This window comes from Homarus americanus, unplaced genomic scaffold, assembly GCF_018991925.1.
Source record: "Homarus americanus isolate GMGI-L3 unplaced genomic scaffold, GMGI_Hamer_2.0 scaffold18056, whole genome shotgun sequence".
In the NCBI taxonomy this organism is placed as follows: Eukaryota; Metazoa; Arthropoda; class Malacostraca; order Decapoda; family Nephropidae; genus Homarus; species Homarus americanus.
In genome coordinates, this window is record NW_024718351.1 from 116065 (window position 1) to 188153 (window position 72089).

Sequence of the window (72089 nt, forward strand, 5' to 3'; positions counted from 1 at the left end):
TGCATGCATACATACATACATACATACATACATACATACATACATACATACATACATACATACTTCTATGTGGATGTTGGCATGAAGGGAGGCGTACAGTTTAACCCCGGTCATGGACCTATCACCTCGTTGGATAATGAAACAGTGGCAGCTTCCAAGACTGTAAGGAACGGGGATGAGGGTGTACCAGCTTAGTAACACAGCTCCTCCGTCTTCTAAACGTAATCCTTCCTAGAAGTATTAGAATTAGCATTTTTGTTTAAATGTGAATATCCATAGAATGTTTCTGTATAGAACACTCACTCCTGTGAACGATTGATACCGATGCTCTCGTACCACTGTAAGTTTAGTGATGAGCCACTCACGCTGTTGGTAGATGGTATTATGTCACTGACACCACTGGAAGTGTTAAGACACTCACGGCGCTGGAAGATGGTATTTAGGTCACTCACATCACTGGTAGTAGTTGATGAGTGATTAACTGGTGAGTGATGAGTTTCCTTATGAGTTAGCTGGTATTGTTGCAGTTCTATTAATAATACTTGTAATGTTCAACGTCAAGGTAATGCTAATGAATCGTCTTTTACGCCGTGTATATATATGATACCAGAGTGAGTGGTACTGTATGTTGCCCTCATGACCGACCGTGAGAGAGAGTAAGGCAGATCAAAGATTACTTTACACACTTATTAAAGATTGGTGTAATATGTGAGTCTTGTTAATATTTATACGTAAAATTGAACAAAACAAAACTTGAACGGACATGAAAATAATACAATATTATTGAATAGTCCTCCGTGATTTACTGTATGAAATATGACAACCAAGCACAAAGGTAGATCTTATCAGCAACAAGTTTTAACCGGACAAGTTAATTAAATGAAGCGCCAAGAACGGTGTTAGAATTTGCATCAAGATTCTAACACAACCGGCCAGATAATGAAGGGTGGGACGCCGCCACTTGAGCCTCGGCTGGCTACTTGGCTCCTCTCCAGACACCGCCACTGACCCTAATAACCTATACAACCACAACACCTCCAGATGGTCTCTATAACCACAACACCACCAGATGGTCTCTATAACCACAACACCTCCAGATGGTCTCTATAATCACAACACCACCAGATGGTCTCTATAACCACAACACCACCAGATGGTCTCTATAACCACAACACCTCCAGATGGTCTCTATAACCACAACACCACCAGATGGTCTCTATAACCACAACACCTCCAGATGGTCTCTATAACCACAACACCACCAGATGGTCTCTATAACCACAACACCTCCAGATGGTCTCTATAATCACAACACCTCCAGATGGTCTCTATAACCACAACACCTCCAGATGGTCTCTATAACCAGAACACCTCCAGATGGTCTCTATAACCACAACACCACCAGATGGTCTCTATAATCACAACACCTCCAGATGGTCTCTATAACCACAACACCTCCAGATGGTCTCTATAACCACAACACTCCAGATGGTGTCTTTAACCACAACACCACCAGATGGTCTCTATAACCACAACACCACCAGATGCCCTATAATCACAACACCCCCAGATGGTCTCTGTAACCACAACACCCTCCAGATGGTCTCTATAACCACAACACTCCAGATGGTCTTATAATCACAACACTCCAGATGGTCTCTATAACCACAACACCTCCAGATGGTCTCTATAACCACAACACCTCCAGATGGTCTCTATAACCACAACACCACCAGATGGTCTCTATAACCACAACACCACCAGATGGTCTCTATAATCACAACACCTCCAGATGGTCTCTATAACCACAACACCACCAGATGGTCTCTATAATCACAACACCTCCAGATGGCCTCTAAAACCACAACACCTCCAGATGGTCTCTATAACCACAACACCTCCAGATGGTCTCTATAACCACAACACCACCAGATGGTCTCTATAACCACAACACCACCAGATGGTCTCTATACCACAACACCTCCAGATGGTCTTCAGCATAACTACAACACCCCCTGGGATAGTACCTACAACTACAACACCCCTTGTGATAGTAACAACACCTCAGATAGTACCTATAACTACAACACCTGAGATAGTACCTATAACTACAACACCTCAAATAGTACCTACAACCACAACACCTCAGATAGTACCTACAAGTACAACACCTCAGATAGTACCTACAACCACAACACCTCAGATAGTACCTATAACTACAACACCTGAGATAGTACCTACAACTACAACACCTCAAATAGTACCTACAACCACAACACCTCAGATAGTACCTATAACTACAACACCTGAGATAGTACCTACAACTACAACACCTCAAATAGTACCTACAACCACAACACCTCAGATAGTACCTACAACCACAACACCTGAGATAGTACCTACAACTACAACACCTCAAATAGTACCTACAACCACAACACCTCAGATAGTACCTACAAGTACAACACCTCAGATAAGTACTCCACAACCACAACACCTCAGATAGTACCTATAACTACAACACCTGAGATAGCACTCCACAACTACAACACCTCAAATAGTACCTACAACCACAACACCTCAGATAGTACCTATAACTACAACACCTGAGATAGTACCTACAACTACAACACCTCAAATAGTACCTACAACCACAACACCTCAGATAGTACCTACAACCACAACACCTGAGATAGTACCTACAACTACAACACCTCAAATAGTACCTACAACCACAACACCTCAGATAGTACCTATAACTACAACACCTGAGATAGTACCTATAACTACAACACCTCAAATAGTACCTACAACCACAACACCTCAGATAGTACCTACAAGTACAACACCTCAGATAGTACCTACAACCACAACACCTCAGATAGTACCTATAACTACAACACCTGAGATAGTACCTACAACTACAACACCTCAAATAGTACCTACAACCACAACACTCCCAGATAGTGTACCTATAACTAGCGAACAATCGAGAGATAGTACCATAAACCACAACACCTCAAATAGTACCTACAACCACAACACCTCAGATAGCACCTACAACCACAACACCTGAGATAGTACCACAACTACAACACCTCAAATAGCACCTACCTACAACCACAACACCTCAGATAGTACCTATAACTACAACACCTCAAATAGTACCTACAACCACAACACCTCAGGTAGTACCTACAACTGCAACACCTCAGATAGTACCTACAACCACTACACCCCAGATAGTACCTACAACTACAACACCTCAGATAGTACCTACAACTACAACACCTCAGATAGTACCTACAACCACAACACCTCAGATAGTACCTATTACTACAACACCTCAGATAGTACCTATAACTACAACACCTCAAATAGTACCTAAAACCACAACACCTCAGATAGTACCTATAACTACAACACCTCAGATAGTACCTACAACCACAACACTTTATTTACTCTGGATATCAGGAATGTCTCGTTTGTAACTGCTCGGTTCACTCAGGTGGTCAAGGGAGGTAATCTCAGTTAGTACTCACATGAATGAAACCTTTCAGAATGGGCGGGTTTATTCTGACACTGTTATAGACCAAAAAATTTCAGTTGTTTCTAGAAATTTATTTTACTCTGGTGTAATTTAGTTGTTGTACTTTACGTGAATTGTTCAGATAATTTCAGTAAATTTAACAAAGTAGCTATTAAGTTGATTCCTAGGGTTAAAACTGCTCTGATTAATTCAGTTAGTGAAAACAACTTTACTTTACCTGGTGAGTTAGATGACCTAGAATGGTTCGGGTGGTGTCGAGAAATAATATCGTGGTGTATACAACTAAACCGGTGAAGTTAGTTTCATCGTTGTTTTAGTGTTACGAAATATTTAAGACAACACAATTACATATAACAATTAGAAATAAGCAAATAATTTCAACAGTTCGATTTGTATTATTTTTTAGGTGTTTGATCTGTGCATGTTGTCTCGAGAACCGGATCCTTGATAACACAAGGAGAGAAGATCTGTACAAAGGGTTTGAAAACTTAAAGCTGAACTAATGGTTGTTGTTTTCAAGATAATCTCAACAAAGAAAACAATCTCAGACGGTTATGAGTACTAAAACTGTTTACGAACAGCAAATAGCCTGAGCAACTAGACTACCTCGGTGGTCTCTATATTTAGAACCACCTAGAGGGCCTCCACAGTAGGCTACATCTGGCCTAATGGTCGTGAAATTCACACCAGGTGGGAATACTCAGATGGTTGAATAATGTTCGGTACTTTATTGTATAAGTTAATATAACTTGTTTGTATATAATGGCCTTCGATCTCTGGGTGCAGTTGTGGTGCTTAAAAATATTATTGAGTGTAACGTTGACTCTATCCTTACAGATTTAATAATTAATATATTTTTGGTGTATATTGCGGAATCTACACACACACACACACACACACACACACACACACACACACACACATACACGCACACATACACGCACCACGCATATACTACTACTACTACTTTGCTGTCACTCGGAATCGAGTATAACGATCATCTAGCTATGATACAATAATATGAGTTATTAAGGATGTCAGCTTGGCTGGTGAGTTCTGAGGTTACTAAAGAGGCCGATACGGGACCGGTAGAGTCAATCACAGATGTTGCACATGTGGGGGTTTACATCTAGTGCGGGAGGGGCTCTGTGGTCTGAAACTGAGGGTTGTTCTGCAAGTCAGTGAAGGCAGCATGCTTACCATTGATGAGTACGTCGATTTCCTGGTGTTTTCTTTCAATCTGGTCGAGGGTTTCGTTGCAGGTTTTTCTGATGACAGCGTCGAGGATACGCCACTGTGCACTCCGATATTGGTTGTTTGTTGTTGGGTTGTTTATCAGCCCATCGTCAAGCTGCTCTCTAAAAGCCTGTGTTACTGCTTGATCCTCCAGTCGCTTGGTGTTAAAACTTTTCTGGAGGCTTGTTGCCTTCGCCGTTTTGAGACGACGTGAAGGGAAAGTTTGGCACTGACGAGCCGAGGATCTGTGTCACAGTGGTCTGAGCCATGGGTGGTGAGGATATCTCGGCGATCTCTTGCTTTGATAATAATGTAGCCAATGAGATGCCAGTGTTTGGATCGTGGGTTTTGCCAAGAACCCTTGCACTTGTCGGCCTGCCTAAACAAGGTGTTAGCGATAGTAAGGTAGTGTCCAGCATACTTGCTGAGGAGCAGTAAGTTATTAGGATTACACTTGCCAACTCTTTCTCTTCCTATGGTTCCCTGCCATATGTCAGCATCTCTACCAAATCTGTCATTGAAGTCACCTAGTAGCACAACCTTATCTTCTCTGACGATAGAGATTAGCACCCTGTCAAGGTAGGCATAAAAGGCCTCCTTGAGGTCATCATCTGCATTTGGTATTGGAGCGTATGTACTGATGACTTGAGTAAGTCAGTGGGACTCGGAGCATCATCAGGCTCTCGTTGACCCCAACAAGCTTTTCAGTTTGCCTATCTTGGAAGGACTGACGAATGGCAAAGCCAACTCCATAAATGCGGTTTCTCTCCGCAGCAGGCTTACCCTTCCAGAAGAAGGCGTAGCCGGACCCCCGTTCTGCGATTCGACCCTCGTCCGGGAGCGGGGACTCAATAATGGCTGCTGCGACGATGTTATACCTAGACAGCTCTTTTGCCACAAGGGTGGCTCTTCTTTCAGGATGTTCATTTGTGCCAGTATCCAGAAGGGTCCTGACATTCCATGCAGCGACCATAAAAGGTTGTACAGTTTGTTTTTGTCTTGATCTGTAATTATGCTTTCGACCGCATTAGGATAACCTTTCTGGGTGCGTTTGCCGATTCAGGTTGGTTTTATAAATCAGGCTATGTTTAGGGCACCTTTTCTAGCCCCCTCCCTTTGTGGGGTGAGTATAGTGGCTCCTGAAAAAGACTGCTCAGTCGCACAGACAGGACCGGATTGCACTGCTGCCAAGATACTATGCCGCCCATGTGCAGAGTTGTGACTAGAGGCTCCCGGCAATCATCTCTGCTTGTCCCCGTCGCCACTCGTATGCCACCATAGGATTTTTGGGGGTTTAGAAGTTCTGATGATGATGGAAGGTATGATGAGCTGTGTGTGAGTTGATTTATGTGGCAAGGCAGAAGCGTAGGCTGCAGCCACACATCTTGGCTCTCCCTTTTCCTGATCCAGTGGTGCAGGTATTTGCAGCGACTGAGAGGGAGTTGGGTTTCGCTTCAGTAGCCTGTCCATCTTGCATTGCCTTCATCCACTGGTATAGTCGTTGGGTTCCCGTGTTGGTTACCTCTTCCGCCTATTCTGCCGTTGGGATCTTACTGGAGCTCTGTAAGCATGTCTGCCTGATGCAGGGCTCCACTGCAGATTTACCGTTCAGATTTTACTCCCGTAACCTTATACCTATCAAGGTTAATCCACAAGGCAGTGATTTGGTGGGCGCCAGGGCGTGTCCACATGTCGGTGGACCTATGCGCAATCCTTCTGGGGCCCACTGCTACTCCGAGATCCCCTGCTGGTCTAGCCTGGGGCCGTGAGGCACCCAGTTACCATGTGTTGCCAGAAAGAGGCACAGCAGGGGTCTTGATAGTGAAGAGGCTGTGTACTGGCTGGGGAAGACTTATGCAAGGCTGCTTCCCTGTTCACCAAGAGGGTTAGCCAGCGGCGATAGCTGAAAGCGAGAAGAAACAAGCAGTGCCTGCACCTTAACACTAACATAATGCTGCCACACTATACGCATTCATTACACCACCCTGTGGAGAAAGGCACACACACACACACACACACACACACATCTTCCCTTGGAACCACTTTCCTTCTCCCCTTCTCTATATCCTCTCCTCTATTCCCACCCATCCCTCCTTCAATTGTCTACTCACGTGACAGAAGCACTGAATCATTTGTCTATGTTCCTTCATGTCCTGTGTCCCGACACTGTTGAATGATGACTAGAAAAAAGAATATTTACTTCGGAAGAAAACCGTTAAGCTCCGAGATTTATTGGGATCTTATAAATGTTTAATCTTTTGTCATCGAAAATGAAACACTGGAAACAGTATTTCTTGACGTACTTCAAGAGGTTTTTTTTTATTAGTTTCATTTAAGGATAAGATCTTGAGGATGATTGTTATTATTTTTTGGCGTATTTCATAACTACTGGTGTGTTATACTGCCCAATGAGTTTTCATTATTATGGTTTTTGCCATATATCAGCAGAGGGTTTAATCCACTACACCAAAGATGACAACATTAAACAGTCAAGGAGACACAACACACCACTATCAAAACTCAGATTCATTTTCGGTCCTTGACACTTGCACAGCCGTCTCGGGTAACTCACACTCCCCTTCCTCGCCCTACAGTGTATCCACGACCTCGTATTTAGCTTCTCATATTTCCAGAAACTACAAAAGTTAGTAAGACAGTTGTGTGTGTGTGTGTGTGTGTGTGCGTGTGCGTGTGCGTGTGCGTGTGTGTGTGTGTGTGGCGGTGAACGACTCAGAGCCAACCAGGAGAAGTTATATTATTGTAAGTCCTGGGTTTAGTATGTACAGTACCTGCATCACAGCCTGACTCAGCCAGATCACTCGACAACGTAACGTTATGGAGAGTCTCGGGAAATGTCGCACAGGATAACCGTATGTATCCTCGAGTTGCCACAGACTGTAGTTTGGAACTTTTATTACCGACTGCACTTACGTAATATGACCGCTACTGGACCACTGTGCTCTGATGGGTGGGTGATGTGCTGAACTACACTCCTCACTAGAAAGACGGATGGTATTGGTTCTTGGGAAAAATCAGAAAACATAAAATGGTTTCGTACAGAATATATTATGATGATTAGCTTATAGTTTATCGTCATTTCTACCCACATCCACCTCCTCCTCCTCTGCCCCTCTAGCCTCCCCTCAAGGCCTAACACGTTGGTTTACTAAACACATTTAACTAGCGAAAAAAAGAGGAATTTTATCTGACGTTAATAACTGCCCTGAGGATAGATTTATGGTGCGTTGTCAGTTTGCCAAGTAAAGGTGTGTGTTGACACTGGCCTTGCCTCGTGTTCCTTGGTGACTCTAGTCCTAAAGTAAAGAGCCCCCCCCCCCCACACCATCCCTCACACTGTCTAAATCACCCTGAGATAGCCACACCATCCCTCACACTACCTGAGATCCTGAGGTAGCCACGTCCTCCCTCACACTGACTGAGCCTTCCTGAGGTAACCATACCTTCCCTCACACTGATTAAATTACCCTGAGGTAGCCACATCTTCCCTCACACTGACTTAGTCTTCCTGGGGTAGCCACACCTTCCCCCATTGCCTGAATCACCCTGAGGTAGTCACACCCTTCCTCTCATTGCCTGAGACACCCTGAGGTAGCCACACTTTTCTCGACACTTCCTGAGTCACCCTGAGGTAGCCACACACTCCCTTGCACTGCCTGAGTCAACCTGTGATAGCCACACCCTCCCTCTCACTGCCTGAGTCACCATGAGGTAGCCACACCTTCCTTCACACTGTCTGAGTCATTCCTGTAAGAAATGTATTATTCTAGTAACTAATAAGAGTATTTACTTGTTTAATAAGGTTATACAATCATAATAATAATCTACACCTGAACGTATATCACATTATCTAAACAATCTGATCAGTGGCTATTAATAAATAATTAAATGTTCAATGTCACTGCGACATTGATCACGCTCTACTGACCAGTTTTCGTGGCGAGGTAAATTCAAAGAATGCCTTAGTCTAACCAAGGTATGCATACCAGGACTCCACATTAGCTGTGAAGATTCCGCTGGCAGAATCCTGAAGAGCGATGCCGGGAACAGGTGCCAATTATCTCCTCTGACCGCCGAGGCTCGTGCCCTAGGACCCAAGAACGGCTGCAGACACACTGTTCGTGGATTACAACCATTGCTTAGTTATAACAGCAACTTGCAAACTGCCATTTATAGATAGCTTTCAATGTTGATTAAAGGATACAGAACGTCTTTTGATGAGAAAATCTGCAGTCATACTTTAATTGAACAATAGCTCAGGCTTATTCCTGCGTCTAGTAATACTAGTTTTAGAGTTAATGAACTCTTGGTTTAACTCATAATAACTCTTCATTGTTCTGTTTTTGGTGCATTGACAATTCTGGATGTTTTATAATAATATACATTGTAAAATTCACATAGACGTAAAAGGATCTTAACTAAGCAATGAGTGTACAGAACAGGATGTATGAGTCTTCAACCCTCCTAAGGCAGGCAGGGGAGACTTAACACGCTTGTGGTACAACCCGGTGAGTGGCCAAGTTGAGCTGGCCTAGGTTACATTTTTATTCTTCACAGCATACTTACCGCTTACTTTTTATTTATTGTTATTCCAAAAGAACACACACTGGGCAACTATAAACCAGACACAATCTTGGAAAACATAAGTAAAATCTCGCTTAATTTCAATATGTAAATTTTTGTTTCGTAGAGTTGCGGGAAAACACTTCAAATCGTAGAGACATTTTTCTTGTGATTGGCATTATACAGTACTGTACGGACCCTAGTTTAGGCAAAAATTATTAAAAGTGACCAGATATTTCCTGCTACAGATTGAAAGTGTGAGAGAATTGAGTTAATATACACTGGATTACAATCACTATATGACCAAATAATGCATTCCATATTACAGTATTAACTGTGGCGATCATTCAAAGGGGGGGGGGAGGGAAATAAGAGTAACATTTCGTGTATAGTTGTGAGAAATACGAGTGTTTGTATTAATATAATGTTCTCCAGGGCTACAGTGTGTGTTATATTTTTTAACTGTTAACAAATTTATTGACAGATTGGGGTACAGTTTGCCTATTCTAAGTAATTCAGTGAGGTCCTTGACACGGAGGGTGTCACTTCTCACTGACACGCAGGACAGAGGTTCGTACACAAAGAAATAGATCATATTCATTAATAGTATAGGTCATATTCATATGTGGGTGATATCATTGTTCACTGCCACACAGGGCAGTGGTTCATATACAGCAAAAGTCATATTTTATTTGAGGACTAATCAGCGTGGACTCGCAAATTTTGGATAAACAGCAAAAATGTCCACAAGCTAACCTGATTCAATGTAGTAATTACATAGTTCATGAAACAATAAGCCAGGATGCCTGAAGTCTTTGACAGTGTCACTTTCAATAATATAATGTTCAAGTGTATGCTTTAAAGGATTATCACAAAGTTTACATGCTGAGTGTTCCGGTATGAGTACAGCGTCTTTAACTTGCCAGATGTACCTGTATCCTAGCCTAATTCTGGCCACGAGTTCATGACATTGTCTGGTTCTGCCCTTGTGTTGGCCATACCGGTACCTCTAGTAATAAAAAAAAATCATATATACTAATGCGACAGCTATCAGGTCTCTCTGCATTTCTCAGTTCTTCTAGATCAGAGTTCATGATTTTGACTTGGCTTTAAGTACAGCATTGGACAGGCCAAGGTCCCGGTCCGCATTTTCTTTCTGACATGCCCTTGGACCTATGTAGCTGTTGTAAATATCTTGGAATTAATATGAGTGATGCAAACTTCGTCGGTACCCTTCGTGCCAAACTATAGCAGCGCCTTAAACCTCTCAGAACCCTTGTTGGTAAGAGCTATGGAATTAACATCACCTATGCTTGTATTTTCTTTCTTCACTTCATTCGATCTGTAGTTGACTATCATGATCTCCACCTTTTAACTATTCCTTTTAAACAACTAAACAGCCTGGAGGTAGTACAAAATGAAGCCATTCGCATCATTCTAAGATGCCCAAAATCTACCAGAATTGTAAACAAGAGGAAAGAGCTCGGGCTGCCTTCCCTATCTGAGAGGGTAGCTCTACTTATACTGTACCAGGTTTGTCAGGTGTGTTGCCTAGCCTTCAACCTCACTTCCACCCTTCCTAACATCCTTCTCCTCAACTCTTCTCTCTCCCTCCTTTCTGTCGATCATCTTTCTTCTATCTTTTTACCATTCCTACATTGTATCCTTCCTCTCCTCTTCTCTCTTTCTTTCCTCCTAATCTTTCCTCTTTATCCCTTCCTCTCTTCTTCTCCCTCTTCATTCCCTTCCGTTCAATTTTCTTCTCACCCCTCCCCTTCCTGGCTCCTGTCCAATATTCGCATCCCTCTTTCTCCTCCTATTCATCACTTTCCTTCCATTCCCTCCCTCTTGTTTATTGTTATGGAAGTTTTACCATGTTTATATATACTAATACACACACACACACACACCCCTCATAACACCATCTGTGAGGGAATTACTACACTACGTGAGGCCCCTCATAACGCCATCTGTGAGGGAATTACTACACCACGTGAGGCCCCTCATAACGCCATCTGTGAGGGAATTACTACACCACGTGAGGCCCCTAACACCATCTGTGAGGGAATTACTACACCACGTGTGAGGCCACCACGTGAGGCCCCTCATAACACCATCTGTGAGGGAATTACTACACCACGTGAGGCCCTCATAACACCATCTGTGAGGGAAACTACACCACGTGAGGCCCCTCATAACACCATCTGTGAGGGAATTACTACACCACGTGAGGTCCCTCCTAACACCATCTGGGAGGGAGTTACTACACTACGTTTTTGCTGTTCAACACCTACAATAATCTATATGTTCACTGTATGTTCCTTTACCTTTCTCTAATGAAGGCTTTTGTTAAACCACCAATGTATGTAATAAGTCATTTATGTCCAATATATATTTTCAGCCTTCGGGCTGCAGAACTTTTTCAATAAACCGTCAATTATTGTTATTTTTTTATTATTTACACACTTATTTTCATTAATATTCAGAAAAAAAGTAAACTTATATTTACTGTTAAGAGCGATTATAACCTGGTAAAGGGCAACATATAATAATCTTGCAAGTCAATGTACGGCGGCTGATATAATACAGTACTTGCCTCCCGTCTTAAGGATTAGTAGTTTGCTCACGGGGCACCCCCATTCGACCCAATTGTGACTGGGTATTGTTACAACATGTCACCTCAACACCTCACTCTTTTGAACCCATTAATCAGGACATCCTCTGAAATAAAAGTCAAGGCTACTGCACACAGGAAAATGTAGACTACACCTCGCTACCGCTGCGACAAAGCGAGGGTGACCTTGCTCAACACTTCCACATTATCGTACACTGTGCCAACACTGCAGGCTTACTCCACAATACCCAAGACAAGAAATATAGGCAGATTAACAGTATACAAACTTCTGTTTGAGTAACATACAAATCACAAATGAAGACAAGCTCCTACAATCCTTACTTTTTAACTTTATCATTATCCTCTTCGCCACTGATCGGCAATACTGTTGGCAATACTGGGCATGCACTGCCTCCCGAATATATCTGTACCTGCTCCAGTGTTGGTCGAGTCTGGTCTTGAAAGAGCTCACACTCGGTGCCGGCACAACATACTCTGGTATATTGTTCCAAGAGTTCACAATTCTCACCCACTCCGGAAAAAAAATGCGCTCACAATTTTCTGGACTAGTGGCTTCATCAATCTTGAGCTGTGACCCCTTGTGGGGCGGGCGACCGCCAGCTCCGGGTAGGGACACTCGACGTATTGCCCTCTGAAGTGTTTATAGACGTCAATTAGGTCACCCCTTGCCCGTCTATAGTACACTCGTAAGCTAATCAGTTGTATGCGTTCTAATTTCTCTGGGTAACTGAGGTGCCGTAGTACAGGCACCAGTCTGGTGGTCCTCACCTTTGGACATACACAACCAGATCCTTTTCACATTCGGTCTTGGGATGACACAATCACTTCCAGGATATATCACATTTAACTGTCTTAATCCTAACAAATACCTGCTCTCCTTTACAAAGTAAAGGGCACGCCTTCACCTTCTTGTATATACATAAGATCTCCTAGGTTCAACTAAAAAAGTGCTGAATACACTACAGTACCGGCCCACCCGAGCACAATCCCCCAAATTATCTACACATCAGACATATTAATAATTCTGGTACATCAACTAGTTACACTTGGAAAACATGTATAAAAAATCATTTAATGTTCCTTTACATTCTCTTGGGCGCTATAAGTGTGGTAAATTATATAACATAATATTCAATTATTTTTCAAGGAGGGAAACAGCCCTTGAGGCTGTTACACTAACCAAAGAAAATGTAACTCTTGCAGCGGGTACTAAGTAAAATGAACGTGACTTCTGGAGGCTTAACGGTACTTAGCTTTATTGTTTGTTAAGTAAAGTGTATAGTCAGTCTCACGGGACCTACTTTCACTATTAGTATTGCAACTACATACTGGTGGTACATAAGATAGAATGAATAAACTAGAATTTATTAGCTAAAATTTTGTGATATCTAAAAGATGAATGTGGATATCTCAGAGGTAATAACATGGTTGTATGATCTCTTTCCAGGTATGTCGCGGCAGTAAATTCCCTACAGACGTCCGTGTGGTTTTTCACTACCTAAGGTAAATATTATTTTGTGTCCGCCAGAGGTAAACCTCGGTGTTCCTAGACTGGGTTGATGACCCACGTTATGATATGTTGTTTGGCGGAGTGTGTGACTTGTTGATGGTAATAGAACCATAACTATAAACTGTATGTAAGAGACGTCCGGCAGGAAGATGACATCCAAGAGTATTTGATCACTCCCCATTAAGGTCACGGAATAATTTCTCAACACACTTAACATATGTAATAATAATTCTTTGGCCGTCTTTCACTATCTCCACCAACTTCTCTCTCTGAAGTTTACAAATAAACCGAGTTGAGTGACATATGAGTGACGTCCCATGCATATGTGAAAGTCACGTTCGCTTCTGACTTCGTTAATGACGCGTCAACTGAGGTTTGTCTCGTCATTTGGTATGTGACGCTCCCATTGAAGCTCATGTATAACAACTGTTTGACGCGTCATTGGCATGCCAGTGACATGCTTTTGTCATTTTGTCACACTAGTGTTTAGTCGACCTAATATAGGTTCAAGGTTCGCCATGATAGATGTGTTTCATGGTATAGTAACTCTAAGTTGCCTGTGGCTCATGTCTCTCATGGCACAGTTGATAAAGGCTTTTATTTACATCTCCAAAACCGTATCAGGTTTCATCGTACTAAAAGACCTACAGACATCGTTAATACTGAAGGAGGTGAAATGGGCCATAAACAGTCGTCACGAATGCATTAAGCTTAAATAACACCTCTAGAAAAAACTGTCTCGGTGCTGGGTCGAGGAGCTGGTGTTTCCTACTGTATATATTAGACAAGTTTTATTTATGAGTCATTCACTGGCTCGATGGAGCGGTTGTTTTTATTTTCGTAACTACTATTCCACTTAATCTTTGTTGTTAACTTCCCTCTACATTTGTGTATTTAATTATTTCCGACTCAAATGCTACACATTAAAATATTTCAAAGCCAAAACGGGCATATAAAATATTCTTGAAATTATCGTCAATGATCTTTATTTTAGTATTGGTCTGAAGGTGTAGTAAGTTTACTCCATTGGCATCCTAAACTTTGACAAGCATTCCCGAGAAAAATAATTAGTGACGGCGATCATCGGTTTCTTAAATATGTGAAAGAGTACGAGCGGCAGTCCAGGCAACATAACTAACTCCTTCCCGGGATTGGTGGTAATATATAGAGGCTACCGAGGGAGTATTAGGCCAGTTGTCAACAGCTGATGATAGGTGGAGTACGTGTGTGAGTGGTGGTTATTTTAGTGACCAAGATAGTGAAGTGCGGTGCCTGGTGAGTGGTCCTAGAGTGATATTGTTAATACTGGTTCAGTTGGCTGTAGCAGTCGAAAATGTCCTTATTGAAATGTGTACTGTAAGAAAATAAGTTCAAATAGTTCATTAGCATTTCCTATCGTCTGTTACTGTCCCATAAGCAGGGCACATATTAGTATTCTTTAAGTGCGATCTTCTTATTTCGTCAGTCACATCCCGGTCTCAGTGCTGTACAGTAATTTAGGACCACTGGTAGTGTTCAGGTGTGTTCCCTCGTTGCCTGCCGCAGGGTCACTGATCAGTGCTGGTGGGCGTACGGAACACTTCAGCCAATCACAGCTCTCCCCAAAAGTGACGCCATTCATAATTTGATGTTACTTTTCCAAACAAGATAATGCATTAGTAATACTGTACATGATTAGGGTTTTAATGCCATTATTCTGACAGCGGTGGGTTAACTATACGGCTCCACAGCCACCGATAACATATTAGCCAACCTGTTAAGTTATTGCTTAGTCCCAGTTAATTAGCATCTATAATCAGTTAGGCCTAGGAAACCCCCTTTCACTCTTCAAAATTAATTCAGATTTAAATTAGTTTCTTTATAGAAATATCACATCAGTAATAATAATGAATGTGCATTAACCCTAACCCACGCCGCGCTAATGGTCGTTATATCATTATAAAAGTTAACAGCAGCTGAACATATGGTGGTGATCCTTCCCTCCCAGCACTACCCAAGGCAGAGGGAGAGGAGTGTGTTTGCCTGTAGATTTGATTGCTCTTAGATGTAGTTCGTGGTCGGAATTTACGATACTTGCTGATATTCATAAATTTCCTTAACTATTATTTGTAGCTGGTCGCTGTGTTTCCCCATACATATGATGTCCTTTGTCTTAAGAACTGCTGCACAGGGTGAATCATAAGTCCGGAAACATAGGATGAATACGGCACTGTACGTAACTGGGTGATCTGGATGTCTCATTGAATCGACGTGCTGCGACATCTTTCGCTCCCCAAACATTAATTTCACTTCAATCCGATCATCCACGGACAGATTCATGGTTCACTCACTCAATATCTGACAGAAAACAAAATCATTATTCTTGTTTCCGGGCTCATTAGTCATCCTGTATAATGTTTGAACACTGTAACAACACCACGTCACGTTTCATCCTCAAAATGTACGTGATAATAATCGTCAAAAACATATGATAAACTTATACAAGGTTTACTAGACGGTATTACGTGACGCTACATAGAATCACCAAGACTAACCAGGAACTTTAGTTATTGACGACTACCTTATCTACTAGTCTAGATTACGCTCTTCAAGACATAAGTTGTTACAGCACTGTAATACATAACACCAACATCTAATAACTGTTCTTTATAGCGTGTGTTAATGCACTGTTATTTGAGTCTTATATATGTATAGGAACATGTCTCTCAGACCTTCCACTACACAGAATAACCAAACACCACCGGTGAACGGAAATAAAGTCTCAGAAAAAGTAAACATTTTTATTTAAATATCATTAACAGTTAAAGCAATAGAGCAAAAATTATTTTAAGTCACTTATTAATTGACAATACATGACTTGTACACACTGATAATGCAATTTATGGTAGCTATCAAACAGGGAGGTACTACCGCCTGGGAAGATATTGGAAGCATAATGCTGTCATATGGCATCACGAAAATTGTGACCAAGTCCCAGGTTGCTGATCTGACTTTCTGCCTCATTTACACACAATTGCAGGGTCTCAATTGTTTCTCTTACTTTGACAACACAACATAGAGTACAGTACATATATCATTTCTCACTATTGATTTTATTTTTAAATTTTGTATTATTATTATTATTATTATTATTATTATTATTATTATTATTATTATTATTATTATTATTATTATTATTATTATTATTATTATTATTATTATTATTATTATTATTATTATTATATCGCCCCCAGGCCCTGATGTGGGTTATTGACCTGTTCCCTGGTGGGCTAATCCTGTTAAAAAAAAAGTATGTTAGGTTAGGTTTTTCTGACATTTTTCTTGTGACTATTTTTCCAGGATTCACCCCACCACCCTCACGCTGTACGTCACATATACAGACATCCCGCTCACCCGTAGCCCCAGGTTCTTCAACTCGACTTAAAGTTTTATCTATAAAAAGTACCACAATGGTATTTAGTTCTTAAACAAAAGCTACTATACTGTACAATGGGCTTTTTGTTTATCGATTTTTGTTAGGTGACATCTGGTATAAACTTTTTTATTACAAAAGCGATCAAATGTTCATGAGAAAATCGGCATCATGTATCCAGAAGGTACAAGTAAGAGAACACGACACATCCAACCAAGACAACAACAAAACCTAAGTGTTAACGGTGCGAATAACCTTAGCGGTTGACCCGCCTAAAATGGTGGATCAAGTCAATAAACAAGTGAGTGTGATCGTTAAATTAAAATTAATTCGAGTTGTATACAAAATGAAAATGTAATTTATAATTTTCGTATTGGAAGGAAAAAAAAAGTTGGGGTCTTGTGTTGGTAAAATAGTGCTTCTTTAACTCCAGTAAAACCTTTAATAAACTTAAACATGTACATTATACGAGGCTTTACTGATGACCAACACAACCCCCAGTAGCCCATGTTACCTTCTGGCTCTGATGAAAGTGGATGTTTATTATGTTTTGAATACCTTGTAAATTACTGTTCATCTTCACAGGGTTTTTTTTTTTTAGTCACCACACAAGACCAGAAACTAGTTTGGGGAGGAAAGTGCCAAGAAAATATTACTCTTAAGTCGAACACACTAAAAAAGGAAACCAGTCCATTATGTACAGTTGCGGAAATCTGCTCTTTCAGCCCTGTGGTAACCAGTGTCTCCAAACAGCCAATCTGAACCTCTCCACCAATCACGTCCATCGTTACACAAACAATACCCATTCATTGATGAATAGTTATAATCCCACTACAGTGTTGCCGTTTGGAGACACTGGTTACCACAGGGGGTGAAAGAACAGATTTCCTCAACTGTACCTGTAGATATTACCTCAATAAATTTCCCTTTGTGATTTTCGTCCAAATGCATTTTTATTTATTAATACAAAAAAGAGAATAGTGTTTTTTTTGTCCAATTTAAGACGCGTCATGTTGAGATGCAATAAACGTAATAGACAGACAGACAGACAGATTCAGCATATACATAGACAGGGCAGGTATACGAAATAAAGAGACGCCACAAGTATAATATTAATGATAAACAGAAAGACGAGTCGACGAAGGGTAGAACTCCATGTTTCACCTGTCTAATGTATGCATGAGTGTACGTGAAGCATTATGAAAGTATATCCGAACACTTTGGCATTTCTTAATAATATCTAAAAGCTTTCTATTCACACAAAACTACATGAGAGCGATTGAAAGACTTATTAGTTCATATCCGCGGTTATATGTAATCACACCACGAATAAACTCCTCTTTATGGCATTATAACAAGTAATTATATAATGTTTGGTGATTATAGTATTGGACAGAGCAATGAGTGTTAGGTCATCTACTGGTATGTACGGTACCTTGGCTTGTTTTCGTCCAACGCCGAGTTCTGTAATGCGAAAAGGCGTCGAGGAATAGAAACCAATCATAAGTGTGACGGTCAACAAAGGAGGTCCAGGCAGTAACACGGCCAACAAACGTCCAGGCAGTAACACGGCCAACAAAAGTCCAGGCAGTAACACGGCCAACAAAGGTCCGGGCAGTAACACGGCCAACAGAGGTCCAGGCAGTAACACGGCCAACAGAGGTCCAGGCAGTAACACGACCAACAAAGGTCCACCAACCAACAAAGGTCCAGGTAAGCCAACAAAGGTCAGGCAGTAACACGGCCAACAAAGGTCAGGAAGTAACACAACCAACAAGGTCAGGCAGGTCCAGGCAGGACCAACAAAGGTCAGGCAGTAACACGGCCAACAGAGGTCAGGCAGTAACACAGGCCACGGCCAACAGAGGTCCAGGCATTAACACGCCATCAGGCAGTAACACAGCCAACAGAGGTCAGGCAGTAACACAGCCAACAGAGGTCCAGGCAGTAACTCAGCCAACAGAGGTCCAGGCAGTACCAACAAGGTCCAGGCAGTAACACGGCCAACAGAGGTCAGGCAGTAACACGGTCAGCCACGGCCAACAGAGGTCCAGGCATTAACACGGCCAACAGAGGTCAGGCAACACAACAGAGGTCAGGCAGTAACAGGGTCAGGCAGTAACTCAGCCAACAGAGGTCCAAGCAGTAACACGGCCAACAGAGGTCCAGGCAGTAACGCGGCCAACAGAGGTCCAGGCAGTAACTCAGCCAACAAAGGTCCAGGCAGTAACACAGCCAACAGAAGTCCAGGCAGTAACACGCCAACAGAGGTCCAGGCAGTAACTCAGCCAACAGAGGTCCAAGCAGTAACACGGCCAACAGAGGTCCAGGCAGTAACGCGGCCAACAGAGGTCCAGGCAGTAACTCAGCCAACAAAGGTCCAGGCAGTAACATAGCCAACAGAAGTCCAGGCAGTAACACGACCAACAGAGGTCCAGGCAGTAACACGACCAACAGAAGTCCAGGCAGTACAGTAATGAGTTCCCCGTACCAGGATGGTCTTGAGCAGCAACAAGCTAAACGCCCCCTCACCACCGTTTTCTCACCCAACTTTTGATACAAGCTGCCGCCGGGGAGAAAAGAATCGACTTTGTTCCTAAAAGTTCCCTGCATGCCTGAGCGCTCATGTCTAACCCATTACATTTCCATCTCAAGGGCACTCAAAAACTACTCCGCTCCTTCCTTCAGATCCCCGTAAAAAGATGTAGCATAAAGGAGCCAGCAAGATATGTAAGATTTCATCCCTGGAATATATAGAGCTCTCTGGTTTTGACTATAGTAATGGGATATATTGTTGTTATTAACCCCTTCAGTACGATGACTTAACGCCTTTCGTACTTAGGGTTTAAATAATTTAAGTCATTAATTTTAAAGGATTAAGTCATCGTACTGAAGGAATGAGTCATCGTACTGAAGGAATAAGTCATGGTACTGAAGGAATGAGTCATGGCACTGAAGGAATGAGTCATGGCACTGAAGGAATGAGTCATCGTACTGATGGGGTTAAGTCTTAAAAAAAAATTGCGACTCCTCAAATATGTGATAATAGACTGGTTGGCCTCTAATTTTTTGCTGCCCTGATACCTAATTTCTTGGCACTATTCCTTAATCCAAGGGATTTTCTGAACAATAGACTTCGTGCAGTGAATTGCTCATTCCTTACCTCTATTGTCACCACTCCCGGAGCCGGTAATTCCTTCGGGCAGGTCGTTTTATTCTCAACGATTTCATCTATATTTGCTGTCTCTTTAAATTATATTCTAATATCTGAGGGATGCGTTCTCGTGAACATTTTGCCAAGTACTCATTTCGTGTGTCTGCGGTTTACTTTTCGTTCTCTAAATGTTTTCGACCTTTAGAGATCCTACGTCATCTTTCGTCTCCATTTTTATTTGTTTTATATATAATAGCTTTGGATTTGGTTTTAAAATTTTAGCCCAGTTTCGTCGCTAAGCGTCTTTTTTTCTGATCTAATTCCTTGAGTGGATGTCTGGTCCTTGACATAGTTCACATATTCGTTAGTGATTCAGTAAAATTTTTTCCAAAGATGGTGTTTTCTTTTGCCCTTAACTTCCAGGGTACAAATGCCTTTACCACTGCCTCAAGGATTCCTTTAAATTTCTGCCATGACTCTCTTCTTTGTTTGATTCTTCATTCATATCATCCTCCCAGCTTAATCTCTTCATTTATCCATCAGGCGCTGGCAGTTACCATGAATGAAGTCATAATATTCTTCCCCCGATACTTCACCCCTGCATCTACAAAACTATGTTACACTTCAGTACTGTATGTACAGTAGTGGTCACTGGCAAGAGTGAACTATCCCCAGCGTAGGTCTCGTCCACACACACACACACACATCACCAGAACACAGTACTATACAACACACATCTTTTGTCAGTGGGTTAATATATCTTTAAAACGAACAGTTATTTTCTGTTCCCTATTGAACTATTTACTTCTTTATCGTACCGCCTACCTCACCTGTGTACCTCTTGTGTCACCGGCAGAACCAACAGCATTCCCTATGTCACCTGCTGTTCTGCCTGCTGTACTGTACCACTTAAGCCATCTACTAATCCAGACACTGATGCTGTTACGGAGTCTGAAACAGAGACGTCTCACTCCTCCAGAACGGGTAGCCGGGTCAGCTGCTGGTGATAATGTGTTGTCCGCCCCCGCTGGGATAGCCAGTGTCCTGTGGCCAGGGTGAACAAGAGGTGACGTGGGTTACACCACGTTCGTCCATTATCCCATAACTGTGATGTGTTGCACGATGATGGACCCCGGTTGGGAGTGTAGTGGAGCTCACGGGTCCCCTCTCACTATCCTTCACTTTCCCTATTGCTGAAGCCATGCCATTAAACCCTCATAGTAGAGAGCTCGAAGCGGTGAGCAGTGAGTCGCAGGAATTCGGAAGTGATGCTTCAGGCTAAACGGTGGTAGGACGTGGAAACAGATGGGCGATGGTGTTTAATGAAGGTGACTCGGGCAGGTCACTACAACGGGGTTCGTACCCCACAAACTTTAGTAGTTTGTCAGATACACTAGGTTAGGTTAGGTTAGGTTAGGTATGCGATTTGTTATCTGGAGAGTCGCTTATTATACACACACACACGTGCGGGCGCGCATATACACACGCACACCAAAAACTACTCCGAGAAGCGCACCATCAGTTGGTAAACAGAACAACTTGTTTCAGATTCAAAAACTCAAGAGTCAATGTCCATATTACTCCAGATCTGAGTCTACGAACTTTCGTCCACATCTGTACATAGAGTGTGTATTGGGACCTGTGAAAGAGGTACAATATGCGGAGGTGTAGAAATAGCATGTGGAGAGAGATGAAAATAATGTATCAATGGAGGAAATGAAATGAAAGTGAAAAGAAAGTGTAAGACGGAAGACCCAAATGGACGAATATAAAGTGTCGAATAAGATTGTTAAAGAGATTGTAAGACTGAGCAAGAGAAAAGTGGGTGAGGATTTTGGCAAGAGAGTGAAAGATAACTTGGGGAAAAATGGTAAACTTTACTGGAAGGAGATCAAGATATGTAAGAGGAGGGAAGTGCAAGGAAGTGAGGTGATTTTGGTGGAGAAACGATAAAGTTACAGAAAATGGAGAGAATATTTTACAGATTTGATAAAGATAAGTAGAGGACTAAAGATCAGAAGAATATAGCCATGGTGTAATGGAGGAGAGGGTAGTGCAAAAGAGGGAATAAAGGAGAAAATATAACACACTGAAATTGATATCTAAGGGTGTATACTGATGACGTGGCAAATATAGAAAAATAATGCTCCTGGATATGGGAAGTGAGTGGATGAGTACTAGAGGCTTAAAGGAAGGTATAATGTTCTAGCAGAGACATAGGAGGTAAGGAGCTTGTCAGAGCTTCAGAGAAATTAGGATTTGAAGAAGGAGTATTACAAAGGCATTGGTGGGTGGAACAGCGATGGTATAAGGAAGGATGATGGTGTTACTGATCAACTATTTGTGGTAAGTTACATGGCAGGAGAGATAATTAGAAAATAATATCTTGTTAAATTCGTGGATTTAGAGAGGTCATATGCCAAAGTAAATAAGGGAACATCTGTGGCAAGTGCTGACCTTAACTTAATATTCAAGTATTGTAAGTCCTGATTGAGGCCAAATACTGTCATTATTCTGCTTTCCTCCATTTTCTCCCCATTTATCTTATCCTAAACCTATCCCCTATCCCCCAAGATGCCACCCCAAGTACTTCCAATCCTAATCCCTGCTCTCCCACCCATTAGTTATAGACGGCAAGTCAAGTCAAGAGTGTTTTTTAATAAATCCAAATATCTCGGTGATATATTCAATATATAAGAAAATTTATAAGATGAGATTAACAACAGTATTTTGTATGAATTCTTGGGACCTTAAGAACATTACTTACTGGGAAAAACTAAGCATTAACCGTCGATAGGTCATGGTATAAATGTGTCTACGCCTAAGGTAATGAGGGGTCCCACAGTCCCCAGTGGGAAAAAAATTTAGGAAGTTTCATTTAATTAAATTTAAAGAGCATATACAAACATTTAAAGGTCTTAGCTAGGCTTCTGAGTGAAAATGAAAACAAATACCAAATAGCTGAGTATATGAAACTACAGATTTTTTTTTTTTTTTTTTTTTTATATTACCATTTTACAGTTATGTTCATATAAGTAAGGCGTGGGGATTTTTGGACTCCACATTACCTTACTTCAGGATATAGAACGTAGGTGTGGTAGTGGGGTGACATAACAAACGGCAGTAGAGCTAGATAGTGTGAGAAATACAAAGAGAATATGGAGAAAGGCTAGAGTAAGATAAAAATATATAAGAAGAATTTATTAGGCCAAAAAGTCTGTGGAAACTCAAATGGATGAGAGCGCACTAAGCGAACAAGAGTGTAAAGAGATGGACCGAATATATAGGCGAATTAGTGAGGCCTAAAGGTGCGGAGTTATATAATGGTGGAAGACGAGTGTGCGTCACGTACATTGGAGTACCTTGGTAAGGGTCAACAAAGCATGCTAAGCGACTTTTATTAAGATATCGAGAATCGGTAGGAATATTAAAAGTTCATTTTGTATACAACATGTGCGAGTTGAGGGTAGTATGTACGTGAGATTATTTCAACCTGTTCTAACCCATTATTTCTGAAGCTTTCTATTTATAACTAACACGACTATACTCTCTTTTTCTCTCTCTCTTTCTTTGTAAATGTTTGCACCCAATTATCTACCGTATATATATATATATATATATACGGTACATTGATTATCTACGTGTTACAAAATACGTTGAATGCATAACACGTTTCAGAATGACTGGTTATGATAGCGTGGATACATAATGTTTCTTGGGTGTGATTAACCTTTACACAAACGATGGTTGGCCAGACACGCCTTGGTTGCTACACGCTCCTTTCTCTCTTCCACAAACTTCCACACGATACACCGAGTGAAAAATGTTGCAACTTTTGGAAACATTCTAAGTCTTTTATATATTTACCGCAGTGTTTATCATGCATACGTATGTTGCAGCTACCCCCGCCATGTTGCACACCTATCTGCCGAGTTCTCCCACAAGCTGTATTTACTTCGCACCATGCACCCCACGCTGCCTACCTGGCCTTTTCCTCCTTCACTCACTCCTTATTCTTCTTGTCTCTCCCTCTTCCTTCTCAACCCCTCCTCCATTCTTCCCCCAAAATAGGGGCGCACCCCCCCTTCCTCCCCCCTCCCCTCGCCCGTCGGTGTAAGGCAATTTCTTGCCTCATCCTTGACCATTGGTATAAAGATCCTTATGACTCTCTTCTGTAAGACTTAAATGTGGCCAGCCTCCCTTGTTGGTTGTGAGGGCGCCTTGCGTGTTAGGGTGGTGTAGGAGCCGGCACAATGGTAACCTCCTGGCTCAGCCGTGATCCTCCAGGACACACCGAAGGATCCCCCGGCCACAGATTCTTTCGCCCACGTTCGGGGGAGGAGTCTGTTATCCCTCATTGAGACAGAAGTACGTGAGTTCCTCAGATACTCAAGGTGAAGGTGGGCCGCAGTGACAGTGGGCGCCTGGTGGCTCACTCCTCGCCTGGTCCTGCTGCGTAGGGTTGTTGAGCTCTTCATTGTTGATGTGTAGTGTGTCGTGCGCGCTGACTCAAGTGTGAATGTTTGGGTGTCTTGTTTATATCCACATTATGGTGACATTCTTCTATGGTGTACGTCTCTTGTATGGCCGCCAGGGCTTGTTGTTTTATTGGCTGGAAAATCTTTATCTCTCTCTGTCCTTCACTTTTTGTCAGTTTGCTCTTCTTTATAAACTTGTCATAACATTGCTGTTGCATTTATATTTGACTATATCACATATTGTATTTTACAAGTACATGTAATCACTAAAAGAATTAAGGATACGGGCCAAAGCTCAGTAATAGTCTGTGTTTACATTTTTGCACATATCTTGTCTCCTCTTTGTGAGCGTCACGTCAGGCTGTCGCAAGAGTGAAGCCTTAGTGTCAGCTGGCAAATTTGTTCAAGCTTAAATTTAAAGGATTCCAACATATCTTTGTGTCTTCCATTAGAGCTGATGAATTACATAAGCATAATAGGATTTTAAAATGTAAATAAGATTAACAAAACACGAGAAGGATATTAATAGTTCTTACCCAATCATCAATAAAAAAAAGTTCCTCCGCCGCCACCTGAGGGTTGGGTTAGTTTTCATGGGGGAGTTCTGTAAGGCATCAGAGATCGCTGAGATGCTGGCCGAGCTGTCCCGTTTGTTCTCATCTTTATGCTGCCCAACTTTTCATGATCGCCAGACAATTCTTCTCCTCTCGCACTCTCGTTCTCTCTCACCCTTGCTATCTCTCATTTTACGTCCATCACTCTGGTTCTCTCATTCTACGTTCGTCACTTCAGTTATCTCATTCTACGTTCGTCACTTCAGTTATCTCTCTCTCTCTCTCTCTCTCTCTCTCTCTCTCTCTCTCTCTCTCTCTCTCTCTCTCTCTCTGCCCCCCTCCCCTCCTAAGGTATTTTTTACCACGTGTTATTACCATCGCTTTCGTCATGACCCAAGTGTTGGTGACTCACCGCGGGTAATACTCTGAGTCTTGGTGCCTCGACCCACCTGTTTTACACGCTCCATGTATAGGCTACAAACACGCTCCATGTATACGCTACAAACACACGCTCCATGTTTACGCTACAAACACACGCTCCATTTTTACGGTGTTTATATACACGCTCCATGAATATATTAAAGATGTATACATCTTCTATGTGCACAGTTTATGCACACACACACACACACACACACTCCGACTTTATGGTACGAGTACATGCTTCATGTATACAGTACATACTACATGTACGTACACACTCCTTGTATACGGTACATTCACATGTATAAAGTACATGTATACCCTCCATGCACAGAGGGGGTGGACCGTGACAGGTGATGCAGACTCACAGGTAGACATTATGTGCGTATGTTATATATGTTCTGTTTATACTGTACATGTCAGATGTTTACGTCTCATGTACACTTCATATATGTACGTCACACATACAAGTTTCCAGCACACATGACACACGAATGTCTTATGTGTGCTCTTCACTTGAGATTATCACATGTTTCCAGCACATGAATGTGACGTGTGTAGGTCAGCCACATGTAGTTTCATTGTGTGCATCACATGAAGCTTAATATGTGTACATCAGTTGAAGCCTTTTATATGCACGTTATAAGTCTTACATATGTACAACACTTAAAGCTTTACGTGTGCACGACACCTGTAGCGTCACATGTGTGCATCAGCTGAACACAATCAGCCCTCATATACAAACTCCAGGAAGCTGACTTGTGCTGCCGTGATAACCATATTTGAGTGTTCTTCACACCTGCTAGTGTTAGATTACTCAGGTCTAGCTGATGGAGGGGGAGAGAGAGAGAGAGAGAGAGAGAGAGAGAGAGAGAGAGCGAGCTCGCTCTATGACATCATCATCATCAACATCTACACAGCCGCACATAAGCTCACGTCTGGTGCTGAGTTTTGACGCCCTAAAAATTTTATGTGACAGTAAAGCAACGGTATAAAGTCTATTTTTGATGACAGGACGGTGAGGTGCTAGCTAGGGGTCAGGGTTCATGTGGGTGTGGTCAGCGGTGGTCATGAGGGCGTTACTAGTCCCTTCGGCAAATCTGAAGTCTGTGGGCGTGGGTAGGCAGAGGTCATGTGGGCGTAGCCAGATAGAGGTCATGTGGGCGTGGTCAACAGAGGTTATGTCGGAGGTGGCCGGAGAGAACATAATGAAATACACTTACATCAGGCCTCCACTCGTGTACAAAACACAAACACACACACACACACACACATACACACATACACTTTTACTAGAATATAGAGTTAATTGTATATATTATCAATTATCTGCCAAACATATGCTTTAATAATACCGCAGATGTATATTATATATTTATCGAGTTGCCGCGTCACTGAGAACCAACTTGTACACTTGCCTGTGGTAGAGAGTGTGAAATGCATCTGTGGTTGTTGACTGTTGATGGGTCAATGATAAGACCATGGCTAAGGTGTGTGGAGTTCATGTGTGGGATTGGTTGTCTATTTGGCGTTCATGATAACACACCTGAGTCATTGTCAACTTCTACGCTATCTACCATCTCGTAGTGATAGCTGACTTCTTTAACTACATCTCACTTTAATTATAGAATCCTACATTATGTAAATTAATAAAATCTTACTTCTGTATAAACGACTTAGGACTTATTTAATTAGTTCCATGTTTATTTCAAATCGGATTTTATTTACGGGTTGATTTGTGAGAAAGAAACCCCTTTTGAGCCATTTTTCGTATATAATATTGTATCATGATGACCGCTGCTTCGTCTGTTTCATTTATTATTTTCTTAATAGTCGATGAGTGAAACTAAAACTATTTCTCATTCTTTTAATTTACTCTTCTAAAGGATTCAGTTAAACTTGTGATCGTCAGCATTGACTTTGTTTTCGTGCTGTATTATGCATATCTCTCTGGTGTTCAGGACAGACGTTTGATTAACACTCGTGATGGTGACACTGAATCTCCCATCACAGACCGAGTAAGATGGAAGAGGTTACAATCTATCCCTTAATAACCTTATCTGTTGACGAATAAGTTAACATGTCAAGCCGGTAGGTGCTATTCAGACCAAACAGCCATGACGTTCTGAATCATCAACTCAGTCTGATAACTACTTACGCCACCCTGAGTGAAAATTGTGGTTATGGTCACGTTAAAACAGGATTTGGAGGTCTCTTGTAAGTTTATGGAGTCGCCATTAGTTTCCTCTTAAGAAAATTGGCCGTGATTTGTTTAACTGTCCGTCCCAGTTCAGGCGCTCTTTGTATGGCGGTTTACTCGTATACTCTATATTCTGGCGTTCTGTACTCTATACTCTGGCGCTCTATGCCCTATACTCTGGCGCTTTTTACTGTAATATGTTCACTAGAATCGTGTACCAAACTACCCCCTGCCTAAGCCACACACCCTTATGTATTGGCCAAAAGGATTTATGTGCCATATGAACATAGTGCAGTGGCTGGTGTTTCATCTACTTCAGAACGCCTTGAAAACAATGACATCTCCCTTGATGAAAAATATCATACTCCTTTAATCACTTGAGTACGATATCTTAAAATTATGAATGCAATGACCTTATACCGTTGAGTACGATGATATTGTACTCAGTGGTTAAGTCATTGTAGTGAAGGGGCTAACTGATAGGAAACTGGTAGGAAACTTGATTATTTCACCGCAACTCAAAGATGTTCGCTTTCAAAGTCCTGCTCAATGAGACGTAACGTAGCAAATGATGTGTATTCCTTCGAGGCTTACGAGAGTTGTTACTTCTTGGTACAGTGAGCAGAGGGGCTGCGTCGATCATGTGGTGGTGAAGGGGAGGAATGAGACAAATGTGGTGCAGAATGTGTAATAGTGTGAGTGAGCCTCTTACGGACACAACACAATACTAAATCCTCAACACTGCACTCGGCTGTCTTTACTTCCCCCCAACTTTAAAACAAGTTACCCCATTTACATCTCGATGGACTAAGGGACACCAATCATCCACCTTTACGACAGGAGGTGAACACCGCTGTACCCCAGGTAGTGGTGACGGGTAAGGTACAGTACGTGGTGGTGAAGGCCAACAACGGGATAAGAATGACGACAGTAAAATGCTTCTCATAAGGTGGTGGTGTGGAGCCATTACTTATTGGTACCCCTTACATCTCCCTCTACCTAATTACATATTTTATGCTAACAAATGTATTTTGACAGCATTAAGTTATATAAAAAATAGTTAATATAACGTAATTTTGTGTTCTTAGAGATAAATTAATTTAGACTTATTATTGACAAAGTTTATTCTCATTCTATCATAATGTGTCAGTTCTCAGGTGTCTGATTATCTGTATGTCAACATCAGCGACAAATAATGAATGACATAAGCAAGTGAGATTGATTCGCTACAAAGATTTCTCATATTACTCCCATGTTGTGAGATCATGGTTATAGTGGCGTCTTGTTCTTAGGTCAAGGTGATAGGGTTATTATATTACGATCAATGTCACAAAATCAAGGTCACTCACGTAAACACACCGAACCGTATACATACTGTATGTCCACAAAACGCACACAAACAAAAATATTTCAAACACACACACACACACACACACACACACACACACACACACACACACACACACACACACCAGAAAAGTGTGATTCCCTTGTAAGATTCCCCTCGTAAAACATTATTGCCACAATAAAACTCTCTGTCAACATAATTACAGAGATAAACCAGACATGTCGGGACTTACTTCGTCAGCATGTTATCTCTCGTGGGTAAGATCTAACGCTGTGATTGTTGGAAAAGATTGACGTGAAAGCTGTTTGACGGCTGACCAGAGGTTGACGGCTGGCCAGGGTTTGACGGCTGGCCAGAGGTTGACGGCTGGCCAGAGGTTGACGGCTATGGTGTGTGAGGTAATTGATGCTTCTTAGCGTAAAGACGTGCTTGACTATTGGTGGAATTTCATTTAAAATCTAACCGTCTGCCTTTTCCATCGTTGCATATTTTTTTCTACATGTTCCAGCTTTAACACTATAGTTTTTGTGATGTTTTTTGCATACAGGTAATTGTATTTTATATTTTATTTTACAGGGGTTAGCCCACCCGGGGCACAGGTCACTGACCCACATCGAGGCCTGGTGAGCGAAAATGTAATAATAATAACAATAATAATAATAACTAGTTCATAGTAAATAAAATTTATAATTAAAAGTTAAATATTAAAAATAAAGTAATAATAATAATAATAATAATAATAATAATAATAATAATAATAATAATAATAATAAAGAACCACAAAGAAATGTAAAAATTAAAAAAGACCAATAGTGAGAAACAATATATGTATGTTGTGTTGTCAGAGTAAGATAAACAATTGAGACCCTGCAATTGTGTGTAAATGAGGCAGAAAGTCAGATTAGCAACCTGGGATTTGGTCACAATTTTTGTGAAGCTATAAATGATTCGATACAAATGAATACAAGTACACGTATTGCTACAGGAGTATTTTATTGCAGAAAGCAGTGGAGTGGAATGTGTCTCTCCTACTTTATAATTACATGGGCGACAGTTAATGTGGAAATCACCCAATTATTTTGTATTTATTTGCTTCAACAACTAAGGTCTTTAAGCACGTAAACTAATTCAGTTCACACACTAGACAAAAACTATTGAAAATTAAGAAAGAAATATACTCCTCTTGACCATGATTTTTGGTTCAGTGAAACCTGTTCTATTTAAGGTGTCACGCGCCTTACAGTGGTTCTAAGTGGCCGAGAATGGTGGTTTTGCAAGACGATTATTCAGTCTTTACGCCTTCCCGACCTGACTCTGTCCTACCTAGATCATTACTTTAATATGTAGGACTCGTATATTTATTGGCTATACAGTATAGCACAAGACTAAAGACTGTCTACACCAGTACCGGGACCAACGCCTCGCTCCCAAGCCCCAGCGATTAAAACTACAGTCCGAGTATATGATGGAAAACTACTTTGTTCATCCTAGTGTTAGTTATGTGATCAAAAGCTGTACCATATAGTGCAGGGGAATTATATTAGGACTAATATAAACTACAAACTAAATCACTTAAATGCTTTCTAAATGTTACAGAGCCGTTTTACAACACATTAAAAATCTACCCATATCAATAATGCTGAAATTGGTGAAAATCGACTCATTGAGTACACCTACGGACCCAGGCACCGGGTATTAGCTATTAACATACCTTGCATTTGACAATATATGTTTCATTAACATAAAAATCCAACATTGGTGTATTGATACATATTAACTACACGACATATTAAACTGCTTAAAAAGTGGAGTGTATTGACCAAACCTTTTATTCTTGACCTATTACATAACACCGTCCATTAAGGTAGTTAAGAATAATATGATTATCACACACAACTTAGATCAGGTCATTCTTATGCTGAAAATTAAGTATTTTTTTTTATAATTGATGTTCTAAGCAAGTCCCAGGTCTCGAAAAGGCTGTTTCCTCTGAAGGTCTGAATTTTGTTTCTTCTTGTGATAAACATTTTTGGGTAGACTCTAGTGTGGTGTGTATCGTTTGGAAAATCTTAACTGTTAACATTGTGATTCTTTCTTAAGACTGTCAGACTCTACAACCACGTAAACTTTCTTATCCTCTCAACCAATATAAAATCGGTGCACCTAAAGAGCTAGATCGCGATAAAAGTATTTGTATAATTTAAGTTTACTGCCAGTTATTCTCGTGTACTTTAAAAATAATATTTTTACTTCTTTAGAAACGTGAGGATATAAAGTTTGTTTTCCAAATGATATAAACTTCAATAATTACCAAATAATTCAAATAATTCCTAAGTACATTTTTAATTGGTACATTAGAAAACGATTACCTAAATAGAGACAAAGTATACATACCTATCAGCTTTATAACTATACATAATATATTACACTATACCAATATACGTGTCAGTATTTAACTATACATAATATATTACACTATACCAATATACGTGTCAGTATTTAACTATACATAATATATTACACTATACCAATATACGTGCCTCATATACCAGTGCGAGGTTCGTCTTAATGAACATCTAAGTGGGTCGTCTGAAGAAAAATCGTCGCATAAAAAGGTCATTAGACAAGGCTGTAAGGCGCGTGACCCTCCTATAAATATAACCGGTTTGGGTCTCCAGGCCAGACCTCGGTTGAGAAGCAGAAGAAACCCAGTCAACTTTTCTTTACTTTTTAGCAGGTAATTGTGAATTGTCCGCTATTTGCTTACAGTTTTATAGTGTTATAACATTATGGTGTGTCATTTATATACCGGTAATACTGTACTGTGTTCTATGCCTACAGCACATCAATGATAAGATGTGAAGCGGAGATGTTATGTTAAATTAACTTGTAGGTACTGAATATATGTCGTATTGTGATAAAGATATTTTTCTATATAAAAAAAAGTGCTTAGGAACTTGCTGCGTATACGACTTCCCGTAGAGTTGAATAAAAACCTCTACTGATTTGATTGTCACCTCCCATCTCACTCACAATGACGAACTCTTTGTCTAGTTTTCTTAAGCGTTTCCTTACATGAACAAATAGACAGTGCAGCTGCAGGGAGCTCCGTCAACATAGAGACACGACAGGACGTTACTCCCAAAGTATTGAGAGAAATAACTTAGTTATATTCATTCAAAATCTTGCTGTGCGACATTCAGACTTATAATCGTCTTTTTTTATGTCTGCGTTATTGCGTTCACGAGTTACCTGGACTGACACCTTACGGACAGGTATTGTTCCCATACCTTACGCCGGAGTGGACGGAGAACAGTAAGTAGGACAGTCCATTCACTCTCCCAGCAGCACCTGGTGGGGGGTACATTGATATGCAGATTAACTTAAGTCAGGCCATTCCCTCCCTCCAGTAAATGACTCCACTATCCACAACTATATTTACTGAAGATAAATTTCCTGATGGCAATAAGAATAATCCTTGGGGAGGTCTTGTTCACATACTTAAAGGATAGGATAAGGTGATATTTTGAGTTTTATTAACATTGGGAATAAATGAAAAACCCTTTCATCCTCTACATTATATCATGGAATAATTTGGTTCTGGGTTAACCGTCTGTCAGTCTAGTTGATGGTTCCCACGTGTGGAAGCTGCCCAGCAACGAGTGATGCACCTGGATTAAATGTCAGGCATATTGTGCAATACTGCATTCTATAAGATGCATTCTCCTTTCACCCTGAACTACGCATACTACTTCAATGGCGTCACGAAGGTCACATTCCTCCATGTGAGGTGTTCACTAAGGGAGTGTGTGGGAAATCACTGTTACTATGACCACAAATTATTGTTCATTGTTACTTTCTTGGGGAAGATGTGTGTCTAACCTAGAGGTAAAATGTGACGTCTTTTACAAGGGGCAGCGTGAATAAATTTGTTTAATAACTAACGGGTTAACTTAAAGCAGTTTCATATGACAATGTTATTCTTAAATAGAATAATAAAATAATAGAAGTCATCGATATTAGAAAATCAATAACTTTTTCATTAACGAATTACTTGGTAAAATAAATAGTTTTATGTCAGATACAGAACTAAAGTTATCCTAAGAATTACGTAAGTAAACTGGCATTCTTGGGAAATTTAATTATAGTAAATACAAAAAATAAAGACAAACTCAAATTTTCTTGACTCCTCTCAATCGTCTAACTTTCTTTTCGTACTCCTAAAGACTATAAGAATGTTAATAAAACTGTCAATAGAACGTTCGCCTCCCAAGTGAAAGACCCTGGTTCAGTATCTGACTGGAAGGGAGTGGATTCTTTCCTTACTTAAAAGTGCACACTATCGGGTGAGCTTGTCGATGGTGGGACAAGCCTTCGGCGACACAGTATCCGGCCATGAAGGTGAAGAAACGTGGCACCGGTAATAAACCAACAGGGAAAAAAAGCCACCCGGAAATGTATACCTGAGGAGGAAAAAAGCCACCAGATAAGAAAGCCCTCCACTGTTCCTATATGTAACTTGTTCTACTTTAGTTACGTGACGTTAGGCTTGGCTAAGAATATACCCTAGTTGAAGAAAGTGGCTTTTTGACCTGAGGTACATAATTTAGAGTGGCTTTGTTATCAGTGGCTTTCTTTCCGGTGGTTTTTATATCTAGGGCTTTCCTTCTGGTGGCTTTCTACTTTTTTCAGAGGTTATTTCTAGGATTAGTCCCGTTTACACCCAACCCCTATCGCTCATATATCCGCCCAACCTATATTTGAAGCTACCCAGCGTGTTCGAGTTAATGATGATGTTTGGTAACTTATTCCACTCATCCACTACTATATTTCCAGACCAATGTTTACTTATCTCGCGCCTAAATTTAAATTTGTCCAATTTAAAACTATTGCTACGAGTTCGCTAATGGTTGGATAGTTTAAGTATCTTTGTTATATCACCTTTGTTTAACCCTGACTTACATTACACACCTCGAAGAACTCCAAATTCAGATGTTTTAACCTGTCTCTGTACTCCAGGTCTTGTCATCCTCCTCTGTATGATTTCTATAGTTTCGATATCCATTCTGTAATACGGTGACCAGAACTGTACTGCAATCCAAGTGAGGTCTCACAAGCGCAAGATGTAGTTTTAGGATTACCTCGCTAGTCTTGTAACTAACACTCCTTTGTATGAACCCAAGTACTTTGTTAGCCTTATTCCTATTTATCATTACTCCTAAATCTTTCTCACATTCGGATTTCTCTTTAACATCGTTGTTCATCTGATATCTGGTTTCTCTGTTTACATCTCCTAGACTAAGTACTTTACATTTGTCCACATTAAATTTCAATGGTCATTTTTTAGACCACACGAAAAAAAATGTTCAGATCTTTTTGTAGTTTTCCGGAGTCTTCGTCAAATTTAATTACACGCTCTACTGTCGTCATTATCATCTTCATTGGCATCATCATTCGTGCCACTATCATTGTTACCATCAACTTTATTATGATCATCGTTGACAACATCATTATTATCACCGTTGCCATTGTAGCGACTGAACCATCATCATCATCATCATTATTATGGGCTTTATTGTTGTTTTTGTTTTCCAGAAATTAAAAAAAAAAATCTGAGTTAGATTACCTTATCCTTCACTGTTGTATTATATGACCATAACATACAAATGTAACCATCATATCTTACTTTATTGAATCATAAGAATAAAACTACCATGTTAGTTCACATTTGTTCACAATATACATAAACATTAAAGGTGTACAGTGTATATTAGACAGTGTAGGTGTACAAAGAAATGTAAATAGACAGTGTAGGTGTACAAAACAATAGTCGAATCAATAAGGGTAACACGACAAACCATCATAAGTATATTTCTCGTTCTTATATTTTGTTCAAGAACCACACTCCTAGACTCTGGAAAAGGATCAGTTGAGAATAAATAGTCAGACATTATGAGAGTTGTTGTCGCCTTGTTCTAGCATCACTGACAGCTTCCAACGTAGGCAGTGTACGAAGCTGTGTGCAGAGAGGAGCAGCTGCGGTGAGGAAGGTCACCTAAACGCGTTACATAGAGCAGGTGTGGTTAGGTGAGGACAAGGTAGGGGTGGTTAGGGGTATATGTAACCAAGGGTATCATTTGGTGTGGTCAGAAGGGCCATTGTTAGGTACGGTTAGCATGGTCAGCAAAAATAGCAAAACTTGTGGTCAGCAGTTGTGGTCGAAAGGTTTAGCAGAGGAAGTAGATTTCAGCAAATTAGGTTACCAGGGTAAAGTTAGTGTGGTCAGCAGGGTACGAATGAAAGTGTCGTCAGAGGGGTCAGCAGCAGTTGTGGTTGGCAGTGTTAGCAAAGGGTGTGGTCAGTAGTCAGCAATAGGGTTGTTCAGCAGAGTCAGCAAAGGGTGTGGTCAGTATGGTCAGCAACAGGTTTGTTCAGTATGGTCAGCAACACAATGTGGGGGACAAGGGTGGAAGACGAAGCCCGCTGGTCGACGCCGTGCGATAATTTAGTGAATGTTGGGGCCAGTTTTTGTACCGATATCAATATTTTATGGCTGCCATAAGTATTATTGGTGTGGAAACGTTGTGTTAACACTCCCAGTATCAGAGTTATGGTGTCTTAAGTGTTATTAGTGTGGAAACGTTGTGTTAACACTCCCAGCACCAGAGTTATGGTGTCTTAAGTATTATTAGTGTGGAAACGTTGTGTTAACACTCCCAGCACCAGAGTTATGGTGTCTTAAGTGTTATTAGTGTGGAAACGTTGTGTTAACACTCCCAGCACCAGAGTTATGGTGTCTTAAGTATTATTAGTGTGGAAACGTTGTGTTAACACTCCCAGTATCAGAGTTATGGTGTCTTAAGTATTATTAGTGTGGAAACTTCCGTGTTAATACTACCCGAGGCAAAATTATGCTGCCATCAGTATTATTAGTGTAGGAACAGCGTTTTAATACTACTAGAACCAGAGTGATCGATACCTTAGGCAAAATTATTAAGGACATACTTGGTTGTATGGAAGGTTTGTAGTCACATTTATTGTGAGATATACCGTATATACCTGGTGTGTGGCCCTCTTGGAGGTACTACCTGACTGTCTTAAACAGTTGAATATGAGACACCACGGCCAGCTGACGCTCGAGAGTTGATTTTTAACATCGTTTACAGACCCCGGGAGTCAGTATATGTCAAGGGCTGACGATGTGCTGTACCAGTCAACCAGCTGATGACTGACAGCAACTGCTTCTTCGTCTGAGTTGAAACGACCTGTTGATTCCTGACGCCTGTTACTGACAAGTTTGTGTAGCGATGACTTGCTGCCAGTGTGTCGGGACCCACGCAACAGACTCCTCCAGTACACACCACCTGCCTACCAATGTACCAAAGACCCCTCCCCCCCCCCCTCTTCATGTCCCCAGCCTTCACTTCTCCTCCTCTCCCCGTAATTATTATCAACCTGTATCACAACTATCCCTCCCACAACCATGACTCCCACAACCTTCACTCACATAACCATCACTCCCACAACCCTCACTCCCACAACCTTCACCCCCACAACCATCCACCCCACATCATCATTCCCACAACATCACTCCCACAACCCTCACTCCCACATCTTCCTCCCACAACCATCACCCTACAACCCTCACTCCCACAACCGTCACTCCCACAATCCTCCTCCATCCCTCCCACAACCATCCTCCACAACCATCACTCCCCAACCAACCCCACAAAATCACTCCCACAACCATCACTCCCACAACCATCACTCCCACAACCATCTCCACAACCATCCTCCCCACAACATCACCCACAACCATCCCTCCCACAACCCACTCACAACCTTCACTCATCCCACAACCATCACTCACACAACCATCACTCCCACAAGCATCATTCCCACAACCCTCACTCCCACAACATCCCCACAACCATCACTCCCACATCACTCCCAACCATCACCCCACAACATCACTCCCACAACATCACTCCCACAAACCATCACTCCCACACATCACCCCACAACCATCACTCCCACAACCATCACCCCACAACCCTCATTCCCACAACATCACAACACACCCCACAACCATCACTCCCACAACCCTCACTCCCCACAACCCCTCACACTCCCACAACATCACTCAACCATTGCCATCACCCCACAACCCCCAACCCTCACTCCCCACAACATCACTCCTCCACAACCATCACCCACCCACAACCATCACTCCCACAACCATCACTCCCACAACATCACTCCCACAAGCATCATTCCCCCAACCCTCCTCCCCACAACATCACTCCCACAACCATCACCCCACAACATCACCCCACAACATCACTCCCACAACATCACTCCCACAACCATCACCCCACAACCATCACTCCCACAACCATCACTCCCACAACCATCACTCACAACCACAACCATCACTCCCACAACCCCACCCCACAACATCACTCCCATACCCCAGCCACATCACTCACATCACCCCACAACATCACTCCCATAACCATCACTCCCACAACCCATCACATCCTGCATCACCCACAACATCACCCTCCCCACAACCATCACCCCACAACATCACTCCCCAGCCATCACCCCACAACCCTCACAACCCTCCACAACATCACCCTCCTACAACCATCACCCACCCACAACCATCACTCCCACAACCATCACCCACAACATCACTCCCACAAAGCATCATTCCCCAACCCTCACTCCCCCCAACATCACACAACCATCACTCCCACAACATCACTCCCACAACCATCACCCCCACCCCCAACCACACCCTGACCCCAGTCCATCACTCAACCATCACTCCCCAACCCTCATTCCCACAGCATCACTCCACAACCATCACTCCCCACAACCATCACTCATCACAGCTTCACTCACATAACCATCACTCCATCACTCCCACCCATCACTCACATCACTCCCACACCACTCCCACAACATCACTCATCACTCCCACAACATCACCAACATCACCCCACACCATCACTCACCATCACAACATCACTCCCCATCACTCCCACAACATCACTCCCACAACATCACTCCCACAACCATCACTCCCACAACATCACTCCCACAACCATCACTCCCACAACCATCACTCCTACAAACATCACTTGTACAACCAGACTATTTCACTATCAATCACCCTAATGCTAACCTAACCTAACCTAACTTAACCTAACCTAACCTAACCTAACCTAACCTAACCTAACCTAACCTAAGAAACCCTCCAGGTAGCATTTGAACGTTTAACCGTCAGGTGAAATAATTTTTGGGGGGTAGGCTAATTTTCACACGATCGGTCCTTAATATTACACATAACTATATAATGTATAATTGCGTGTACAATACTTTTTTTATATGAATTATGTATATATGTTGACAGACAATAATATGGGTCAGGTAAGTAGTGGAGATATTTGATTAAAGAATGAGAGTCATGATTCTTGGTGGCTGTCAGTTCCTTGAGAGAGTTATTGGTACAGAAAAACGACAATTTCTGACTAGGATAAATTTGACAGAATTTAAGAGTGCTGTGATCAGCGGCATCTTCAACAAAATATTAAATCTGATGGAGATATGTGAAGTGCTTGTCTGGTAACTTAAACCCGTCTGCCACTCGTACTTCTCCTTCTTCAGTGTGTGTGTGTGTGTGTGTGTGTGTGTGTGTGTGTTGTGTGTATGGTGGTAGTGTTGATGGTGGTAGTGTTGATGGTGGTAGTGTTGATGGTGGAGTGTTGATGTAGAAAAGGATGGTGGTGAAAGTGTTGATGGTAGAAAGATGGGTAGAAAGATGTGGTAAAAAGGATGGTAGAAAATAGATGGTAGAAAAAGGATGGTGGTAGTAATATAGGTGTTGATGGTAAAGGATGGTGGTAGGTGATGGTGTAGTGTTGATGGTAGAAAAGGATGGTAGAAAAGGATGGGTATGTTGATGGTAGTTGATGGTAGAAGTTGATGGTAGAAAAAGGATGGTGGTAGTGGTGATGGTAGAAAGTAGATGGTAGAAAAGGATGGTGGTAGTGTTGATGGTGTAGAAAAGGATGGTAGAAAAGGATAGTAGAAAAAGGATGGTGGGTAGTGTTGATGGTGGTAGGTTGATGGTAGAAGGATGGTAGTGGTGGTGGTAGGATGGTGGAGAGGATGGTAGAGGTTGATGGTAGAAAAGGATATGGTAGTGTAGATGGTGGTAGTGTTGATGGCAGAAGGTTGATGGTGTTGATGGTAAAGATGGTAGAAAAGATGTGCAGTGTAGACAGGTAGTGTTGACGGTAGAAGTTGATGGCAGGTAGTGTTGATGTGGTAGGGTGACAGGTAGTGTTGATGGTGGTAGTGTTGATGGTGGTAGTAGTAAAGATGCGTGATGGTGGTAGTGTTGATGGTGGTAGTAGTGAAGATGCGTGATGGTGGTAGTGTTGATGGTGGTAGTAGTGAAGATGTGTGATGGTGGTAGTGTTGATGGTGGAAGTAGTAAAGATGCGTGATGGTGGTAGTGTTGATGGTGGTAGTAGTGAAGATGTGTGATGGTGGTAGTGTTGATGGTAGAAAGACAGTAGTTGGTGGTGGTGTGTTGACAGGTAGTGTTGATGGTAGAAAAGGATGGTGGTAGTGTTGAGGTAGAAAAGTTGATGGGTGTGGCAGGAGGTGGTAGTGGTGATGGTAGTGGATGGTGGTGCTGATGGGTGATGATGGTAGAAAGGATATGGAAAAGTGATGGTGGTTGTGTTGATGGTGGTTGATGGTAGAAAAGGATGAATGGTATTGATAGGTAGTGTTGATGTAGAAAGTGTTGATGGATGGTGAAAGGATGGATGGTAGTATTGATCGTAAAGTTAGATGGTAGTGTTGATGGTGGTAGTGTTGGTGGTGGTAGTGTTGATGGTGGTAGTGTTGATGGTGGTAGTGTTGATGGTGGTAGTGTTGATGGATGGTAGTGTTGATGAATGGTAGTATTGATGGTGGTAGTGTTGATGGTGGTAGTGTTGATGGTGGTAGTGTTGATGAATGGTAGTGTTGATGGTGGTAGTGTTGATGGCAGGTGTTGATGGTAGTGTTGATGGTGGTAGTGTTGATGGTGGTAGTGTTGGTGGTGGTAGTGTTGATGAATGGTAGTATTGATGGTGGTAGTGTTGATGGTGGTAGTGTTGATGGTGGTAGTGTTGATGGTGGTAGTGTTGATGGTGGTAGTGTTGATGGTGGTAGTGTTGATGGTGGTAGTGTTGATGAATGGTAGTATTGATGGTGGTAGTGTTGATGGTGGTAGTGTTGAAGGCGTGATACAGTGTTCGCCGTGTACCCTACAGTGGTTCTTGAATACACTGTTCTGTGTTTGAGGTAAAAAAGAGGTTAAATTATTTGTTCCTACGTCGGTGATAAGACCATGTAAAGATGTGAGCGGGACAAATAAGGTTTGATCCCTGACATTTATTACTGGTGCTGCCCAGTGAGTAATGCTGTGTTTTGTGGTGGACACACACACACACACATCAGTGAAGTACTCCAGGAGCACCTTGTACAGTTTATAGCAGGGGAACGGATATCGTGATGACAGTGTTATTGCCTTTACTAAAATCACAGAACATACGTATTTTATGAGCGTAGTCATAGGCCAGAACGATATATACAAAAGCCCATCAGGACCACTACCTCCAGTAGAAAACCAAAGTACTGTAATTTACTGCTGCCAATGTCGTTGCCATCCGTGAGGCGTGGCAAATTATTCTTGAAACTTGCAACATTGAGGGATATTAACCCTTTCATCACCTTCGTACACTTGAACGTGAAGGGGGCGTTGCCCTCTTCTGTCAGGATGAACTACGTCCGTCACGCCTGGATGTTTTAGTCCCAGCTGATGTGGAGACATTATGGGTACGTGTTGTGTCTCGCTCACCCATCAGCGGCACTCTTATCAATCAACTCCTGTACCCATGTGCCAAGCTAGTACTATGCGGGGATTATAACGAGATTGATGCCACTGGTATCCAGGACCAGTTGCTACTATCACAAGCTGTGAACTTCCCTACTTACGGTCAAAATACCCTTGACCTTATTTTAACTGACTTAGCGGACCAATGCCAACCACCTCAACCAATGCCTCCTCTCGGGTGTAGCACTCACATATGTTCTGGTCTCCAGTTCCGACTCCCAGCCAAGTTCAGCCCTTACATCAAGACCAACTGGCCGATTACTGACTCTGCATTGCGTCTCTTCGGGCAGTGGATTATCATTCCTGGACTGAAGTACTAAGAGTGCATGACGTAGACATTAAATGTGCAAATTACACCACCACCACGGAAGCTCACCACCACCACTTCTTCCTTGAAAAGTCCGTCAGATTACCCCCGGCTGACTTGCCCTGGACCACACTTCGGATAAACAAAATATTTAGCATAGAGACAGCATCTTTTATCTCGATGACCACAACCGATACAGGGCCCTTCGCAACCTAAGTCATTCTTGAAATACGCGCCGCAAAGAAGTCTTACTACCCAACCAAGCTGCAACACCCGAAGCAGACCAACATCAGTCAGTGGTATGGTAAGCTTTAAGAACTCTGTGGACAAAACAAAAAGACACACCCCCCTCCCTTCACTTAGCCACCTCACTAACAACCATTTCGCAACTATTAACCAGACGATCCCCCCTCCTTACCTACCAGCCCCCTCTCCCACTGACTTATTAAAAGAATTTGAAGTAATAAAACGTTTGGACAAAATGTAGGTAAAACGCTCCACCACCCCCGTTGACTTACCAATGAAACTCTACAAGGAGTTCTCCCCGGAACTAGCTAAACCCTTATGCTCCATCATTAATGCTTCCCTCAGACAAGCAAGAGGCCCAGCTGATTGAAAGACATCATATGTGCCATCAGTGCCCAAGTCAACGAGCCCACAATCCTTAAGTGAGCTACGACCCATTGCCATCACCCCAATACCCAGCTTAATCTGCGAAAGTTTTGGTTTTGACTGGGCTTATGCTGATATTTCAGGCGTCATAGATCCTCATCAATTTGGCATTATGAAAACTTCCTCCACCACTCGCTGTCCTGTCAGCTACATATACTGCCATCTGGAAAAACGAAAGATGTCTGTAGTTGTCGCCTTCATTGACTTCACCAAGGCATTTGACCTAGTCGAACACAATCTAATCAACAAAGCTATCGACTTCGGGTTTCGGAGAAGTTTTGTACCATGGCTTACAGACTTCCTTAGGGCTCGTTTACACGATCAGTCTCGGAGCATGTTTTCGAAGCATGGTAACGAATCCGTGCTCGGGTAGTGATCGTGTAGACGACAACACTGAACCACCAACCCTTCCCGGGCAGTTACGTGTGTGAGCCTAATAGTTGCGTGGCCACCTAGGTGGGTCCCTGCTACTTATAGTCCCTCATATTTGTATCCGTCTTGGAAATATGTGGATGTATGTCCAAGAGTGTGTTGGACATTTCAGGGGTCATGCGAATGTATTGTTGCACTTCCTATGTGTCCTCACGCTGCATTTCAGCAAAGTTTTGGTTATAAGTACCACACGATTTGTTCCTTAACCAATTTTTCAACCACATAGTCCTTTTTCTTGTTTTTTTTCTTCAGTATCATCCCAGCGGTCAAAACACACAACAGTGCGGTCGTCCGTCGCCGACTCGTCTGTCTTGGAGTCATGAACCTCTTGCCCAGCAGTCTACCACACACTGACCGGTAACGACGGTGTGGCAGTTCCGTGTACGTACACCATCCACTAAACAGTGGTCAGTACCGTTCTCCGAGCCCATGCTTCGCCACTAATCCGAGGCGTGCGCGACCACCATATGCGGTAACTGATCGTGTAAACGAGCCCCTAGTGACCGACGCCAAGCCTCACGCTTCCCAGGGGCTGTCTCCACATTTCAGTCATTCACCTGTGGTGTCCCCCAAGGCATGGGAGGAGGAATTTTAATGTGATCCCAAAAGTTGACAGTTATGCATAATGCGAAAGAAAATCACCAAAGAAATAACATAGAGCATGTGCGAGTATACGTTTCATTTATAAAGGGAAAGGAAATAAGAATAACCAGAGAATACATACAGAGAAATAAGTGGTTGGTAGGGAAGGTTAGGTTAGGACAGCGGGAAAAAAGACTATGCTTTGATGTAGGTTAGGGGAGATGATTATGGTGTTGGGAAGGTTACATTACGTTACGTTACGTTTGGAAAGGGAAGATCAGTTTGGTTATGAGAAGTATGAGTAGAGTTAAATTAAGTGGTATACTAGGGAATTTGAATTTAAAATAGTGAAATCAAAACCAAAAAAATCAGAGAGGGAAATATTGAGAGAAAATGTGTATGTGAGTTTGTTCACTAACATCCTCTTACAGAAATACGATTCAACATGTGTAGAGATAATTTGCTTATACCTTATATGGACCTGAGAGAAATTATGAAAATGTGGCTAGAAAAACTATGGCAGAAACAGATGATTTTTTTTTTTTTTTTTTGATCAATGCGAAATTTCTGAATACTGACCCAAGTTTCTATGGGAAGAGTGAAGCTCCTGATAACGTGTGGCTGAAAGAGAGGAAATGGTTGCCGGCGAAAATAGGGTCATGTCAAGAACGTATAGTATGGACACATTAGTTGATTATTATAGAAGATGTAGCAAAGGAGATGAAAACAAGAATGAGTGATAAAAGGAACACACAAATGAGTTTCGGATGAGGAGAGTGATGGGGGTAATGCTAAGCAGGAAATGGAATGATGGGATGAATGGACATGTGATAAGCGGCGGTGTACGTGGTAGATCAGAAAACATGGCATCGAGAGGTCTTGGGGATATACTGTATATGTAGCGGATATGTGTGATGCTAGAACAGAGTACACAGTGACGGGATAGATTTGTTGGGTGTCTTGAGGTTGTGTTGTGTAAGTAATATGAGTGAGGGAATGGTAAGTGTTGATTCTGAGACTGACCAATAAGCATCGTAGGAAAGAGACAGACAGACAGACAGACAGAGGAAAATCGACATGGAGCGTGGGTGTGTATAGAGTTTTTTTTTTCACTAAGCTATAAAAAATTGACGTTTAAAATTTAGTGTTACTCTTAGGTTTTTTGTTTCCCCAGTACACACTAGACCTGCTAAAAGTGAAGCCTGGTGATATAATTTTATGTTGATGCCCCTGGTGAGCTTAATGACTGGTGATGCTTGGTAACGTTAGATTGTTCCTCGTGATACTTGGTGAGGCTCCAGAGTGCCAGATCTTCACTGTTTCCCGAGTTTTCACCACCTAGTACTACTTCGAGTCTCTTGTTGAGTACACACTTTACCTCCCCTTCACTTGTATACTCATTTTTCCCCCAATTCAATTTTTGTGCGTGTATATTTACCAGCTTTCCCTTCCTCCGTGTACACACCTCACCTCAGGTACACACACACACACTCACTGTATCAATGTCTGGTGCACAACTCTATCATTTGCTTATTGAGTGAACACATTCTCCTTCTGCCACATGGTATTATGAAAACACTGTTGTTAATTTATTTTATGGATCATCAAAGTAAATAAACATCCGTAAATTAAGAAATTACCATTATTATAATCAGCCATGCGGGGTAATGTTGCCGCTATACACAATACATCACCAAGAAGAAGAATCTCTAATCAGTTTAAACAAAGAGAGGTCGTCTAATAGTCAGTTCAGTTGTTTATCGTTTAGATCCATCGGCTCTTCAGGGTCAGGAGTGAGGAGCACTACCAAACTGAGGGAAAAAAGGAGAAATTTAGAAGTCATTTTTAGTATTAGAGGGATGAAATGTTTTGCAAAATATACGCTCATTTGTAATAAATTATCTTCTCGGTTGGGCTCTCACTCACAATAAATGTATAACAGACGACATTACCTTGTAGTTGTCCATAAAGTAAAATAAGAAGTATTCCCACTACATATATGAGGGTTGGTGACCACAGCCCTCCACTCTAAAATCTCTCTGGCTGTTTTTACCAATCCTCCAAGGTTTCGTATCTTTCTGCTGACCCAGTTTTTAAATTCCTTCATCCATCCCAGTCTCTGCCTTCCCCTGGTCCATTAATATTTCTGTTATTATCGCCTCCTCCCTAATTATATGACCAAAGTATCTCATTTTTATTTTTCTGTACATTTCGACCATTTTTCGAAGTTTTTGCTAATTTTAGTACTTATTTGTTTTTCTGTCAATGTAGCTTATTCTTCTCATTCGCCTATAACACCAAATTTCAAAGGCCTCCAACCTCTTTCTGGTGTTTGCTGAAACTCCTTGCCAGTACTTGTTAGCTCTCGGTGGCACACTGCCCACAAGCACGGGAGGCAATGCGGTTGGGCCTTTAGGTGACGATGATCCATCAGGAACGTCTGAAAATCGTTTATTGTGTTTGTCCAAAGTTGTTCAAAAGCAAGAGATAATGTTAATGAGAATGGATGCCCCAAACCTTTCCTCATCAGAAGACTAAATCAAGGAAGTGAAAAATGTTGGGAATGATCTACGGGGTTGTAGAGGTCGCTCATACCTCACTTTCAACCTCTTCATTTGAGGTTACAAGATGGGAACTTTATACCCATCCCAGGTATTTGAAAGTGTTTCGTTCGAGCCTCCACACCACGGGAAATTTAAGCATTCTATGGAGCTGTACTTTGTGGGGGATACAATCATAATCCCCTGTATAAAGACGAGGTTAGTAAGAATAAATGTAAACGCTATTACATTGGATAATTAGTCTTCTGTACAGTTTTAGGTATACATCACTTATTCAGATATTGCTCTCGAAAATTCCACGACCACATGGACCAGTATGGGAAGGCGACATGTGGGCGCTTGATCGGCCAGTGCAGCCTGTCGTTACCCCTTCTCTCTCCTAATATCCCCTGATCTACGTAGCGGAAAAATTCGACCAAAACTAATTACGATTGAAAACTAACGTCAACCATAAGCCACGCCCATACGAGGTATTAAACAGGGTGTCCATAAATGATACCCGGTAACCCTGATTAAAACATGAGAGCATACTGTTTTTAGGGTAAACATTTATGGACACCCTGTAAATCAACGCATAGCGTAGGAGCGTCATTTGCGCCCCGACCTTCATCACTCATTATAAAAAAATTCTCTCTTGGTTGACGGATCATCGTCGCCCCACTGCTGTACGTCACCACTGGACGGACCGGACGAGTTACCACACAGTTGAATCTTCGTGTGTCCAGACAATTCACTTATCAATTAACCTATTCACGCTAACTGGGTGGCGACCTGTACTGCCGGAAGAGAGGAGTCATGGGGGTTGGGGGGTTAAGCGGTGCCGCACTCTGAACCCACTGTTTGAGGGGAGGGAGATTACTGCGGCCCTCGGTAGCTAGTAGAAATACAATTAATATTGCTGAATGTTTTATAGAAATTAAGTATAAACAAATAATATTTCTGTAGGAGGTTGTTAATGTGCATATTATTTACTACGCTTATTCACATCAAGGTCAATGTGCGGCCCTCATCACACAGTTACTCGTCTAACGTGGCGCGCTCACGCGAAAAGGTTGAACTCCACTGTAAATGTAGACTATTTGCTCACTCTCATGAAATATCCCGGGTGAGGTCTGACGCATTGGGCTACACAACAGAGTCCAATGGAAGTATGGATCCCTGTGTATTGGCCTCTATAGAGACGATTACCCACAGCCAATACTATTTCCTCCCTATGGTAATAAATAAGCATCAAATAAGGAATCAGGAGAACGATGATGAAAATAAGTAGGAGAAAATTAGTGTGAATAGGAACAGGAGCAGTGGCTGGATATGTCGCCTGGGAGCTAACACTGTCGTCCACATCGACTAAGTCAGCGTGGTAATTTATGGGTAAAGTTGAAGGAGTAAGAGAGACCATTTTCATCAGCCAAATGCGGCCCACCCTTATTATTTATCGGTGCCTGACACAAAGTTCCTATGATTGACTTTATGGTTAGTTATTCGTTTAGAGTTTATGGTTAGTTATTCGTTTAGAGTTTATGGTTAGTAATTCGTTTAGAGTTTATGGTTAGTTATTCGTTAGTTATTCGTATTATGTGTATTTACTTGATCGTCCATATACAGTATATAATTTAGTTTGAAATATCGAAAAAGATATATATAAAATTTCTTGGTATTTAACATTTATCCTTATTTCTTATGATGAAACTTATTTTGGTATCAGGTATGAGCAGTTTCACCCATATATGTACAGTGTGATGTTTTCGCATTAAAATCTATGAGGAAATGAGGATAGGAAGCTTTGTTGATATTTGATCAGGTAGCCAGAGTTTACACGTGGCTGCCATATATAACCAGGTAAAGTTATTATATTATTTAATGAATATAATTGAAGTAAGTTAGGGACTCGAGGTTTATTTTCTGCAGCATTGAATAAACTGTGATTTAATTGTAAGGAATCAGAACAAAATACAAACGCACTCTTGACTTACTCATCTCCGTTAAATTTCAATATTATTTAGCATTTTCTTATTTTGGCTACAACTATTATTAATTTCATAAACCCATTTTCATAAACTCATCCAATTTTTCCCATTAACGCCCTCTTGGTTAGATAGTATTTACGTCCCATTTGTCGACTTCACTAGCTCGAACGCTTTCCCTGGGTATCAAATCAGACGACTTTGCCGGAAACGTCTCACAATCTGGCTGCTGTGAAGTGAACTATTAGCCGTTGTAATGTACAGTTATGAACAAAAGTCTCTGTACACGCTTAAGAGACTGAACTGCTGGAATGAGTGTCTGAATTACTTGTCTAACCACAGATGGCGTTGTAGTAACTCATTTAGGTTTTGAAACAGTTCCGAACAGGAGTGGAAAGAAACTTCACTTCGTGTCTGTGCACTGGCAGTGGTTCAGGATTAAACATTAGTCCCTTAGACAGTCGCGTGACTTCTTCCATGACCTACACATACTTTACCATCTCCCCCCAGCCATCCTCACCATCATCCTTGACCATAATGCTGTGTTATCCTGCTACTGCGTCTGTTCTTCATGTTGTTGTGCTCATCATAGCTAGAATAACATTATTAACTGCTAGAAAAAAATCATCATAGCCTTTTATTTTGTCTTACCATATTTTCTTTCTCTTTTTGTTACTGTTACTGTCCCGCTCTATTATTTCTCTCTAAGTCTGTAAAGCCTTATTGGTTCTTTACCGATTAATTAACCTTACTTATATACATCTCATTAGACAGTTGACAAGCGGTATATAGTAATTGCAAAGTTAAGTTCTAAATTCTCAGCAAATTTGGGAGTAAATTACTCAGTCAGATTGCATAACTCACAAACATAAAATATTATAAAAAGCTTAAAGTACAATATCATAACATGTTAGTAAGCACATAAGCTTACTTTACGTTATAATGCCCAGTCGCCATCAGTGAAGTCTGTCGTGCCTCTGACGAGAATGTCTTCTTGCAGAAGTCTACGAATTTCTAAAAGTTTACACCCACGGGTGAATAAACTAAAGCGAATCTCAAGTGATCGTCTTTGTTAGCTATGTGAGAAGCTCTTTCTTGGCCGGGATCAGTGGTGTATCCCTGCAGTGTGAAGTCCATTTGTTACAGTTTGCACACATCCTTTCAATCCTTTCAATCCCATCTCGTGTTTGATGGTAGCAGTGTTTCTCAGAGGCTGCCGTGGTGCTGCAGCGAGGATTGGTTTATCCTGCCCCATCGTAGTGCATGGAGATCTTCCACTTCTTGGCATACCGTTTCCTACTTTTTGTTCCCGTTTCATGCCACGTGGAACAGTTGTTGTGTGAAAGATGGGAACAAACTATAATTCCGTCCAACGACCCTGTAGGGGGGAACAAATTAGCCATTGTTTCTCTTAACCCCTTGAATTTAACCCTTGAGTACTATGACTTACCATTAAGATGTTAAGGGGTTCAGGGGGTTAAATCATCGCACTCAAGAGGTTAAGCCATCGTACTCAAGATTACATAATCTTACTCAAGGGTTAGATCATCGTTCTTGAGGGGTTAAGTCATATCACATTAGTAATAGCATTATATTTACCATAACCAATATATCATACTGTCTCTAGCGTGTCCAAGTAAAACAATTACAGTATTTTTCATGAGCTTTAGAACTGTCTCGCTGTGCGAAAAAAATATGTTCGTCTCAAAATTTCGTGCGTATTTTTTTCTATAGCAGAATTACGTATTATTGTTAACATTCCTTTTTGGGGCAACTATGTGCTGTATTCATGGGCAGTCAGGCCTATGGGACCCCTTTTCACTTTTCAACTGTCGTGTGCTGGAGAACCAAAACAAACCAAGACTCGACTCTATCGTTGCCTTCAGTGTTGAGTTGCTTGGATATTATTAAATAATTCACTTCAGTTTATTATCTCGGTGTCTATATTCTCTCCGTTACACAGCTGCCAAGTGCGTCTATATCCTGGTCGAATTCTGGGCAGCCACAGCATCTCACTATACAGGTTTCAGTTTAATACTAATACACACGTTCTCTCTCTCTCGACGTTGATTATGGAGTTTAACAGTACAATTTTCTGGTCTCCGTGAGTTGGTTAAGTTAACAAAGTTTTCATCACCCTTATTATTTTTTTTAATAAACTGTGGAGAATAAAGTCAGGTAAAGTTCAACTATACAGACTGTGTGTTTACAAGATCATCAACAGTATCATGTTCAGAGAGACAACAAGTGATGGTATCGAGTGACTCTGTGTGTGTGTGCGAGTGTGTGTGTGTGTGTGAGCGTGTGTTCATCCATAGAGGGACTTTGGGAATTACTCAAAAAAATCACTGTCTAGAAATATACCGGTACCTGCAAGCTGGCTCAACCATTAACACACTTGACGGCTGTATGAGAGATAAATGCGTTTCTGACGAGGGTAAGAACATTGTGCTGGGTGAATTGTGAGGGCTGGTGATGAGGCTGGTCTGAGTCGGCCATATATAGGTGTGATGGAGGGCAGGGCAGGAGGAGCCAGACTGTGAGTAATATATTATTGATATATATCTTTCATTATTGTTAGAATTTTAACATATTGTTGTTGTTTTTTTATTGGTTGATTATCACGTTAGTTTTAAGTATGTACAATCACTCCAAAAAGACCATGTCTTCTATCGAACGAGTCAGTATCGAAACTAAATGAAATATTGCAGCACCGGCAGTGTTGGGATCCTGAACTACACACCTGTGAGTATTCTTGGTTATAATGTCCCTTACCTGAGGATGTTATACACACTTCCTCCAACATTTCGTTTTGTATGTAATAGTAAAAAAACGAACAAATAAATTATTCCTCACTTCCTCTTCAACGCTGGTGTCACCCAGGCCATACACATGCACACGCGTGGTAGCGTCCTCTGTTCTCACACAACTGCAGCGAAAAATCAGTAAAGGGGTGACGGTGGAGCCCCATACACTGTGTCCTGTTGTGTTAACGTCACCATATAATGAGACTTCATTACACCTGAAGATGTGAAAGACTCGAGGTATACAGTTTTAACCTGATCATTGTCAGGTTTTGCTCACTTATATTAATGAAGTCAAATTTAATAATGTGACAGGTCTGAACATGTAAACAAAAAGAAAAACTACAATTAATAAGTATTCCAAACACTGACCCAACATAATGTGAAGACTTGTATGGTAAACGTTGTTGTGTGGGGTTGTGAGTGACACCATATGATGAAAGAGCAAAATTAGTAATATATAATCAACAGTTTCCACGTTACAACCAATTGTCCTCCAGATATAGTGTTAACCTCCTTGACGGTAGATATTATTAGCGGAAGTGATAAAGCTGAGGTGAATGGTGACAAGATATATATGTGGACGCGGGAAGCTTTTATCGGGATTAATCCTGTGACCCCCCCAAAAAAATAGTTTTGTTTGTCAGGACAAGATAATGTAATGTTATTTCTATGGCCATGGTAAATGAAGTGACGTCACCAGACACAGTATGTAACGTTACTATGCACTTTGATGTGCCGCCACCAGCCACTCATGTATGACGTCACTAGGCATGAGTTGTGACGTTGTCAGGTTCTCAATAATGACCTCACCACACAATAAGTTATGACGACATGTGTTCTTGTAAAGTCACCAGCAACAAATATATGATGGCTCTAGACTCAAGACACATTTACGACGATACTTCATACTGACTTGACGTAATGAGGCGCTCACATACGGCGCCAGCGACAGTTTATGTGTTACTTCGCCAGATAGCCACAAGTGACGTCACAAGACCCTCGCATGTGGCGTCATGAGCAACTCACTTGTACACCTGTGACGTCACGAGACTCACCCGTGACATCATGGTGACACCCATGACGTTACGAGATGCTTACGTGTGACGTCAAGAACTACTCATGGGTGACATCTCGACATAATTACTTCTCACGTCACGACTCATAAATAGTGGCAAGTACTGAGAGAAAGATTAGAGTGCGTGCGTGCGTGCGTGCGTGCGTACTCTTGGTTGTCCCCCCAGCACTAAACACAGAAAGGCCTCAGGTTAATGCTTCTCAACACCGACACCCATTTTTTTCACAAGGTTACAAGTGTTAGGGTCGAGGAGGCAGCTTGTGTTACAGCCACTGACGAAGATTTTCCCGAATCATGATCATTTAAGTCATCATAAATTGTCCTGGTCCCTTAAAACTTAAAATTTACCCCTAAAATGTTTACCTCTGAAGACTAATGATTTCGAGAGTTCCCAAAAAATTTTAGTCTGTGAAACTCTAGATGTCGCGTGTTGATAACCTAGAGATAACCTGGTATAAGAAATAACTTGTCCTAACCTAACCTAACCTAACCTAGAGATAACCTGGTATAAGAAATAACTTGTCCTAACCTAACCTAACCTAGAGATAACCTGGTATAAGAAATAACTTGTCCTAACCTAACCTAACCTAGAGATAACCTGGTATAAGAAATAACTTGTCCTAACCTAACCTAACCTAGAGATAACCTGGTATAAGAAATAACTTGTCCTAACCTAACCTAACCTAACCTAGAGATAACCTGGTATAAGAAATAACTTGTCCTAACCTAACCTAACCTAGAGATAACCTGGTATAAGAAATAACTTGTCCTAACCTAACCTAACCTAGAGATAACCTGGTATAAGAAATAACTTGTCCTAACCTAACCTAACCTAACCTAACCTAGAGATAACATGGTATAAGAAATAACTTGTCCTAACCTAACCTAACCTAGAGATAACCTTGTCTAAAAAATAAATTGTCCTAACATAACCTAACCTAACCTCTCCACAGGATCACTGTGTTCCCTCTTAGCCACGCAGTTCGCATCACCCAAGGTCTACCCCACACTTTATTTCATTTTAAGATTAACCACCTTAATGTAAACCTAATCTAATCAAATTAACCTAACCTAACCTAGACCTGACTTTTCCTATTCTGACCTAAATTAACCTAGCCTAACCTAATCAACTTTAACCTAACTTAACCTAGACCTAACTTATCTTAATCTGACCTAATTTAACCTAAACTAACCAAAGTCAACCTAACCTAACCAAATTTAACCTAATTTGGCCTCGAGCTAACATACCCTAATCTAACCGAACCAAACCTCACCTAAATAAATTTAACCTAACCAAACCAAATTTAACCTAACCTAACCTAACCTACTAGTGTGTCATACGGAGGCTTTTAAATTTTTTTTGAGTTTGAAAATCGGCCCATGGTATTAATGATGTAGTCTCTATGTGCAGAATCATGTGATATCTTCAGATTTGAAAAGTTGTCATTTTTTGCTAGGTAAATTTTAACTTGAAATCTTATGAAAATTCAGTATTCCCACCCTTTTACCAACACCACTAAATAGCTTATTTAAAGTAAAATAAATGTATCAGGTTAATTTATTAGGATGAAATTGATCCAGAATAGTGAAACGAATGATCTTGACACATTTATTAAATTCAATATTCCTTTAGAAAACAAAATCATCAAATACAAAAACCGGTTTTACTACTACGACCCGGTGTTGCTGCACACCATAGAGAACATGTCTTTCTTGCTTGTTTCTACTCATCACCTCCCTGCTGACCACCTGAGCTAGGATGTAGCCTTCCCTCCTCTCCTGGCTGTACACGTGACTGCTGGCCTCGCTCTTTACGCGCTTGCACTCTATATATGGGTGTGCGAGGGGCCGAGGCAGGGACATGGGACGTCAGAGCTTCTGGATTTACGAACATTGTGGGTGGGCTGCAGGAAGAGGGGCTCACTGCCAGCCTGGATATTTATCCAGATCTGCTTATGAGATCAGTGAGGGTCTTGGCACTAGATTGACTTCAGAGTCTTCCTGACCCTGTCACCAACTGATTCATTCCATGCTGAATCTCTCATAAAGTCTCATATCGAATCACGGCTGCCCTCTTCTCGCCTCATCCTTACTGCGAGCATTGTCTGCAGAACTGCCTCGGATGAGCATACCAGGAAAGATCTCCTCACGGTCTGCTCCACAGTCTGAACAACGCTTCCTTGGCTGACTCCACAGGAGCTCAAGCTGAAGAAGGTACCTCGGACCTTCGGAGAACTGATGACAACGGTGTTGAACCAATTTGGCAAGTAGACACTTTCCACGATGAATTGGACAATAAGTCTCAGGTTGACTGGTTCCCTTTCGAGGTTTTATGATGAGCGACCAAATGCAAGAACCTGAGAGAGCAGTTGGCGAGCCACCTAGAAGATGTGAGACTGGACCCTGCTGCGGGTAACCGATCTATCAGGCATGACCCAGTTTTGATGGCACTGCAAATCATAACAACCATAGAGCACTGTGGTGGTCAGTACTCAGGTCGTCCAGCGTGACGGTATGTTACCAAGCTCAACGAGTGGAGGGCCAACTGTGATTTTCAAAGCTCCGGATTTATTTCTAACTCAGTGGCAGAGTCCAGCATCTTGCCAAGAGGACCAGACCATCTGTTGTTTTGAAGAGTCTTTGCCATCCAGCTTACCGGATCGAATGTCTGAGTGGCAACTCGTTGGTGTGGAGGTTCTGAAACAATCAGACCAGCTTCCTCCCAATCTTCCGCTCTATCCACTGTATTGCCTGCCACCCTGTGTTCGTGCTGGTGCTGTCCTCAATGGCCTGCAGGGTCTGGTCTACGTTCACTCTCACCAGGCCAGTTCACAATGTTATCTTGCCACTATCTCCAGCTGGTTTCTGATGTCATCTTTTCTCTGGAGAAATGCCACAAATACTTCCCTCCTGGTTCGCACGGCGGGAGTAGCAGTGTTCCTCCTTCACCATGAGGGAACAACTTGTCAGGCCTCAACTTTTCTGAACACTTTGGTGTCATCCCTTCTCCCATCAAAACCGTAATTGATTCCATTTAATCTTATCCCTTATCAGAAAGCTCCTCTTCGGAGTTGCGACAAGTTTCTCCTGAGCTCCTCCTTACTTTGTTATGATCTATCACCGGGTGAACATCTATCAGGTGTTATCCAATACCGTCGAATCCGACTTGCTACATTTGCTATCTCTTGCAGTTTCTCTGAGACCAGTGTGGTGTCGCATGCTGGCCAGAGCTATGCTTTCGAGGATATCTTTCCTGTTCGAATCTTATGCCTGGAGGTTTGGGATCATTATTTTCTGGGTTGGGACAAGATCCCTAAACCTCCTGGTCGCTTACTCGGATCCAGCCATAGAGGAAGTCATTAAACTCTGAATCAGCTTGACTCCAATCATCGGCCTTTTTTTATCTCACCCTGGGCCTTCTCAGATCTCTTTCCTCGCAGCTCTTCTCCTCTTCTGTCTCTCTGTGGCCTCTCCTGTCTCTTGGACTCCGGAATATCTTGGCTAGAAATCATAGAGAGCCCCTATACCAGTCTTCTCTCTCTGTTATACTGACAAATGCCAAGTTCGATCTAGGAATCTTTCGGTTCAGCACCAAATACGAACTCGGGACGAAAAGTTTCAATTGGGCACTTTTCTGCAAATATTTATCATAGAATAACTTTGGTCCAGTTGGCGAAAAAAGCTGATGTCATATGCTACCGAAGTTTTCCGCCTGCTGAGATATCTCTTACTTAGCACTTCCCCAACTGGCTAGCAGTCTCCTCACCTAATCTTCTTCTGACTTGTTACTTGACTGGGCTTGAACTGAGCGTTATGAGTTTACTATTCTTAAGACAGCTTTGGTCATATCTGCTGGCAATGTCTTTTGGTTTGGTAATAGGATTTATAACGCTTTACTGATTTGCTGGGTAAAAACACCGTATCTCAAAACATCTCTCCAATGTACAGGCTGGCTCGACTTCCGGGGAACTTTCTCTCCACGAACCCAGATAGTGACTGGGGGCCTGGCTGGATTTTGGTTCCTCGTCCTGACTACAAGCAGCCATCGCAAAAAATATTATCAACTTATAAATGCATCAGAGATCTGAAAGCAGAAAAAATATTGTTGGTTGGGTTTGTTAAACCTAACCTACTACTAGTGGTTCACGCTGTCAGTAAAATAACCACATTGTTTCGTAAGTTACGAGCGTGACTTCATGAGCCAGCAGAAGTGTGTGTGACAGAGATAACAGCCAGAAACAGGAAACATTACCCAAAACGTAATTAATTCAGGTTTAATTTACTATTATTACATGTAATTTTTTATGATAGTCACTGCTTCGTATATTAGTGGAGATAGTCTACTAACCACTTGTATCCGGGATAGATAGTCTACTAACCACTTGTATCCGGGATAGATAGTCTACTAACCACTTGTATCCGGGATAGATAGTCTACTAACCACTTGTATCCGGGATAGATAGTCTACTAACCACTTTTATCCGGGATAGATAGTCTTTTAACCACTTGTATCCGGGATAGATAGACTACTAACCACTTGTATCCGGGATAGATAGTCTACTAACCACTTGTATCCGGGATAGATAGTCTACTAACCACTTGTATCCGCGATAGATAGTCTACTAACCACTTGTATCCGGGATAGATAGTCTACTAACCACTTGTATCCGGGATAGATAGTCTACTAACCACTTGTATCCGGGATAGATAGTCTACTAACCACTTGTATCCGGGATAGATAGTCTACTAACCACTTGTATCCGGGATAGATAGTCTACTAACCACTTCTATCCGGGATCCCCTCTGAGGCGAATAAATTAGTCTGGCAAATATAATTGTGAAATGTGGCGTCTCCGTAATGAAGGAGTTAAAGATAGTATGTAGTGTATTTAACATATTTTAATATGTTGTACATTGCAATAAATTTGATATATTTTATACTTATTTAAACTTTCATTACGTGGTTTACTAAAATTATATAGAGTAATTAGTATATTTTGATTATGCTGCTGTAACATATAATATAGCTAGTATACTTTCACTGTGATGTACTGTAACATATAATATAGCGAGTATAATTTCACTATGATGTATTGTAGCATAATATATCTAGTATATTTCCACTATGATGTACTGTAGCATAATATATCTATATACTTTCACTATGATGTACTGTAGCATAATATATCTAGTATACTTTCACTGTGATATACTGTAATATAATATAGCTAGTATCGTTTTACTAGATGGACTATAACATATAATATAGCGAGTATACTTTTACTGTGATGAACTGTAACATAATATAACTAGTATACTTTCACTAGATGCACATTACATTAAAAGTAATATAGTGTGTAGCTAGTCAAGGTACATGATGCGTCTCCTTAATGTTAAATAAACACAGTGAAGGTATACTGAAACACCTGAGGCAACACTCATGTTTGCATCACACACACACACACATGATACTTATTGGCCTGAGAGTTATAGCGTCCTTACTCTTATCTGTCTGTGTGTGTGTGTTACGATATATATGTGTGTTGATATGAATATTTACATCGTTTCGTGGATATGTTATCAGTTATTGCATGTATATATGTAGAAATATGTTTGATTTTAAAATTTTTTGTGCATAGTGTTTAATCTATTGTGTTGTCAGAGGAAGCAACTTGGGTGATGAAGTCTTGTGTAACGCTCACAATGTCAGGCAAGAAATTTTACTAAAGTTATCCACACACTCCTCCCATTGTCTGCCACTTCCTCATTTCCCTTCCATTTCTCCTCCTCTTACAAATATGGAGTATTTGTGTCCTCATTATCACTTGCACCATTAATTTTAGTTTTCGTCGCTTTATGATATTTTTTCCTTTGTGGTGCTGCCGTCTGTAACAGTCGTGTGAGGAACATATGTTTGCCGTGACCATTCAATCGTGTGTGTGTGTGTGTGTGTGTGTGTGTGTGTGTGTGTGTGTGTGTGTGTGTGTGTGTGTGTGTTGATAGGTATTATCATCTCGGCCCTCTAGCGGTGTTTATATATTTAAGTTTCTATTCGTGAAGATGTTTGACATTTCTTGAGAGACTCTTTTACGCTGTTGCTTTTCGTTTCTTTATTTTTGCTGTTCCCTGAGTCTTTTAAAAGGTAGACTTGATGTTTAATATAAGAGAAAGTAGTGGATTTTTTTTTTATTTTCTTCCTTATAATGATGTCTCTTTTAATATATATTTCTTTAATTAACTATAAGAGTCTCTCCCACAACCTTGTTTACAGCAGCTTCTTCCTCGCGACCTTTATTAAACCCATGACATCCGCATGTCTTGGTTTATTAATGTTTAGACGTCCACAACAAAGCTTCCTCTCATATCCTTCATAACCGCTCTGTGTAGTGAAGACAGTTGGGATAAAACTCACCCTTGACTTGTATGTATTCTAGTATCAACTCGTCCTCTTAGACTGTTGGTAATAGTATAAAGTCACTGTCAACAGGATATTTTCCTACCACTGTTTAAAGCTTTGTAAAATAAATGTTGTGTTTATATGTAGTTTAATTATTTCTCAATCTGTTAACGAATAAACAATTGTACTTATCGAAATATCCTTCTAGTGTTATTGTTTATAATCATACAGTATCATCTGACATCCACAGTGAACACAACTTCACCTTAGACGTTAAACACTTTATATAAACGTTTGTGTCGTGCAGAGCATGTCCAAGGGTGAACGACGAAGGTAATTTACCCAGAACTCTGCTTGGCTAGCCATTTACGGCCAACTCCCTGACAGCAAAGATTATCTCTTCATTCTCCTGCTTAAACTGGTCAGGGGGAGTCCTCCTCTGTGTTGGATTATCACATCATCTGGTGTGGCACGGGGTGGTGGTGGTGGAGAGAGAGAGAGAGAGAGAGAGAGGAGAGAGAGAGAGAGAGAGAGAGAGAGAGAGAGAGAGAGAGAGAGAGAGAGAGAGAGAGTTTTTGTGTGTGTGTGTGTTTAGTTGACTTGTGCATTAAATAATTTTTTTGTGGGTTGACTCATGGGAGGGACTGTCAACCAGTTGGTTAACGTGGTGGACTGTTAGATGTGTTGAATGGTTTCTTTGTTTGGTGGACTGTGTGATTGTTAATAAAGTGGTTGTTTATAAGGCTGATTATTTGTTTAAATATTTGATTGAATAGTTATTGTGTTATTAGTTTAATAAGTTGGTTAGTTAGTTCATTTGTTGATTAATTAGTAATTATAAATTAGCTTTCTCATGGGACGACACCAAATTCAAAGATATCCATAAAATATTGTTCTTGTTCACCACTGATGTGTTACAACAGGTGGTGAGACATGTACAGTCCCCTTCACTAGTGCGTTTACAGGGGCTCGTCATATAAACATTCCACAAATCATTATCTTTGATACATTTGTTTTAATATCGTTTTACTTTGATTCCATAGTATGTTTACTATTTCGAGTTTCCTTCTGTCGAATGTAAACAAACACAGAGCTGTCACACTGCACAAAACCTGACGAGCCCCTGTAAACGTACTAGTGAAGGGTACTGTACATCCCCACACGTTGGCGGCTGCAGCGACCCACCAACACTATAAGCGGGGATTAGCTGGTGCGGTATAAAACTCATCCTAGGAAGAAAAAAATGTACATAAGAAAGGTAACTATAACTGTACAGATAATGGTGAGGTTTACGGGTAACAAAATCACAATACTTCAGTAATCGTTTGTTTGATGTATAGAGTGATCTCAGTTAATGTTATTGTCTAGTTGTTAAAAGCAAAAAGGAAGAATAATTAGGATATACTACATGTTGTTGAGAAACATACAGATGATGAGGACGTAACGAGACCTATTGGTAATAAGATTCGTTGGTATATCTATAAAAAAATAGTTTGTTTTGTTTCATTACGTCGTAGAATCGCAACATCAATACATAACATATTTTACAGCATAAATATCGTGCTGTTAAAAGTCTGCCCGGCAACCAATGTTCTCCTTCACTAGATATTGGCTTCATGCCCACTGTAGGGAGGGAGAGGATTGTCGGGCCAGGGTCGGGGGTCATGTTGGGGATTATGTGTAGTACTGGGGTCAGAGATCATGTTACCCCCTAACATGTGTAGCCCAGGTTAAGAGGTTATGTGTAGTACTGGGATCAAGGGTCATGTTAAGGGGTTATGTGTAGTTCTGGGGTCAGGGGTCATGTTAAGGGGTTATGTGTAGTAATGGGGTCAGGGGTTATTCTAGGGCGTACAGAGATAAAGGCCAAGAGTATAGTCATAGGAAGTGCAGCTGAGGTGTGTTGGTACAGTCGCCTACACTTATACCTGGTACAGTGGCTGGGGCATTTTGTGAGTTGTGGCACCTCTGTGGAATGCTTATCTAACATTCTTAATCTGGTTACTATTGCGAGGTTCTTTAGGACCATTCTGGGCGTTTTAATACGATGTAAACAAACACAAAGTTGCCACATCTCACAAAACACACCAGCCACTGTACCAGGTATAAGTGCAGGTGACTGTGCATAGGAAGAAAAATGCATAGAATGTAAAATGGAATGAGTGGAGAGTAAACAGCATTTATTGCACACAGTCAAAAGAGTATCTCTATGGATGAGTCAGGTGAATTTCAAAATGAACGCTGTGACTCCTGTTACCTCGGTACGGTTGTCATAATCCTTCGTCCTCTGTGTCATATTGTCTAGCATGCAAAAGTAACGATACGTTTTTGACTGTGTACTACTTGTAAGACAGGATTCAATGAGAGAATGAAAGGTAGTTATTTGGGTAGTGATATGTAAGCTCAGTGGGGCTGGCTGCTCGTCCCTTGGGGTAATAGGGAAGGTGGGCATGGAGGTGGTGGGTTGTGACATATGGTGGGCACTGAGGGGATAGGTGGGAGGTGAAGAGACCTGGAAGTGAGGAGTAAGGGAGGAAAGAGAAGAGAGTGACTGATGCGACAGAAATGAGGGAAATGAGGAAAATGTAGGAGATGAAGAGCGTGAGGGTGGAGAGGAGAGTAGGGAAGGTCATGAGAGGGGCGAATGGAGGAAAGTAAGGGAGGTGGGGAGAGTGAGGGAAGTAAATGAAGTGGGAGAGAGTAAGAGGTGAGGGGAGAATAAATGATAATAAACAGCCACAGTGAGAATATAAATAGATATTCAATTAATTTAAATTGTTTACAAAAATAAAGATAATCTCGCGGGTGTGAGGGACTGAGAGAGGCTCAGAGTCCTCTAGATTAAAGAAAACAATTATAAGGAAGATATTAATAAAGCAGAATGACCGCATGGTATTGTTTATGTGGAGGCGAGGAGGTGGAGCCGGGGGATGACCTCACCACATACTCTCTCTCGTCTGTAGTTTTATGTCTCGTGTTTTTTTTCAATATATATCCAGGTAGTCAATTAAAAAAGTCTTTGACGAAGATTAGAAATTTTTGATGATTTTTTTACATTAAGAGATGGATTACAGTGTGATGTTATGTTGACAGGTGCAGTAATAAAACGCCAAAGTTCTAACTAAACTGTGGCCAGGGGACGGTACCCCGGGGTCAGGTATAAGTAAGAGGTAAATGGGAAAGTCGCAACACAAATTCTGAGACTTCTTGGGAAAATGTTGAAGATATAAGCGCCGTACGACAAGTTATACGATGGAGGTCCCAGTTTTAACCCGAAGGCAAGAGAAAAATTCAAAAGTCTGACATCGACGCACGGAGACTGAAAAATATGAGGAAATCATATGGGTGACCGCGGAAGGCGAGGAAAGCCTTACGTGAATCAGTCAGGCCAGGCGGGCATAGGGCGGACTCTACGCTCTATAGCTAAGAATTTAACATATTTCTTCGGCAGTGAACAGTGACTGCAACCCACCACGCTCCTTCTCCCTCCGTCATAATCGGAAAAGGTAATAAAGACTGTTAGTATTTACCCCGATGGTGAGGCTTAAGAATGTTGTGACGTTAACATAAACACTTGAAATATTGTTGGTGCGAGGGTCAGTGTCAGGCTCGGTGTTCGGGACTGTCTCAGATTCGGTGTCAGGGTCGATATCAGGGATAGTGTCAGGGACGGTGTCAGACTCGATATCAGGGTCCGTGTCAAATGGCCTCAGGGTCGGTGTCCGAGTCAGTGTTAGGGACAGTGTTAAAATTGGTGTCAGGATCAATATCAGGGTCGGTGTCAGGGTCGGTGTCAGGGACGGTGTCAAGGACAGTGTCAGAATCGATGACAGGGTCGGCCAAAGTGTGTTGGTCGAACATTTTCGTGTGGCTACAGAGACCACTCCTCCCCTCTCTACCTCCTCTCCTACCCTCTACCTCCTCTCCTACCCTCTACCTCCTCTCCTACCTCCTCACCTACCCTCTACCTCCTCACCTACCCTCTACCTCCTCACCTACCCTCTACCTCCTCACCTACCCTCTACCTCCTCCCCTCCCTACCTCCCATCCCACCCCACCTCATCCCAACCCCACCTCCCCACCCACCCCACCTCCCTCACCCCCACCTCCGCCTCCCTCACCCACCCCACCTCCCTCACCCACCCCCACCTCACCCAATTCCTCACCCCACCCACCTCCCCCCTCCCTCACCCACCCCCCCCACCCTCCCCACCCTACCCCCTCCCTCCCCACCCACCCCTCTACCTCCTCTCCCACCCCCACCTCCTCCCACCCCCACTTCATCTCCCAACCTCCACCCTCCCCACCCACCCCACCCTCCCTCCCACCCCACCTCCCCACCCACCCCCCACCCTCCCTCACCCACCCCCACCTCCTCCCCACCCCCACCTCCCTCACCCACCCCCACCTCCCCACCCACCTCCCCACCTCCCACCCACCCCACCTCCTCCTACCCCCACCTCCCTCCCACCCCCACCTCCTCAACCCACCCCACCTCCTCACACCCACCCCACCTCCCCACCCACCCTCTACCCCCTCACCCACTCCCCCCACCTCCCCACCCACTCCCCACCTCCCCACCCACCCCCACCTCCCCACCCACCCCCACTCCCTCCTCACCCCACCTCCCTCACCCACCCACCTCCCCCACCCAATCCCCACCTCCCCACCCCACCCCCACCTCCCACCCACCCCACCTCCTCACCTCCACCTCCCCACCCAACTCTCACCTCCCACCCACCCACCTCAACTACTCTACCTCCACACCCACCCCCCACCCCCACCCACCCCCACCCCACCCACCCCCACCTCCCCACACCCCACCCCACCCACCCCCCACCTCCCCACCCACCCCCACCTCCTCACCCACCCCCCCACCTCCCCACACCCACCCCACCTCCCACTCCCCACCTCCCCACCCACCCCACCTCCCCACCCACCCCACCTCCCCACCCACCCCACCTCCTCCCACCCCCACCTCCCCACCCACCCTCACCTCACCCACCCCTCCCCACCCACCCCACCCCCACCCACCCCCACCCTCACCCACCCCCACCTCCCCACCCCACCCCACCCCCACCCACCTCCCCACCTCCCCACCCACCCTCCACCCCCACCCACCCCCAATCTCCCACCCACCCCACCCCACCCACCCCCACCTCCCCACCCACACCCACCCCCACCTCCCAACTCCCCACCTCTCACCCAACCCCACCTCACCCACCCCACCTCACCCATCTCCACCTCCCCTAACCTCCACCCCCCACCCATCCTCACCTCACCCACCCCACCTCACCCACCTCCTACCCCCACCCACCCCCCACTCCTCTCTCCTCCCCCCCCCACCTCCCCACCCACCCTCCACCTCCCCCCACCCACCCCACCTCCTCCTCCCCCCCCACCTCCCTCACACCCACCCTCCACCCCACCCACCCACCACCTCCTCACCCACCCCCACCTCTCCACCCACCCCCACCTCCCACCCCCACCTCCCTCACACCCACCTCCACCTCCTCCTCCCCCACCTCCCCTCACCCAATCCCCCCCCACCCCCCACCCACCCACCCCCACACCCACCCCACCCCACCCACCCCACCCCACACCCACCCCCACCTCCCTCACCTCCCCCACCCACCCCAATCCACACCCCCCACCCCCACCCACCCCACCCCCACCCACCCCCACCTCCCCACCCACCCCACCTCCACCCACCCACCACCCCCACCCACCCCACCTCCTCACCCACCCCACCTCCTCCACCCACCCCACCTCCTCCTGCACCCTCTCACCACAACACAACACACCACACCACACCACAACACAACACAACACAACACAACACAACACACCACCACACCACAACACACACACCCACAACACAACACAACACAACACAACACAACACAACACAACACAACACACCACAACACAACACAACACACCACAACACACCACACCACAACACACCACAACACAACCCACAACACAACACAACACAACACAACACACCACACACACACACACACACAACACACACACCCACACCACACCCACAACACACCACCACACAACACAACACAACACAACACAACACAACACAACACAACACACCCACAACACAACACAACACAACACAACACAACACAACACAACACAACCCACAACACACCACACCACACCACAACACACCACACCACACACACCACACCACAACACACCACACCACACCACAACACAACCACAACACAACACAACACAACACAACACAACACAACACAACCTGCCACAACACAACACACCACACCACAACACACCCACACCACAACACAACACAACACAACACAACACAACACAACACAACACACCACACCACACCCACACCACACCACAACACACCACACCACAACACAACACAACACAACACAACACACCACAACACACACACCACAACACAACCACAACACACCACACCACACCACAACACCACACACACCACACCACAACACAACACACCACACAACACAACACACCCACACAACACAACACCACACAACCAACATATAGTGTTTCTCATTCTGACCTTTTATTATTATTATTATTTATTATTATTTTATTATTATTATTATTATTATATTTATTATATTATTATTATTATTATTATTATTATTATTATTATTATTATTTATTATTATTATTATTATTTACATTTCGCCCCCAGGCCCGGATGTGGGTCAGTGACCTGTGCCTCAGTGGGCTAATCCCATAAAAAATTCTATATGTATATTGCTATATGTGGAATCACTCTGCCTTCTTCAGTGTTTCCATACCTATACAATCTGTCTCACTTAGAAAAAGCTGGTTTTTCAAAATCTTCGTGGTATAGATTAATACAGTATAACCTTTTTCTTCTCTATTTTGATTATTATTTATTTTTACTCTTGTTTTTACCCCTCCCCCCTCACCCCTTCCACCTCCCCTCCCTTCTCTCAGGCAGGAAAGTAGGCTGTGTTGCCTGTGGCCACTAAGAGGCATAAGGGTGTGTGAACATAACAAGGTAGGCCAGGTATGTCAACAAAAGAGAACAACACGAAGGGTTTAGATGAAGGCCGGTCAGCAAGGAACTAACATATTTGGTGTGAAATAAGTGTAATGGGCCTACGGCACATACAATGTGGCACACCACTCCCGAGGACACCATTAATAGTGTATTGCCTACGGCGCCAAGTGTGGCGCACCACTCCCGAGGGACACCATTAATAAGTGTATTAGCCTACGGCGCCATCAAAGTGTGGGGCACCACTCCGAGGACACCATTAATAAGTGTATTATCCCACGGCGCCATCAAGTGTGGCGCACCACCCCGAGGGACACCATTAATAAGTGTATTAGCCTACGGCGCCATCAAGGTGGCGCACCACCCGAGGGACACCATTAATAAGTGTATTTGCGCCTCAAGTGTGGCGCACCATTCCCGAGGACACCATTAATAAGTGTATTAGGCCACGGCGCCATCAAGTGTGGCGCACCACTCCGAGGACACCATTATATGTATTAGCCTACGGCGCCATCAAGTGTGGCGCACCACCGAGGACACCATTAATAAGTGTTAGCCTACGGCGCCATCAGTGTGGCGCACCACCCCGAGGGACACCATTAATAGCCTACGGCGCCATCAAGTGGCGCACCACTCCCGAGGACACCATTAATAAGTGTATTGGCCTACGGCGCCATCAAGTGTGGCGCACCACCCGAGGGACACCATTAATAAGTGTATTTACGGCGCCATCAAGTGTGGCGCACCACCCCGAGGACACCATTATAATGTATTAGCCTACGGCGCCATCAAGTGTGGCGCACCACCCTGAGGACACCATTAATAAGTGTATTAGCCTACGGCGCCATCAAGTGTGGCGCACCACTCCCGAGGGACACCGAATAAGTGTATTAGCCACGGCGCCATCAAGTGTGGCGCACCACTCCCGAGGGACACCATTATAGTGTATTATCTGGCGCATCAAGTGTGGCGCACCACCCCGAGGGACACCATTAATAAGTGTATTAGCCTACGGCGCCATCAAGTGTGGCGCACCACCCCGAGGACACCATTAAGTGTATTAGCCCATGGCGCCATCAAGTGTGGCGCACCACCCCGAGGGACACCATTAATAGGTACGGCGCCATCATGTGGCGACCACCGAGGACACCATTAATAAGTGTATTTACGGCGCATCAAGTGTGGCGCACCACCCCGAGGACACCATTAATAAGTGTATTAGCTACGGCGCATCATGTGGCGCACCACCTGAGGACACCATTAATAAGTGTATAGCCTACGGCGCCATCAAGTGTGGCGCACCCCCTCGAGGACACCATTGTTTAGCGCTTAGTCACCAGCCCTGCCTCTAGACCCATTCAAGTCTAATATAACTTACACGTTTTCTGGGAGATATATTACGTGCACCGGATGAGGTATCTAGCCGGATAATAGCAAATATCCGGTATCCGGGTAGACAGCCGGTCGGGGTATAACCGTTACTTGTTGGGTTTTCCATTTGCTGACTAACCACCGTGACAGCAGTTTCCGTCACTGCAGACCCACCGCCCTAACGAGGTCTGCTAGTGACCTTTACGGACACCGGCTTAGTTGGGTTAGGTCAGGTTAGTGTTAGGTTAGCATTGTTTGGTACGTTGGTTAGGTTAGGTTAGGTTAGTTAGTGTTAGTATTATGGTGGCCAATCTCAGTTGATAAAAGATAACTAGATGCTAATATCAGGTAAACCAAACTAGGACACTTCCCAACCTCTAGTCTTCCCTTTACCTCCGCATCGACCCAAACACCACTCCATCACATCAAGGAACAAATAATTAATATATCTAACGAGAGGTGACAACTGTAGGTGATAGATGCACTTGAAGACGAACCCACACACTCCATGACGAGTAGCAGACAACCAGTGTGTGCTGGATATATCTGGTACATGAGGAGATTGAGAAGTGAACTTGTAAACAAACCTTCAACTGGCACACAAGTACGCGGGTCTCTTCCCTTCCTCCTCCCTGACCTTCTCTCACCTCCCCCCCTGCACCTTCAGGCTATGGGACACACACACACACACACACACACACACACACACACACACACACACACACAAACACACACACAAACACACACACACACACACACAAACACACACCCACATACACACACACACACGATGCCCAGCTGACTGGAAGACTCTTATGTGTCACCAGTGCCCAAGTCACCAGCCCACCATCCTTAAAATGAGCTGCGACCCATTGTCATCACCCCAATACCCAGCCCAGTGTCATCATCACCCCAATACCCAGCTATTGTCATCACCCCAATACCCAGCCCATTGTCATCACCCCAATACCCAGCCCATTGTCATCAACACAATACCCAGCCCATTGTCATCACCCCAATACTCCAGCCCATTGTCATCACCCAATACCCAGCCTATTGTCATCACCCCAATACCCAGCCCATTGTCATCACCCCAATACCCAGCCCATTGTCATCACTCCCCAATACCCAGCCCATTGTCATCACCCCAATACCCAGCCTATTGTCATCAATTCCCAATACCCAGCCCATTGTCATCACCCAATACCCAGCCCATTGTCATCACCCCAATACCCAGCCCATTGTCATCACCCCAATACCCAGCCCATTGCCATCACCCAATACCCAGCCCATTGCCATCACCCAATACCCAGCTTAACCTGTGAAAGTTTTGGCGTTTGACTGGGCGCTGATATGGCAATATGAAAACTTCCTCCACCACTCATCTGTCTTGTCAGCTTTCTGATTGCATATACTGCCATCTCGGAGAAACGAAAACGTCTGTAGCCATGGTCACTTATCTGACCTAGTCGACCACAATTTAATCATCAACAAAGCTATTGACCTCGGCTTCGGAGAAGTCTTATACCATGGCTTACAGACTTCTCAGTGACCGACGCTGCTGTACGCTTCCTGAGGGGCTGTCTCCACCTTCTGAGTCACTCACCTGTGGCGTCCCCCAAGGCACCAAGATGGGACCACTCTGCTTCCTTATGCTTATCAATGATGCCCCAAGAGAAACCCGTGCTCGCTGGATATGTCGACGACTCGACTATACCGCCCTTCAGGATTTATTGAACAGTCTCCAAACTGGCCACCAACAACCACGTCACCATCAACCATACCACATTCAAGGTTATGCACATCAACCTCTCTCCGACATTGTCCCACCTCCTTCCATTAATTTAGGTCCGAACACACTCCAGGTTGTAGACTCCACTAAGCTCCTCGGCGTCACTATAGATAACAAACTAAACTGGAAACCACACGTCAGTGAAGTTGTCAAATCCATCAGTTTCCGTCTCCACCTCCTCCGCTGACTCAAGTCCTCGGAGTTCCTGCACCTGAGCTCCTCAGTGCTTACACAACATTCATACTTCCCAAGCTCACCTATGCCTCCCACCTGGTCTTCCTCCCTAAATGCCACACACAACGTAAACACCTAGAAAAAGTGCAAAGAGGGCATGCAAGATTATTCTCTCCCCTTCCTACTCCACATATCAAGAAGCGCTCAACACACTGACCCTTTCGGCCTCACTGACCATCACCACGACCTCATCTGCAAATTTGGTGAGAAGCTTCTACACCATCCCCGACACCGTGACGACAACCGCCACTACAAAGAGTATCAATCTCTGACTCGATCTCAACAGATTATGTACATGAGACTGCGCCTAGGGTAGGTACCTATGGAGCACATTGGCAACCCTGAGCCTGGCCGCACTGTTTAAACTCTTTGGACAACCCGACTCTCACACCCTCCTCACTGCATCCTCACTTGCCCTATGACCTCCCTCCTACAGGTCCCCAGCTGTTACCAACACCTCTTCCCTCCCTGACCAGATCTCCTCCTCCTAGTCACAGGTTAGGGACCTGCCACACTCTGACATAAACAGATAAATTGTACCGAACTTTCCCCACACACTCGTCATTCTCTCACTTTATGTAACTTGCTGATAAAACCCATGACCCTTCAGGCTTTTACGCCCAATGCATGAGTCATAAAGGCAAGCATGAACTACGCATGCTTCCCAGATGGGCGCTGTAAACCTTAATATTAACAGCACACAAGAAATATTATATAAACATCACCAGTAAACAACTCGAATCACATTAGGTCAGGCGGGGACATATATTGGGCCTCTATAATAGTGTTTCTTATTCAAACCATCTCATTTGCATATTACACCTGTCAGATTTAGTTCACAGGTGTGTATGTATGTGTGTGTGTGATTGATGGGAAGGTATTTGTGCAGGGTGTGTTGTTAGTTTGGGGTGTGTACCTTGATGACGCTGTCTGTTGACAGGGGGAGTGGGGCCTCACTCTCTAGACTCTAGAGTCTAGATTTGGATCACATGAACATTAGACACCCCAGCTTATTCCTGAATATTCAATCACCCTAACACAACCTAAGGTGAGGTTAGGTTAGTATTAGGTTAGGTTAGGTTAGGTTAGTATCAGGTTAGGTAACGTTAGGTTAATATTAGGTCTCGTTAGTGTTAGGTCAGTGTTAGGTAATGTCAGGTCGGGTTTCACAAAGCTTCATATATTCAGTGGGTGAAGTTCTCTTTCACAATGTGTATTGTCTTAAGTCTTTCTAAGCTTCTCAGTATTGTATCACGTTCTTAAAAAACACCACGATGTCGACAAGGTGTGTGTGTGTGGCAGGACATGGGTCACATACAGGAGGCATGTCAGGGAACTTGAAAACTTTCACCACGTAGTCGTTCCATCCTCCGAGAGAACAAATGCCAGTATTCTTGCTGACACCAACTGTAGGAGCATCGAGGCTACCATTATCCATGAACAACTACGCTGGACTGGCCATGTTACCCACATGGACGACAGTAGACTGCCAAAGCAGCTACTTTACAGTCACCTAACGAATAGTAAACGTAACGCTGGCGGCCAACTGAAAAGGTATAAGGATAGTCTTAAGACAAACCTGAAAGGTGCCAAATGGACCCCTCACCTGGGGAGACGATTACTGCACACCGTAACGCTTGGAGGAGCACCACACGAGAAGGTGTCAATACTTTCGAGTTAACCCGACTGTATACCGAGGCAAACAAGCGCCAATGCTGGAAAGACGCTGCCGCCGTCCCTCCGCACTAGATGTAGCCCCCACGTGCAACATCTGTGGACGACTCTGCCGGTCCCGTATCGGCCTCTTTAGTCACCTCAGAACTCACCAACCTACTGTAGGTGACATCCTAATAACTCATATCATTGTATCATAGCTGGATGATCGTCAGCCTCGATTACCAGTGACGGCAAAGTAGTAGTGTGTGTGTGTGTGTGTGTGTGTGTGTGTGTGTGTGGGTTAGAAGCGTGTTGGTTAGGTTAGGTTAGGTGAGATTAAGTTAGGATACGTTAGATAAGGACAGGTTAAGTCAGGATGGGATACAATAGGATATGTTAAGTTAGGCCAGGGTAGGTTAAGATAGGATAGGTTAGGTCATGATAGGTTGGGTTTGGTCATGATAGGTTAGGTCAGAATAGGTTAGGTTAGTATAGGTTAGGTCAGGATAGGTTTGGTCATGATAGGTTAGGTCAGGATAGGTTTGGTCATGATAGGTTAAGTCAGAATAGGTTAGGTTAGTATAGGTTGTGTGGATAGGTTGTCATGGATAGGTTAAGTCAGGATAGGTTAGTGTAACAATGTCATGAGTTTCTGGCTTCCTGGGAGTTCCGCCAATTTGCCAATAGTATGAAGGCCTTAGGGCTGCCTGACTAATGAGAAAGCCTAGAGGCGTGACGTCAGTTGTGTGGTCCCTTGTAGGCTGACGTAGTCTGTTGTTAGAGAGAGTGGTGACGTGTCACCACCTGGCGGGCCATAATGAGCACCTATTAGGGCTATCTGTTTCCTGGGTAGCTAGCTCGAAGATAGGTTATTGGTCCAGTGTAGCTGTTCAATTTGAGTAACATCGTTAATTAATGAAGAACCATTGCTTCAGTTCCTTGTGTTGACTAGAACATTGTATGCATGTCTTTGGTGTTATAAGTAATAAGTATTTCATCTGAAGTGTTGCATCTTAGTTCCCTGACCTGTGGACCTCTGTCGGCCTACACTCTGATAACTATAACCAAACACTTTCCTCATCTCACAAGTATAACGAACACAGAAGAAAAAGAGAATGATAATAAAGAAAAGTAAAAAGTAAAAGAGAGAATAAAAGAGTTAATAAATAAATAAATAAATGAAAAAAAAAAAGTCAATATAAGAGTAATTTAGTTTATGAACTATGTTACATTAAATTTAGGTAATTTTCAATTTCAATTGTTTATTCCTTGATAGAAGGATCCTGGTGCTGTCACTAGGTACAATGACAATTGCATTAAAGCCTAAGGAAGGAAGGATATTCCTTCAACACATAATCAATGTTATTACATAATATCTGCCAGTATGGGAGGATCATCGTCAGGGGGTCGTGGTCCAGCAGGCGTCACGGAAGCGTTGTGTGGGGACATCTTAGGAGTGTAGTGGATAAGGGTGTGGCTGTCGGGTCTTCTGCATAATGCACAAGAGCGTTGCTCAGGGATGTGGGGATACCAATCTCCAAGCAAAGTCATACCCAATGATGATACGTTAGGTACATTAAAATATGTTACATTAGGTCAGGATAGGTTAAGTGACAGGTTAGGTCAGGATAGGTTAAGTCAGGATAGGTTAGGCAGGATATGTTAAGTCACTATAGTTTAGGCCCAGATAGGTAGGTTAGGATAGGTTAAGTATAGGTTAGGTCAGGATATGTTAAGTCACTATGTTTAGGCAAAGGATAGGTTAGGTTAGGATAGGTTGCCAGGATGGGTTAAGTCATGATAGGTTAGGTAAGGATAGGTCAGGTTAGGTTAGATTAGGTTACGTCAGGATAGGTTACGCTAGGTCAAATCAAGATAGGTTAGGTCAGGCTAGAATAGGATAGATTAGAATAGGAGAAGTAAACTTAGGAAGGCTTTGTAAATCCTCTTATCAGTTTACCTGAGGCAACTGGTTCTACACACCTGTCCCTGACCACATAGTAATCAGCGTATCTCAGGTGTAGTGTTTGTGTGTGTAGAGTATCAACAAGAATGACTTATTGTTCGGGTGCAGTCAATATCTACATGGGGTTATATGTGACGAGAAATTGGTAAAAACTGGTTTGGGAACAGAGTAGTGGA